At 42.2% G+C, this 72089-nt stretch overlaps 1 protein-coding gene across 1 annotated transcript; it reads right to left on the bottom strand.

Moving 5' to 3' along the window:
* Positions 1-29693: 29693 nt before the first annotated feature.
* LOC108712276 (RAS protein activator like-3-like) lies at positions 29694-63871 on the bottom strand. The gene is given in 8 exon segments (XM_018254524.2): positions 29694-29790; positions 32614-32922; positions 38429-38532; positions 46436-46637; positions 46784-47020; positions 47082-47226; positions 59161-59305; positions 62866-63871. Coding segments are annotated over 8 exon segments (1353 nt in total). The 5' UTR covers positions 62980-63871.
* Positions 63872-72089: the final 8218 nt, after the last annotated feature.

Here is a 72089-nt window from a genome sequence, read left to right as displayed (position 1 = left end):
ATCTGACATGGGGCTAGACATTTTGTCAATTTCCCAGCTGCCCCATGTCATGTGACTTGTGCCTGCACTTCAGGAGAGAAATGCTTTTTTGGCAGGCTGCTGTTTTTCCTTTTCAATGTAACTGAATGTGTCTCAGTGAGACATGGGTTTTTACTATTGAGTGTTGTTCTTAGATCTACCAGGCAGCTGTTATCTTGTGTTAGGGAGCTGCTATCTGGTTACCTTCCCATTGTTCTTTTATTTGGCTGCTGGGGGGAAAAAGGGAGGGGGTGATAATCACTCCAACTTGCAGTACAGCAGTAAAGAGTGATTGAAGTTTATCAGAGCACAAGTCACATGACATGGGGCAGCTGGGAAATTGACAAAATGTCTAGCCCATTGTCAGATTTCAAAATAGAATATAAAAAAATCTGTTTGCTCTTTTGAGAGATGGATTTCAGTGCAGAATTCTGCTAGAGCAGCACTATTAACTGATTCATTTTGAAATTTTTTTTTTCCCATGACACTATCCATTTAAGGAAAAGTACAACCACTCTGCAGTGTGTGGTGATGTCACGGAAGTGTTGCCTTGCCTATTCCAGGGCTTCCAGGGTTCCTTATGACGTGGAAATTTCTCATATTTCGCCATATGGCCGCCACCGATGCAGGATAAGCGTCTTTAGGACTGACCTTTGCACAGTCGCCCGATCTTTCCGATTCCCATCGGATTTGTGTTCATCAGGCATGACTGCAGCATGCCGGGTGTGGCGCCGGTTGGGATTAAGGAATACGGACCACTGAACAAAGGTGTACTTTTACAAGATCAGTACAAGCCATGCTAAGATCACTGTGTCTGTGTATATATATATATTACCGGGGGAAGTGCCTTTTGTCCTGTTGTCTTTTGTTTGCCTAGGGAAGTCTACCTTTCCCCCCACTCTTCTATGGACATGTGTCTGTGTGCTGGTTCCACCAATTGATTCATAGCATAACATGCTCATTGATTGGATATATTGTAAGACCACCTTTTGTCTTAGTGTATAATAAACCACTGGCCATTGTAGAAGGAAGCAGAATACTGGACCCCAGCTAAGAACGACTGCTGTGACGTTATTTCCGGGGGATAGCGCAACATCACCACACGATACATCAAGGTTTCCGGATCGATTGTCCATTAAGGCAAAAGATCATTTAATTCTACTATAACAGATGGCGAGTCTATGGCACGAGGTTCAATTTTTCCCTTAATTTCAGCAGAATTAAAAGGGGCCATATCTTATTTCGGGCAGCAAAAAAAGGCCAGCATACCAAACCTACCAAAAGAACCGTTTGGGTGTATGTGTGTTTTTTCAGTATTAACTGCCCAGGTACTGGTTGGGGCATATCTGCATAACTGCTGTGGGGTTTTATTCATTTATTTAATTTTTAACCATAAGGGACTGTTATTGCCCCCTGCTGGAGGATCTGTGAGTGATTCAGACCAGTGGAGGGAGTTTCTGTGTATGCCAGGTGGTTGTAGGATAATCTTGTAGCAGGCAGATATGGCCAACAGTATCTAGAGGGGATTTAGAATCATTGTTTTTTTCATTTGTGTTTGTTTTCTGTCTGTCTACTAAGTGGTGTTTGTTTTAAAATTGCGACTCCATAGGTTTCATCCTTGAGAAAATCGTTTGTTTGGGAGGATTGTATTGCTTTTATTATTACAAGTTTCAATATTGGAGGTTGGGTAACAATCCGACCAATCTGAATTACAAACCAAGTTTCTAGCCCTTGCTGAGCGCTGAACAGGGGGAGCCTACGCCATTTTGAAATAGCACATGTGCCAGTGCCCATTTTGTCTTTGTCTTTAAGCACATGTGCCAGCAGGGCTGATCCTATCAAATGTGGGGCCCAATTGGGACCATGTTGGCGGGGCCCCTAGACAAAGTGTTGCTGGCTACTGACACACCAAGTATAAGAGAGTGAGAGGGATGAAATAGGGGCACATAATAGGGGCACACAGGGTAAGAGAGAGAGGGAGGAAATAGGAGAGTGAACTGGGCCAATTAGTTTGGGGCAGGCTGGGCCGATTCAGCTTGGGAGCAGGCTTGGTTGGATTGGGGGCAGGCAGGGCCTATCAAGGTTGGAGGAAAGCTGGACCTATGAGAGTTGGGGGCAGGCTAGACCTATGGAGTTGGGGGATAGGCTGGCTTATCAGAGTTTGGGGTGGGCTGGACCTATTGATTTGGGGATGGACTGGACTCTTAAAGTTGGGGGCAGGCCAGGCAGCATCATGTGCTGAGGTTAATATTATCTGTGCTGCCCTGTGGTGCGGGGCCCCCAGAGGTGCGGGGCCCTATTGGGCCTAATTGGTCCAATAGGCCTAAGGCCGGCCCTGTGTGCCAGCGGCCATGTTGTCTTAGTTTTTTGAAAAGGTATATTGGGCTATTGGTGGGAGGCACATCCCCTGCATATAACCCTAACAGTTGTTCTATTGTATATAATAGATTTTCATCTTTACATTTCATAACAGCAAAGTTCTCTTTGAACTTTTTGGAACATTTTTTACATTTTTGTTACACCTCTCTGCTGTTCCCTGCAGTCTATTGACTCCTACCTCCTCCAGGATAGGGGGTTTTCATAAGAAAGAGACCATCACATGGTGTTGTAATTGTCCTTTTGTGTGAGTGAAGGAAGAGTGTTGCATGATTTACAACATAAGGCTATTTGTTAACTTGCTATTTCTCTTTTTATACTCCTTGTTTTCCTGCTCTTTCTCTCTTTCTTTTTCCTCTCTTTATCCTTCCTTCCGTCCTTTATTCTCCCCATCTCTCTCACTTTTCTCCTTTTCTCTCTTTTAAAACACTTTTGCTTACCCACTCTCTCTCTCTGTCTATAACTACCGTACTAACTCCTTACCTTGCTCTTGGCTAGCCCTCTTTTCTGTTTTAATCTATTCTCAAACCAACACATTCTCTGTAGGTTTGGTTGGAAGACATCTTTTCCGTCATTGGAAGTCTGGTAGTTTATGATAGCTGCTGTCTTCTTATGAAAGTTGCTGTTAGGAAGGAAATTCCTGTTAATTACGACCATAAGGACTGTGCTGCGAAGTCGGGCTGTATAGGGCGAAAAAACAGTGAACTGGTTAGCTTTTTGTGAGGAGAAGTGGGCCAAGCCTACTCCGGTTCATCAGTTGTCGCGTGAGCTTTGTTCTCTTTTCTCTTCCCCTCGAGGTCCATCTTAAGGGTGAAAGGTGTCTGTGGTTCGTACCAAAGCCCGGGGGTGGAGTTTGTGGGGAAATTATTGAGGACTGTTTCTTGTTCGCTTTCTTGACTTTTCGTCACTGAGTGACCAGGTGTCCGCGGTTCGTACCGGAAGCTTGGGGGACGGAACTTGGGGAGGTGAACTGGGGAGGGGTTTCTCTGTTTCTATCTGTTTTTCTAGCCACTTTCTCTCAAAACCTATTGGCCTGACTGGGGTGACCAGGTGTCCGTGGTTCGTACCGGAATCCCTAGGAAGGTTCAACTATATCTCCCTTGTTCTCACTTCCTGTCGCTCCCTCTCACTTGCTGTCAACACTCCAGGCATTGGGGACTCTTATCCTGCAGTCAGGGCGCTGTTTTGAGCCAACCTGTCCGGATCCCTCGGCCGCTGATCCTTCTCTCTGAGTGGGCTACGGTGGATAATGTCCGTGGTTCGTATTTGAAGCCCTAGAGCTACTCAGAGGACAAACAGGTAAGGATCGACGGCGGTCTGCGCGGTGGACGTAGACAGTGTTGGACTGGGACACCAGGGGCCCACCCAAAAACCTTGGCCAGGGGCCCACCAATTAATCTTAGACCAGGGGCCTACTCTTAGAAATACATTTCCTTCTCTCCTCACTTAACCTAAATAGGCCAAATATTTAGCAGCATGAGGGCCCACTGACATCTGGGCCCACCGGGACTTTTCCTGGTATCCCGGTGGGTCAGTCCAACACTGGACGTAGACACTGTAGGTGGACGCATCTACTTGGAAAAAGCTTGAGACTCGAGTATTGGTGTAGGGAAATCTAGGGAATAGAAGGGTACCACTTCTGAGTTCAGGACGGCTCAGCAGCACATGAAATCCACATATGGAGGAGGGACTGTTAAGCCCCTCAAAGATTGGCACAAATGGTCTTCAGGTTTAGAATGGTCCATCCCTAAGGAGGGGACGTTTGAGGTCTGGATCTGGGAAAAGTTCGTTCGTGAGTTCCACTCCAGACTCCAAACACATGGGTCTTTAGAGAAGGCCAATTTGTGGTTACAGGAATCTACCAAGCCTTAGCAGCAGGGCATTCAAAAGTCTCAGACAGTAAGGTCAAACATAATCATGTACTTCCGTCCAGCCAGAACTGCAGAAAGCAATAATGATAAGGACGAGACAGAGCTGCAAACCGGTTTAAATTTGCTAGCAACACAGGTCATCTCAACAGCCTCAGCTCATCTGTCTCCATCACCATCCCCACATCTGGAATCCGCAAAAGATGCCTCTGACAAAACGGATTACTGCCGCCTTGGAAAATCCGATTTGGTCACCTTATGTGAAGCCAGAGGTATCTCTATAATAGACAAATCCAAATTAGAATGCATAGAGGCCTTGGAAAGGGATGACTTCCAATAGGGCCCTGAGGGGGATTACAGGCGCTACGGGGGGGCAAGGAATTCTGTAAGCAACTGACAGACAAAATGCCCACTATGTATTGTGTTGTGTCCCCATTCCAGTTTATGACAGCGATCCAGGGCCCAGATGAGGACGCCTCGGTCTATTTGCGGAGGTTAAAACAAGGGGTAACAGATGCAGGGTTTGAGCCAGGTCCAGATGCCCCAGAGAACACCCAGCCAATATCGCCCATCCATCTAATGTTAAAGGCTAAATTTCTGGCTGGATTGGTGCCTAAGCTAAGAGATAGGCTAATGGTTGCACGACCAGAGGCCCATTCTATGAGTTTCCACTCCCTTATGGCAACAATCCAGGCCATAGAACTGGACCTGCATGCCAGGAAAGAGGCCAAGTCGGCCAAAATCATGGCAGCTCTTGAGCTAATAGCCCAGGACCACCATCCCTATACTAGGAAAAAGAAACTCACCAAACATACTAATATAACTTGTTTTAATTGCGATCAAAAAGGACATTTAGCGCGCCACTGTCCAGAAAATGAGGACAAGAAAGAACAAAATTCTCCTAGTCCTTATAAAGTTGTTCCTTACCGGCCTCACGCACATAACCCAAACCCGGGGAAATCTTACCGTAGTACAGAGGGTGCCCCGGGAACCTACCATTTCATACCAGACCCTGAAACAGTTAAAACCATTGGAGCTGCTACACAGTCCCATAGCTTTGCCCACTAGGGGAAAGGCAAACCGGTGTCGGCCCATGTCAATCTATTTCTTGAGGAATTGCCATATCCTCTGTCCTGCCTCATCGACACCGGCGCTGCCAGGACTGTTCTAAAAACACAAGATCTAAAAGGCAGGATTCCACTCTCTGGCAACACAACCCCCACCATTGGGCTTACAGGTCATCCAGTGACTCTTAGGGAGACGAAATCATTGTACTGCAGGTTAGGTCAACACAGAGGGTGTTGTGGTAACTAGTGCACTCACAGACGAGTTGCTGTGTGCAGTGGTGGCAGTCCCGTATACTGGAGAACCTGGTACACATTTGTCCCTGGATGTACTAGCTGAGATAGACCCTAAGGTTTGGGCGGTTGACAAATATGATGTTGGCTTGCTGCCAGTACCTCCAGCCACTATACGGATTGCCCCCGGTTGCGTGCTACCAAAATTGCCACAGTATCCTCTGAGTATAGCGCAGATGGACAGTCTCAACATCCAGATTGATAGATATCTCCAAATCGGGGTCTTAACCCCAACACAATCACCCTGTAATACACCTTTATTTCCAGTGGCAAAAAAATCAGCCAAGGGTCAGGAAGTCACTTACCGACTGGTCCATGATCTCAGAGCCATTAACAAAATCATAGTCAGTGATGCCCCGTTAGTGCCTAATCCTCACACATTACTTGCGTCCATTCCTCCTAAAGCTTCGTACTTTAGTGTTATCGACTTGTCTAATGCCTTCTTTTCTGTTCCACTAGATCCACAGTGTTAATACATCTTTGCTTTTTCGTTCCAGGGTAGACAGCTGACATGGACCCGGTTACCACAGGGGTCCATGACTAGCCCATCGGAATATAGTTGCAAGCTAAAGGTTGTATTAGACCAGTGGGTGCCAGAGGATCCGAAGGTCGCACTGTTACAATATGTGGACGATCTGTTAGTTTGTTGCCCGGACAAGGATTCATGCTATAGACACACTATATCGCTACTGAACCATCTGGCATCCACTGGGAATAAGGCTAGCAAGGAAAAATTGCAGTTTTGTAAGGAGAAGGTTATTTTTCTAGGCCACTGTATCTCAAAAGGGACCCAACACCTGACAATACAACGGATACAGACTCTCAAAGACTTCACCCGACCTCGTAATGCCCGACAGTTGAGAGCCCTTCTAGGTCTGATCAATTACAGCAGAGATTGGATCCCTAATATTTCATTCAGAATGGGTCCTCTCTATACTTTCTGTGTTATTACAGAAAGTTGGTGACATAGTTTTAGATTCCCCTCTAACCTTTCTCATCCCACACTCTGTCCAAGAGATTCTCAACCAGGTCCAGACCAAACATCTTTCAGCAGCACGTCTGACCAAATCTGAAGTGACTCTCCTTACCCCATCTAACCTCACACTGAGACAATGTACAATCCTCAATCCCGCATCTCTTCTCCCGACCCATTCTGAATCGGAAGAAGAGGGGGGGGGACGAAGGGATTGTGACTGACTCTAACCCAACCATGACAGAACCAACAGACAATCACAACTGTCTTGAACTCATGGAACCCGAGACAGAAGCAGTACAACATCCACCTCCCTTAAGGTCGAGGAACGTGACGGGTAGATCCACGCCAGCCACTGCAAGAAGCTGCTGGACTATCAAGTGCAATGATCAGGTGCATTGTTTCTATATACACTTGTTGTTTAATGTATTTTGGAAACTGTTATGAGGAGTCACATCCGATTTCACTGTTCAAGATGCATTTACAATTAGCAAAGACAGCAAATAGGTCCAACTGCTGGGTGTGCTCCAAACCCCTTCCGAGCCAGAGCATCCCGGCGATGGCGGCAGTACATGCCCTTTATGACATCAGGGTGGGCATGAGAAAATTTAGTCCTTCAGGTAGATCAGCGGAACGCCATCTGTCCATAGAATTTAATCAGACATTCTTAGATGGTAATGTCACCTATGGTCTTGATGTCAGCCCCGAGGCTTGTACTAGACTTAGCAGACCCGTGTGGGTATCCGGTCAATTAGGCCAGTCCGGGATTTGTTTTAATATCAGCTCTGGTTTTGGAGCCAAGTCCCTGGGGAGGACCGAATGCCCATCTGGGATAACCATCCAGATCGACCATAGAATCCCTGACAGTAACAACCTAACCACCAGACATGATTATGTCTGCTGGGGGGGAGGGTGTGACATTCAGGAGGGTGCAGCAATCCCATTATCCATCCAGTTGTTGTGCAATGCCCGTAACCCCAATGACCTTTGTGTCTCATTAACTGGGCCCTATTACTTTTTGTGCGGCCAGGCTGCCTATAGAGTCGTTCCCCCGAATACTAGAGGGTCATGCTCTTTAGTCAGGTTAAACCCTGCCTCCTACATTGCCGACGGTCACAAGGACCTGATGGTGCAGAGGAGGGTAAGTGTGGGAAGAAGGACCAGGAGAGAGCTATTCTCCGCAGGGGACCGTGCATGGGCATGGTTTCCGGCATGGACCGGATGGGGTATAGAACTTATGAAGCGGCTAAATAATTTTTCCATCACAATGGACAAGATGTTTAATGAGACAGTCGAAGCCATGAGAGAAATTTCTTCTGAACAACGACAGCTGAAGACCCTTATGCTTCAGGAGAAAATGGCTCTCGACTATCTTTTAGCATCAAAGGGGGGTTTCTGTGAGTTCATCGGGGAGGATTGCTGTACCTGGGTGGAAGATACTGGGGACAAGGTTCAGGCCCATCTTGACAAGGTGAAAGCATTACAGGGACAAGCACGCGCTATTGCAGAGGAGGGTTGGAACCCCTTTAAAGGTTTAGGGGGCTTTGGTGATATGTTGTTTTCTATTGGATCATGGCTTAAAGAAGTTGGAGTGTATGTCCTGATGCTGCTCTGCTTTCTTTTCCTCCTCTATGTGACGGCGAGAATGACCTGTTGTTTGGTGAACCAAGTTGCAAAGAGCCGTGCAGAGGACCATGTGATGATTCCATAAAGAGTCATCGCCTGAAGCATCCGGAACCCTTTACCTCAGGAAGATCAGCACAGGAAGAACCACCACCTTTTTTAACATAAACTATGGACTGTCCCTAAAAGAACCGACTTCTTCCCTTCTTGGAGACTTTTTTTGGGCTGTTCTTCTCAAAGAAGACATAACCAGAAACCTTGTATAATGACATCACCTGGCCAGTCTGGACCTCATGATCAAGATATAAAGAAGATCAAGAATATTAGGCCGGTTCTTCTTGTTAGTGCATTTGTAGTGTAGCATGTTCCCTTTTCTTTCTGTACCCTTTAGAAGCTTTGGTTGGAGTGATTGTAGCGTTAGGAAGCCTTTGCTGTGACGACATATGGTGAAAAAGGAGGGACTGACGTGGAAATTTCTCATATTTCGCCATATGGCCGCTACCGATGCAGGATAAGCGTCTTTACGACCGACCTTTGCACAGTCGCCCGATCTTTCCGATTCCCATCCGTTTTTTGTTCATCAGGCATGACTGCAGCATGCCGGGTGTGGCACCAGTTGGGATTAAGGAATACGGACCACTGAACAAAGGTGTACTTTTACAAGATCAGTACAAGCCATGCTAAGATCACTGTGTCTGTGTATATGTATATTACCGGGGGAAGTGCCTTTTGTCCTGGTGTCTTTTGTTTGCCTAGGGAAGTCTACCTTCCCCCCCCTCTTCTATGGACATGTGTCTGTGTGCTGGTTTCACCAATTGATTCATAGCATAACATGCTCATTGATTGGATATATTGTAAGACCACCTTTTGTCTTAGTGTATAATAAACCACTGGCCATTGTAGAAGGAGGCAGAATACTGGACCCCAGCTAAGAACGACTGCTGTGACGTTATTTCCGGGGGATTGCGCAACATCACCACACGATACATCAAGGTTTCCGGATCGATTGTCCATTAAGGCAAAAGATCATTTAATTCTACTATAACACTTACACTCTGCCCTAATAGCTTGTATATGGGTGGAGGCTGAGGCAGGCTGAATCCAGCAAGAGGCGTTTGTGTGTTAAGGATTACTCACTGACAAGTGTATGCAGTTTCTAAATAGGATTACCGATCAGGAAAAGCCCTCTCAAACAAAATATAGAGCGGACCCTCTGGCATTTGCCTGAACCGACAGATTGTCAGTCCGGTCCTGGCTATAAGAGTCATTCACTGAGCACCAGCAGGCACAGAGCCCTGTACGTCGCCTAGGCATGGGGGTATGTGCTTTTTATTGTCCTAAAGAGGTGTGCTTTTGAACCCCTTAGTGTCCTTCACTATACATAGGAACTAGGAGTCAGAGCTGACTGATGAGTCTTCCTAGCTTTGAAACCATTCAGGTGACTCCAGGTACTTGGGTAATATGCATTCTAGGGCAGTAGCATTCCTTTCATGGAGACATATAGAAAGTTTGATCGCGATACACAAGATTATCTTTTAAATCGCGTATACACATGGAGAGAAGAGCGCTACTTACAACAGTGGGAACGCACAGAGCAGAGTACCGGATGGCGCGCCCCACGGAATTACAGACGGAGGAACGGCGATCAATCTACAACTCCTCCTGTGTACGGTATGCACAGCCAAAGAAGGAATTATCAAAGACCGGTGGAGCAGACATACCAGTACACCGGCTCCCAGAGTGATCGTGCGGCAAATGAAGCCAGAGTATATCCCGCGGATCCAAGAAGAGATTCTGTTTCTTCCTCTTCTTTTTTAGATTCCAGCCAGGAGAGCGTGACTATAGGTCGCGACAGAAATCCACCTGTGGACAGCAATCGAGGCCGGAAAACACACGGAGTCCCTCCACTACGGGGGAATTACATGCCCCGCACAAGGCAGCAGAGGAGGTAAACCTTCTTATTAATATTTCTACATATAGACTTTCTCAAGATGAACTTTCCGTGTTGAATAAAGGATTAGGCTTCGTGCCAACATATAAAGGTGACTTTATTGAATGGGAAATTGACTTCCAAAATTTTTTACGAACGCTTAAACTAAAAATGTATTTTGCTGACACTAAGTTATAGAAAGATCTGCTGACATAAAGAATAATTCTTCTCATACAAGTAGTTTTGTCCCCCAGATTGAAAATAGTGCACTTAGTACTTTTGAGAAGGTTGTGCATATGGAAAAAAAGAAAATATGGGATAAACGAATGCATTCTAAATATAAATACAATTTGTCATTGAAGGAAAAGAAAGCTTTAGACTCTTTAAAAAACAATGAGTCAATAATAATAAAAAAAGCCGATAAAGGGGGGGCAATTATAGTAATGGATAATACAATGTACATTAATGAAGCTTATAAACAATTGGAAACTCCAGGCCATTATGAGTTAATTGGGAGTGACCCCACCACTAAGGTTAAAGAAATAGTGGATGGTATGGTAACAGAAGCATATAATAATAATATTATTCCCAAGAATGTATTTGAATTTCTCATTACAGATTATCCAAGGATACCTGTCCTAAATCTATTGCCAAAAATTCATAAAAGTATTGAAAATCCCCCAGGACGCCCAATTGTCTCGGGAATCGGGTCTGTTTTAGAACCGTTAGCCCAATTTGTTGACACCTTTTTGCAACCTATAGTTACAAATATCCCCACCTGTTTAAAGGATACAAAAGACTTATTGAATAAACAAGCAGTTTTACCTATTCTCCCAAATAACACTATGCTGGCTAGTATAGATATACAAAGTTTATATACCTCTATACCTCAGGAGGAGGGGATTAAGTATGTTGAAGAAGCACTTTTGGATACAAATATAGAACATCAATTGATTTATTTTCTACTTGACAGGAAGCTAATTTGAGCCATAAAACTGTTACATTTACAGTAGAAATGTCAGAAAATAAATTAAACTTTTTGGATGTGAATTTGAGGATTAATAATGGGAGAATTATTACAAACTTATATAGGAAAGAAACAGAGAAAAATAGTTTACTGCATGCAGGTAGTTTTCATAACCCAAGCACAATTAGAGCTATTTCAAAAGGACAATTTTTACGTGCCAAACGCATAACCTCTTTGGACACGGACTATGAAAATTCGAGTCAAATTTTATATAACCGGTTTTTAGAACGAGGTTATTCGCCAGTAGAACTGTCTAAAGCGATGAAGGAAGTGGCTACGGTTAAAAGGGAGAATTTGTTAGACCAAAGGTCATTTGTTAAGAATAGAAATAATCGGTATTGGTAAAGTATTAGAGATCAACTAGATGGTGTCGTTTCTGAAGAAACCACAAGATGTTGGCTTTGAAACGCAAGAGGTGTTGAGGCCAGTCGCCCCTGGTGCATAGAGAGTACACAAAGTTGGTAGAATCTGGTTTAAAACTGTGAAAATCGAAGCAGATCAAATTGTACCATTAAAATCAATCCAAAAAACCTGATTGGCTGTTTTTGGCTCCACCCACTTTTAAAATTTGAACCCCAGTCCCCCTGTGACCGACTGTGCCAAGTTTGATGTCCCTGCCATTAACTGTGAAAGAATGGCAGCAACTTATATATTGACATTGATTAGCAATAGGTAACATTTGATTGGCTGTTTTAAGCTCCACCCAGTTTTCCAAATTTTAACCCCAGTCATGGTCTGTACCAAGTTTGGGGCCTCTGGCTTTAAAACTGTGAGAATGACAGTATTTGAAACTTTTACATTGAAGTCAATAGGTAAAATCTGATTGGCTGTTATTGGCTCCGCCCACTTTCCCTAAATTTTGACCACAGTCACCCAGTGAGTAATTGTGCTGAGTTTGGGACACTTGGCATGGACGCCATAATAATAGCAGCAATTTGGCGTTTTTTTATTAAGGTCAATGGCTGAAGTCCGATTGGCTGTTGTTGCCCCGCCCCCTTTTTTTCCTAATTCTGAACCAGAGTCACCAAGTGACTAACACTTTAAGGTTTCGGAATCATGACATTTAACCTGTAAAAATGGCAGCAGTTTTATGTTTTTCTCTTGAAAATCAATGAATGACATTTGATTGGTTGTTGGTGGCTCCACCCACTTTTCCTAACTTTGAAGTGCAAACACCCAGTGAGCACATTTGTGATATTCGAGGTCCATGACATCAATAATGTGCAAATGGCAGCAATTTTAATTTTTCCCATTGAAATCATCAAAGAAATCTGATTGGTTGTTTTTGGCTCCACCCACTTTTCCAGATTTTGATCCCAGTCCTCCAGTGACCAACTGTGCCAAGTTTGAGGACCCTCCCATGAACAATCTAAGAGCGGCGACAGTTTTAACTTTTCCCATTGAAACAACTGGCTAATATTTGATTGGCTGTGGTAGACTCCGCCCACTTTTCCAAATTCTAACCCCAGTGACCCATGGTGCCAAGTTTGGGGTCTCTGGCTTTAACACTGTGGGAATGACAGTGTTTGACATTTTCTCATTGAAGTCAATAGGGAAAATCTGATTGGCTGTTTGTTGCTCCGCCCACTTTTTGGAGTCCCCAAAATGTGACAGAACTTTTCAGGTTGACCCCATGACTAAGTGACCCAAGTTTGGTGAGTGTAACTTTAATGATGTACGAGTGGCAAAAGTTTCAAATTTGCCAATGAAAGTCTATGGGAAAAAATGGGGTCTTTGGGGGGCCGCCACAGGGCCACGGAGGGTGGGATTGCTTAACAGAGCACAAGCAACCTATTCGGGTATGAGCCCAACAAGTGTGCAAAGTTTCATAATTGTACTCCTAAAACTCTGGGAGGAGTAGCGTTTAGAAAATTGCTAAAATTTCATTGGCTGTTGGTAGCTCCGCCCCACTTTGGGGTGCCCCCCAAAAATACATATTTTTATTCGGGGTGGCACCAACAATATGCGGTCCGAGTTTGGGGAGTGTAGCTTCAAAACTGTACGAGCGGCAGCGATTTGAAAATTTTCCCTGTCAAAGTCAATACGAAAAAAGGCGTCTTCGGTGGTCCGCCGCACGGGCGCAGTGGGTGGGATCGCTTACTAAAGCACAAGCAACGTACTTTGCTATAAGGCGAATAGGTGTGGAAAGTTTGGCGCTTGTACCCCTAAAACTGTAGGAGGAATAGCGTTTAGAAAACCGGGGGGCGCTAATAATAACTAGAGGGTGTCGTTTCTGAAGAAACCACGGGATGTTGGCTATGAAACGCTATAGGTGTCTTGCCCAGTCGCCCCCGGTGCCTAGAGAGTACACAAAGTCGGTAGAATCCGGATTAAAACGGTGAAATTTAAAGCCAATCCAATTTTACCATTGAAATCCATTCAAACAAACTGGCTATTTTTGGCTCCGCCCACTTTTAAAAATTTGCATCCCAGTCACCCCTTCACCAAATGGACCAAGTTTGAGCACTCTTACATTAACAGTGTAAGATTGACAGGAATTTAAATATTCCCATTGAATAGCGTTTGGTAAAATGTGATTGGCTGTCTTAAGCTCCGCCCAGTTTTCTGAATTTTAACCCCAGTTACCTAGTCATGGTCAGTGCCAAGTTTGGGGCCTCCGGTTTTAAAACTGTGAGAACGGCGGTAATACAAAATTTTACATTAAAGTCAAGAGGTGAAAACTGATTGGCTGTTTTTGGCTCCACCCACTTTTCCTAAATTTTGACCGCAGTCACCCAGTGAGTAATTGAGTCAAGTTTGGTACACCTAGCATTTAAACTGTGATAATAGCAGCAGTTTATCATTTTTCTTTAAGGTCAATGGCTGAAATCTGATTGGTTGTTGTTGCCCCGCCCCTTTTTTTCCTAATTATGAACCACAGTCACTCAGTGACTAACATTTCAAAGTTTGTGAATGCTGTGATTTAATGTGTAAAAATGGCAGCATTTTTATTTTTTTCTAGTGAAAATCAATGAATGAAATTCGATTGGTTGTTGGTGGCTCCGCCCACTTTTTCTAAACTTGAAGTGGAAACCCCCAGCGGCCACATTTGTGATATTCAAGGTCCCTGACATCAATACTGTGAGAATGGCAGCCTTCTTAATTGTTCCCATTAAAATCAATCAAAGAAATCTGATTGGCTGTCTTAAGCTCCGCCCAGTTTTCTGAATTTTAACCCCAGTTACCTAGTCATGGTCAGTGCTAAGTTTGGGACCTCTGGTTTTAAAACTGTGAGAACGGCAGTAATCAAAAATTTTACATTGAAGTCAATAGGTGAAAACTGATTGGCCGTTTTTGGCTCCACCCACTTTTCCTAAATTTTGACCGCAGTCACCCAGTGAGTAATTGAGCCAAGTTTGGTACACCTAGCATTTAAACCGTGATAATAGCAGCAGTTTATCATTTTTAATTAAGGTCAATGGCTGAAATCTGATTGGCTGTTGTTGCCCCGCCCCTTTTTTTTCCTAATTGTGAACCACAGTCACTCAGTGACTAACATTCCAAAGTTTGGGAATGCTGTCATTTATTGTGTAAAAATGGCAGCATTTTTATTTTTTTCTATTGAAAATCAATGAATGAAATTCGATTGGTTGTTGGTGGCTCCGCCCACTTTTTCTAAACTTGAAGTGGAAACCACCAGCGACCACATTTGTGATATTCAAGGTCCCTGACATCAATACTGAGAGAATGGCAGCCTTCTTAATTGTTCTCATTAAAATCAATCAAAGAAATCTGATTGGTTGGTTTTGGCTCCACCCACTTTTCTTAATTTTAATCCCAGTCCCCCAGTGACCAACTGTGCCAAGTTTGAGGACCCTGCCATTAACCGTCTAAGAGCGGCAGCAGTTTAACATTTTCCTATTTATTTGAATGGCTGAAATTTGATTGGCTGTTGTAGACTCCGCCCACTTTAGGTAAATTTTAGCCGAGTCACCCAGTGACCCACGGTGCCAAGTTTGGGAGAGCTCTAGCTTTAATACTGTGAGAATTACAGCTGTTTACATTTTCTCATTGAAGTCAATAGGGAAAATCTGATTGGTTGTTTGCGGCTCCGCCCACTTTTTTGGGTCCCCATAATAGGACAGAATTTTTCAGTTTCACCCCATGACTAAATGAGCCAAGTTTGGTGAGTGTAACTTCAAAGCTGTACAAGTGGCAAAAGTTTCAAGTTTTCCAATGAAAGTCTATGGGGAAAAAAGGGGTCGTCGGGGGGTCGCCACAGGGGCACGGAGGTTGGGATCGCTTAACAAAGCACAAGCAACCTATTCGAGTATGAGTCGAACAAGTGTGCAAAGTTTCATAATTGTACTCCTAAAACTCTGGGAGGAGTAGCGTTTAGAAAATTGCTCAATTTTCATTGGGCGTTGGTAGCTCCGCCCACTTTGGGGTGCCCCCCCAAAATACTTATTTTTATTCGGGGTGACATCAACTATATGTGGTCTGAGTTTGGGGACTGTATCTTCAAAACTGTACAAGTACAAGCGATTTGAAATTTTTCCCTGTCAATCTCAATGGGAAAAAAGGGGTCGTCGGGGGGTCGCCACAGGGGCGGGGTGGGTCCCCAAAATAAGACAGAATTTTTCAGCTTCACCTCATGACTAAATGACCCAAGTTTGGTGAGTGTAACTTCAAAGCTGTACAAGTGGCAAAAGTTTCAAGTTTTCCAATGAAAGTCTATGGGGAAAAATGGGGTCGTCAGGGGGTCGCCACAGGGGCACGGAGGGTGGGATCGCTTAACAAAGCACAAGCAACCTATTCGGGTATGAGCCGAACAAGTGTGCAAAGTATCATAATTGTACTCCTAAACCTCTGGGAGGAGTAGCGTATAGAAAATTGCTAAATTTTCATTGGGCGTTGGTAGCTCCGCCCACTTTGGGGTGCCCCCCCAAAATACTTATTTTTATTCGGGGTGACATCAACAATATGTGGTCCGAGTTTGGGGACTGTATCTTCAAAACTGTACGAGTGGCGGCGATTTGAAATTTTTCCCTGTCAAAGTCAATGGGAAAAAAGGGGTCGTCGGGGGGTCGCCACAGGGGCGGGGTGGGTGGGATCGCTTATTAAAGCACAAGCAACGTACTTTGCTATAAGAGGAATAAGTGTGGAAAGTTTGGCGCTTGCACCCCTAAAACTGTAGGAGGAGTAGCGTTTAGAAAATGGGGTTCGCCAATAATAATAATAACTAGAGGGTGTCGTTTCTGAAGAAACCACGGGATGTTGGCTATGAAACGCTATAGGTGTCTTGCCCAGTCGCCCCCGGTGCCTAGAGAGTACACAAAGTCGGTAGAATCCGGATTAAAACGGTGAAATTTAAAGCCAATCCAATTTTACCATTGAAATCCATTCAAACAAACTGGCTATTTTTGGCTCCGCCCACTTTTAAAAATTTGCATCCCAGTCACCCCTTCACCAAATGGACCAAGTTTGAGCACTCTTACATTAACAGTGTAAGATTGAAAGGAATTTAAATATTCCCATTGAATAGCGTTTGGTAAAATGTGATTGGCTGTCTTAAGCTCCGCCCAGTTTTCTGAATTTTAACCCCAGTTACCTAGTCATGGTCAGTGCCAAGTTTGGGGCCTCCGGTTTTAAAACTGTGAGAACGGCGGTAATACAAAATTTTACATTAAAGTCAAGAGGTGAAAACTGATTGGCTGTTTTTGGCTCCACCCACTTTTCCTAAATTTTGACCGCAGTCACCCAGTGAGTAATTGAGTCAAGTTTGGTACACCTAGCATTTAAACTGTGATAATAGCAGCAGTTTATCATTTTTCTTTAAGGTCAATGGCTGAAATCTGATTGGTTGTTGTTGCCCCGCCCCTTTTTTTCCTAATTATGAACCACAGTCACTCAGTGACTAACATTTCAAAGTTTGTGAATGCTGTGATTTAATGTGTAAAAATGGCAGCATTTTTATTTTTTCTAGTGAAAATCAATGAATGAAATTCGATTGGTTGTTGGTGGCTCCGCCCACTTTTTCTAAACTTGAAGTGGAAACCCCCAGCGGCCACATTTGTGATATTCAAGGTCCCTGACATCAATACTGTGAGAATGGCAGCCTTCTTAATTGTTCCCATTAAAATCAATCAAAGAAATCTGATTGGCTGTCTTAAGCTCCGCCCAGTTTTCTGAATTTTAACCCCAGTTACCTAGTCATGGTCAGTGCTAAGTTTGGGACCTCTGGTTTTAAAACTGTGAGAACGGCAGTAATCAAAAATTTTACATTGAAGTCAATAGGCGAAAACTGATTGGCCGTTTTTGGCTCCACCCACTTTTCCTAAATTTTGACCGCAGTCACCCAGTGAGTAATTGAGCCAAGTTTGGTACACCTAGCATTTAAACCGTGATAATAGCAGCAGTTTATCATTTTTAATTAAGGTCAATGGCTGAAATCTGATTGGCTGTTGTTGCCCCGCCCCTTTTTTTTCCTAATTGTGAACCACAGTCACTCAGTGACTAACATTCCAAAGTTTGGGAATGCTGTCATTTATTGTGTAAAAATGGCAGCATTTTTATTTTTTTCTATTGAAAATCAATGAATGAAATTCGATTGGTTGTTGGTGGCTCCGCCCACTTTTTCTAAACTTGAAGTGGAAACCCCCAGCGACCACATTTGTGATATTCAAGGTCCCTGACATCAATACTGAGAGAATGGCAGCCTTCTTAATTGTTCTCATTAAAATCAATCAAAGAAATCTGATTGGTTGGTTTTGGCTCCACCAACTTTTCTTAATTTTAATCCCAGTCCCCCAGTGACCAACTGTGCCAAGTTTGAGGACCCTGCCATTAACCGTCTAAGAGCGGCAGCAGTTTAACATTTTCCTATTTATTTGAATGGCTGAAATTTGATTGGCTGTTGTAGACTCCGCCCACTTTAGGTAAATTTTAGCCGAGTCACCCAGTGACCCACGGTGCCAAGTTTGGGAGAGCTCTAGCTTTAATACTGTGAGAATTACAGCTGTTTACATTTTCTCATTGAAGTCAATAGGGAAAATCTGATTGGTTGTTTGCGGCTCCGCCCACTTTTTTGGGTCCCCAAAATAGGACAGAATTTTCAGTTTCACCCCATGACTAAATGAGCCAAGTTTGGTGAGTGTAACTTCAAAACTGTACAAGTGGCAGCGATTTGAAATTTTTCCCTGTCAATCTCAATGGGAAAAAAGGGGTCGTCGGGGGGGTCGCCACAGGGGCACGGAGGGTGGGATCGCTTAACAAAGCACAAGCAACCTATTCGGGTATGAGCCGAACAAGTGTGCAAAGTATCATAATTGTACTCCTAAACCTCTGGGAGGAGTAGCGTATAGAAAATTGCTAAATTTTCATTGGGCGTTGGTAGCTCCGCCCACTTTGGGGTGCCCCCCCAAAATACTTATTTTTATTCGGGGTGACATCAACAATATGTGGTCCGAGTTTGGGGACTGTATCTTCAAAACTGTACGAGTGGCGGCGATTTGAAATTTTTCCCTGTCAAAGTCAATGGGAAAAAAGGGGTCGTCGGGGGGTCGCCACAGGGGCGGGGTGGGTGGGATCGCTTATTAAAGCACAAGCAACGTACTTTGCTATAAGAGGAATAAGTGTGGAAAGTTTGGCGCTTGCACCCCTAAAACTGTAGGAGGAGTAGCGTTTAGAAAATGGGGTTCGCCAATAATAATAATAAGAAGAAGAAGAAGAAGAACGAGCTGAACTCGAAGAACAGTATGTTGGCTATTTCATAGCCAACATAACTAGAGGGTGTCGTTTCTGAAGAAACCACGGGATGTTGGCTATGAAACGCTATAGGTGTCTTGCCCAGTCGCCCCCGGTGCCTAGAGAGTACACAAAGTCGGTAGAATCCGGATTAAAACGGTGAAATTTAAAGCCAATCCAATTTTACCATTGAAATCCATTCAAACAAACTGGCTATTTTTGGCTCCGCCCACTTTTAAAAATTTGCATCCCAGTAACCCCTTCACCAAATGGACCAAGTTTGAGCACTCTTACATTAACAGTGTAAGATTGACAGGAATTTAAATATTCCCATTGAATAGCGTTTGGTAAAATGTGATTGGCTGTCTTAAGCTCCGCCCAGTTTTCTGAATTTTAACCCCAGTTACCTAGTCATGGTCAGTGCCAAGTTTGGGGCCTCCGGTTTTAAAACTGTGAGAACGGCGGTAATACAAAATTTTACATTAAAGTCAAGAGGTGAAAACTGATTGGCTGTTTTTGGCTCCACCCACTTTTCCTAAATTTTGACCGCAGTCACCCAGTGAGTAATTGAGTCAAGTTTGGTACACCTAGCATTTAAACTATGATAATAGCAGCAGTTTATCATTTTTCTTTAAGGTCAATGGCTGAAATCTGATTGGTTGTTGTTGCCCCGCCCCTTTTTTTCCTAATTATGAACCCCAGTCACTCAGTGACTAACATTTCAAAGTTTGTGAATGCTGTCATTTAATGTGTAAAAATGGCAGCATTTTTATTTTTTTCTAGTGAAAATCAATGAATGAAATTCGATTGGTTGTTGGTGGCTCCGCCCACTTTTTCTAAACTTGAAGTGGAAACCCCCAGCGACCACATTTGTGATATTCAAGGTCCCTGACATCAATACTGAGAGAATGGCAGCCTTCTTAATTGTTCTCATTAAAATCAATCAAAGAAATCTGATTGGTTGGTTTTGGCTCCACCCACTTTTCTTAATTTTAATCCCAGTCCCCCAGTGACCAACTGTGCCAAGTTTGAGGACCCTGCCATTAACCGTCTAAGAGCGGCAGCAGTTTAACATTTTCCTATTTATTTGAATGGCTGAAATTTGATTGGCTGTTGTAGACTCCGCCCACTTTAGGTAAATTTTAGCCGAGTCACCCAGTGACCCACGGTGCCAAGTTTGGGAGAGCTCTAGCTTTAATACTGTGAGAATTACAGCTGTTTACATTTTCTCATTGAAGTCAATAGGGAAAATCTGATTGGTTGTTTGCGGCTCCGCCCACTTTTTTGGGTCCCCAAAATAGGACAGAATTTTTCAGTTTCACCCCATGACTAAATGAGCCAAGTTTGGTGAGTGTAACTTCAAAACTGTACAAGTGGCAGCGATTTGAAATTTTTCCCTGTCAATCTCAATGGGAAAAAAGGGGTCGTCGGGGGGGTCGCCACAGGGGCACGGAGGGTGGGATCGCTTAACAAAGCACAAGCAACCTATTCGGGTATGAGCCGAACAAGTGTGCAAAGTATCATAATTGTACTCCTAAACCTCTGGGAGGAGTAGCGTATAGAAAATTGCTAAATTTTCATTGGGCGTTGGTAGCTCCGCCCACTTTGGGGTGCCCCCCCAAAATACTTATTTTTATTCGGGGTGACATCAACAATATGTGGTCCGAGTTTGGGGACTGTATCTTCAAAACTGTACGAGTGGCGGCGATTTGAAATTTTTCCCTGTCAAAGTCAATGGGAAAAAAGGGGTCGTCGGGGGGTCGCCACAGGGGCGGGGTGGGTGGGATCGCTTATTAAAGCACAAGCAACGTACTTTGCTATAAGAGGAATAAGTGTGGAAAGTTTGGCGCTTGCACCCCTAAAACTGTAGGAGGAGTAGCGTTTAGAAAATGGGGTTCGCCAATAATAATAATAACTAGAGGGTGTCGTTTCTGAAGAAACCACGGGATGTTGGCTATGAAACGCTATAGGTGTCTTGCCCAGTCGCCCCCGGTGCCTAGAGAGTACACAAAGTCGGTAGAATCCGGATTAAAACGGTGAAATTTAAAGCCAATCCAATTTTACCATTGAAATCCATTCAAACAAACTGGCTATTTTTGGCTCCGCCCACTTTTAAAAATTTGCATCCCAGTCACCCCTTCACCAAATGGACCAAGTTTGAGCACTCTTACATTAACAGTGTAAGATTGACAGGAATTTAAATATTCCCATTGAATAGCGTTTGGTAAAATGTGATTGGCTGTCTTAAGCTCCGCCCAGTTTTCTGAATTTTAACCCCAGTTACCTAGTCATGGTCAGTGCCAAGTTTGGGGCCTCCGGTTTTAAAACTGTGAGAACGGCGGTAATACAAAATTTTACATTAAAGTCAAGAGGTGAAAACTGATTGGCTGTTTTTGGCTCCACCCACTTTTCCTAAATTTTGACCGCAGTCACCCAGTGAGTAATTGAGTCAAGTTTGGTACACCTAGCATTTAAACTATGATAATAGCAGCAGTTTATCATTTTTCTTTAAGGTCAATGGCTGAAATCTGATTGGTTGTTGTTGCCCCGCCCCTTTTTTTCCTAATTATGAACCCCAGTCACTCAGTGACTAACATTTCAAAGTTTGTGAATGCTGTCATTTAATGTGTAAAAATGGCAGCATTTTTATTTTTTTCTAGTGAAAATCAATGAATGAAATTCGATTGGTTGTTGGTGGCTCCGCCCACTTTTTCTAAACTTGAAGTGGAAACCCCCAGCGACCACATTTGTGATATTCAAGGTCCCTGACATCAATACTGAGAGAATGGCAGCCTTCTTAATTGTTCTCATTAAAATCAATCAAAGAAATCTGATTGGTTGGTTTTGGCTCCACCCACTTTTCTTAATTTTAATCCCAGTCCCCCAGTGACCAACTGTGCCAAGTTTGAGGACCCTGCCATTAACCGTCTAAGAGCGGCAGCAGTTTAACATTTTCCTATTTATTTGAATGGCTGAAATTTGATTGGCTGTTGTAGACTCCGCCCACTTTAGGTAAATTTTAGCCGAGTCACCCAGTGACCCACGGTGCCAAGTTTGGGAGAGCTCTAGCTTTAATACTGTGAGAATTACAGCTGTTTACATTTTCTCATTGAAGTCAATAGGGAAAATCTGATTGGTTGTTTGCGGCTCCGCCCACTTTTTTGGGTCCCCAAAATAGGACAGAATTTTTCAGTTTCACCCCATGACTAAATGAGCCAAGTTTGGTGAGTGTAACTTCAAAGCTGTACAAGTGGCAAAAGTTTCAAGTTTTCCAATGAAAGTCTATGGGGAAAAAAGGGGTCGTCGGGGGTCGCCACAGGGGCACGGAGGTTGGGATCGCTTAACAAAGCACAAGCAACCTATTCGAGTATGAGTCGAACAAGTGTGCAAAGTTTCATAATTGTACTCCTAAAACTCTGGGAGGAGTAGCGTTTAGAAAATTGCTCAATTTTCATTGGGCGTTGGTAGCTCCGCCCACTTTGGGGTGCCCCCCCAAAATACTTATTTTTATTCGGGGTGACATCAACTATATGTGGTCCGAGTTTGGGGACTGTATCTTCAAAACTGTACAAGTGGCAGCGATTTGAAATTTTTCCCTGTCAATCTCAATGGGAAAAAAGGGGTCGTCGGGGGGTCGCCACAGGGGCGGGGTGGGTCCCCAAAATAGGACAGAATTTTTCAGCTTCACCCCATGACTAAATGACCCAAGTTTGGTGAGTGTAACTTCAAAGCTGTACAAGTGGCAAAAGTTTCAAGTTTTCCAATGAAAGTCTATGGGGAAAAATGGGGTCGTCGGGGGTCGCCACAGGGGCACGGAGGGTGGGATCGCTTAACAAAGCACAAGCAACCTATTCGGGTATGAGCCGAACAAGTGTGCAAAGTATCATAATTGTACTCCTAAACCTCTGGGAGGAGTAGCGTATAGAAAATTGCTAAATTTTCATTGGGCGTTGGTAGCTCCGCCCACTTTGGGGTGCCCCCCCAAAATACTTATTTTTATTCGGGGTGACATCAACAATATGTGGTCCGAGTTTGGGGACTGTATCTTCAAAACTGTACGAGTGGCGGCGATTTGAAATTTTTCCCTGTCAAAGTCAATGGGAAAAAAGGGGTCGTCGGGGGGTCGCCACAGGGGCGGGGTGGGTGGGATCGCTTATTAAAGCACAAGCAACGTACTTTGCTATAAGAGGAATAAGTGTGGAAAGTTTGGCGCTTGCACCCCTAAAACTGTAGGAGGAGTAGCGTTTAGAAAATGGGGTTCGCCAATAATAATAAGAAGAACGAGCTGAACTCGAAGAACAGTATGTTGGCTATTTCATAGCCAACATAATAATAATAAGAAGAAGAACGAGCTGAACTCGAAGAACAGTATGTTGGCTATTTCATAGCCAACATAACGAGCTGAACTCGAAGAACAGTATGTTGGCTATTTCATAGCCAACATAATAATAAGAATAAGAACGAACTGAACTAGTAGATCAAGATGTTGGCTTTTTCAAAGCCAACATAATAATAAGAAGAATAAGAACGAGCTGAACTAGTAGAACAGTATGTTGGCTTCTTCAAAGCCAACATAATAAGAAGAAGAAGAATAAGAACGAGCTGAACTAGTAGATCAAGATGTTGGCTTTTTCAAAGCCAACATAATTATGTCCAGCAGTCAAAATGAAAAGAAATCCACAAAGATTTTTAGGGGTTCCAAAAAAAAGGGACTTTCCCTTGCTTAAATTGTGTGTGTTGTGCTTCAATTATTAAGGGAGACCATATTGACCATCCGACCCAAGGAACTAAAGTTAAACTTAATGATTATGCTACCTGTGATTGAAAAGGAGTTATCTACGTAATTTTAAACCAGGTGCATATACAGATACAGCTGTGGCCCGCCATTTCAATACTGCTAAACATACACATGGCCAGCTAAGGTTGGTGGTTTTGGAAATAGTACAACCATTCAATAGAGGGGGTAATTTTAAACAAAAAATGCTCCAGAGAGAGGCTAATTGGATTTTGAAATTAAATGCTTTAGCCCCTAAAGGTTTAAATGAAGCTTGGAGTGTTAAGTGTTTTTTATGACCTTCATTAATATATACTATTTTCCTCCCTTCAGACTCCTTTGATTTCGACTCCCTTTACTAGAAAATACTGATAGAAAATACTGATCTAATTTTTAGGTACGGTAAGAAATCTATATATTGATCTTATTATACTTGCCTAGCCCTTATGTGAATAAAGAATAATGCTAATATTAAAATTGACCGTAAATGGTCTTGTAAGATATGCAGTTTTGGATTGAATGGCAGGTAGACTCCTGAGAGAGTAGTACCTAATTTTCAAGTATTTAGTATTTTGCTACAGTTTTTAAATTTTGCAACATCTTTTAAATTGTAAAGTTTGCAACATTTGTCACAATTAGAATATATATATATATATATATATATATATATATATATATATATATATATATATGTAACTGTTGCAATACTTTTAATGTTACAGTATTTAATGATGGGGACTTTGCTACTAAGAAGATTAATATTTTGTGAATAGATATCTATGGAATTTGTGATTCACTGCACGTTTGCACCTGGATTAAAGAAAGTTTTCCCTAGTTTTGGGACCAATCGCAGTGGATGTGATGTCACTAAAGGAGGAGTGTTTTGGGTGTGCTTGGGGTTAAAAAGGTTTCTGTGCTTATTTGTATTTTACACTTGAAAAAGGAGATGAAGATCTGAAACATGTTGTGCTAATAAATATTTTGCAGTAAAAGCTGCTGAATTTGTGTACTCCATCCTATTCCTTTTTGCATATAGAAATGTGTAAATGCATAAAAAATATAATCAATTAAATCACAATTTAATTGACTTGGTAAAAATCAGTCCCTTTAAAGTAGGGTTGCCACCTTTTGTAAAAAATGAACAAAAGGGGGCGGTCTGTGATGCAAAAGGAGGCGGTCCATGATGCAAAAGGGGCAGAGTCACGCATTGTGCCACAAAAGGGGTGGAGCAACAGGTGCGATGACCAGAAGGCTGAAAAAAAAAGGTAAGTCTGAGAGAATTGGGGGCGGGCCAAGGGCTTTTTTTCAAGGGTATAACAAATTACTGGCAACTACATTGCCGGTAAATTTGTAATACCGGCCCGGCCTTGGCAGTTGTTTTGCCCCCTAGGCAGGAAATACTTTGTAGGGGTGGTTCACCTTCATGTTAACTTTTAGGGGGTTATTTATTAAAGTCTGAATGCCAAAAACTCAAACATTTTTAGTTTTTTTACTATGAAATCCGAATTTTTAGTGAGAAAAAACTAGAATTTTTCATGATTTATTATAATTATATAATTTAATTTATTATAATAATTTGTTATAATCCGGCAACTCAGACCTGCTGAGGTTGTATATAAATTGATGGGAGAAATCCGGAAGATATCCTGATCTGCACTGGGTTTTGTGCAAAAATCTGAAGATTTCGTGGTTTTCTGGCATAAATCCAAAAAATTTGTACTAAAATATTTTTTGCGCACTGGAATTTTTCAGGAAAATGTATTGATAAGGGGAAATAACTTGTACGGATTTGGTCTAAGTATATCTCAGAAAATAATGAGATAAATTCGTATTTTGATAAATAACCCCCTTAGTATGGCTAATTCTAAGCAACTTTTCAAATGGTCATTATTTATTTTTTATAATGTTTGAATTATTTGCCTTCTTCTTCTGACTCTTTGCAGCTTTCACTGACCCCATCTGAATAACAAATGCTTTGCAAGGCTACACATTTATCGTTATTGCTACATTTTATTACTCATCTTTCTATTCAGTCCCTCTCCTATTCATACTCCAGTCTCTTGTTCAAATCAATGCATGGTTGCTATGGTAATTTGGACCCTAGCAACCAGAATGCTGAAATTGCAAACTGGACAGCTGCTGAATAAAAAGTCAAACAACTCAAAAACCACAACTAATAAAAAATAAAAAACCATTTGGAAATTATCTCAGAACTTCACTCTCTACATCATACTAGGGGGCCCATTTACTTAGCTCGAGTGAGGGAATAGAAGAAAAAATACTTTGAATTTCAAATGATCGAATATAGATACTTCGACCATCGAATAGGCTACTTCGACCTTCGACTACGACTTAGAATCAAACGATATTCGAAGTTGAAGGGGCAGATTTACATAGGGTTGAATATCGAGGGTTAATTAACCCTCGATATTCGACTGCCGAATGTAAATCCTTCGAATATCGAAGTCGAAGCATTTAGCGCTATTCCTACGATGGAACGATCGAAGGAATAATCGTTCGATCAAACGATTAAATCCTTCTTATCGAATGATTCGAAGGATTTTAATCCATCGATCGAAGGATTTTCCTTCGATCAGAAAATTGTTAGGAAGCCTATGGGGACCTTCCCCATAGGCTAACATTGGCCTCGGTAGGTTTTAGGTGGCGAACTAGGGGGTCGAAGTATTTTTTAAAGAGACAGTACTTCGACTATCGAATGGTCGAATAGTCGAACCATTTTTAGTTCGAATCGTTCGAGTCGTAGTCAAAGGTCGAAGTGGCCTATTCGATGGTCGAAGTAGCCATATTCGACCATTCGAAATTCGAAGTATTTTTTCTTCTATTCCTTCACTCGAGCTAAGTAAATGGGCCCCGAAGGATTTACATTCGGCAGTCGAATATCGAGGGTTAATTAACTCTCGATATTCCACCCTATGTAAATCTGCCCCTTAAAGTTAATTTAAAAATTTCTGCCATCCCGAAACCTAATACTGACTTATCTGAATGTAAGAATTATCTACCTATTTCAGTATTGAATACATATGTTAAATTATTAGGGAAAATATTGGCACATAGGATTAATTCCTTTTTCCCACAAATAATTCATAGGGATCAGGTGGGGTTCGTCCCTGGACGCCAAGCATCAGATGCAATTAGAAGACTTATCCTCCTAATGCAACTCGCTAAAACTAAGCAACTAAAATCCATGCTTCTCATATTAGACATTTGCAAATCGTTCGACTCCCTTCATTGGGATTATTTGTATTTCACTTTAGAGAAATGGGGATCTGGAACAGGATTTTTGAGATGAATTCGTTCACTGTATCTCAATCCGATGGCCTCAGTATATGATGGGATTTTCTTCCTCTGTTTTCCCTATACATAGGAGTACCAGGCAGGGGTGCCCGTGTTTAATTTAGCGATCAAACCCCTAGCACTGGCAATAAGATCCAACTCGGATATATCAGGGATGGGGGATCCATCATAAGATTAGTTTATTTGCGGACGATTTAACACTAATCCTTTCTAAACCTCTAATATCCCTTCCGAATCTATATATCTTATTGGACATATTTGGTACCTTGTCAGGTCTTAAAATCAATCATGGTAAAACAGAAGCCATTAATCTTTCCCTTTTACATCAGGAGGTCAAATTGTTTACCAACTACATTTTGAATTTGGGTGGCAGCCACATTTTATATCTATATTAGGGCGTAAACTTACAAGCTCCTATGAGACCCTTTATAAGTATAATTATCCCCCAATGTATAAAACCTTGTGCTCCACACTAGAAGCTTGGAAACACCATCATATATCTTGGATCAGGCTTATTAATACCATTAAAATCTGTTTCGGACCTTCCGATTCCCATTCTTATGATGGATCTTGATAAGTTCGATTCTCAGCTAGTCAGTTTTGTTTGGGCTGGGAAACATTCCCGTGTTAATAAAGTAACTTTGGATTTGCCTAAGGACAAAGGTGGCTTTGGATTTCCTAATCTACTATTTTATTATATAGCAGCCCAGCTCTCCCAGATCTTAACGCTTCATACAACAGTAGATTGTCCTCATTGGGTACAATTAGAAGCTTTATTTTCATTACCATACCATCCGGCAACTTTAATCTGGTCTCCCTTTAGATCTAGACCTAAAATAGGTAGCGTCTGTTTACAACATACTTACAACTGAAAATATGAGATGGTGTGTGTGACCGATTTAGCCTCAAATCGCCAATGTTACCGGCTGCCCCATTATTGGGTAATCCCATGTTTCCTCCAGGCCAACTCCGTTTACCTTTTCAATCGTGGATTGATCAGAACATCCTGACAACTGGACAATTGCTTTCATTATCTGGTCCGTATACTCCCCAGGAATTGATACATAAATATCCAATAATAATATACAATAAAGATCCCACAAAGCGAAAGGTTTAGAACATGCCAAATACTACTCTACGTCCAGGCATTATGGGATTCCTCTAAAGCAGGGGTCCCCAACCTTTTTTTACCCGTGAGCCACATTCAAAATGTAAAAAGAGATGGAGAGCAACACAAGCATAAAATAGTCCCATGGGGTGCCAAATAAGGGCTGTGATTGGCCATTTGGTTGCCCCTATGTGGACTGGAAGCCTACAAGAGGCTCTACCTGGTACTATACTTAGTTTTTATGCAATTAAAACTTGCTTCCAAGCCTGGAATTCAAAAATAAGCATCTGCTCTGAGGACACAGAGAGCAACATTCAAGGGGTTGGAGAGCAACATGTTGCTCGCGAGCTACTGGTTGGGGATCACTGCTCTAAAGGAACAAATTGTACCCAATCTTTTTTTGAATTTTGGTGCTGTAAAGCTCCTAAAGCACGTAAAGTTATTTCAATCCTGTACAGTAACTTTTTTAAAATAGCTAACAGCCAACACATTTCTTAGATGCAAGCATGGCAAAAGGATATTGATTACCAAATGAGTCTTGAAGACTGGAAAATTATATGTATATGGAATAACATGAGAAGATCTTCTAGGAACGTGTCTTTATTAGAAGCCAGTTATAAGGTCTTATTTAGGTGGTATCTGGTCCCAGCCCGTATATCTGAATTTATACCTACAGCAAATGATATATGCTTTAGAGACTGTGGTCACAGAGGGACCATGTATCATGTTTGGTGGCAATGTCCAATAGTCCAAATATATTGGACCAGGATATATAATATGATTTTTTCAATCTTTAATGTTTCGATCCCTAAACACCCTAGTACTGCTCTCCTATGTAGAAAACCAAACTCATTAACTTTTAGCCAATTTCAACTATTTCTCTCTATAATGACTGCTGTGAAGATAGATTGAATTAGATTGAATTATGGTCCAGGAGAAAATGTCCAGTATTCTAATGGATTCCCACCAAATTTTTACAGGTTTGGACCCCCTGGTTGGAATATAGGTATGGGACTGACAGCCCAGCAGCGCTTTTAAGTATTTAGGTAATTACCCTTTAAATTACCCTCTAGTGTAAGGAATTGTTACAGTACTAAATATTAGGTTCTGTCGAACCAGTTATGTTAGAATTGTTACATAGACATAATGGTAAATGATTGTTTAGATTAGGATTACTGATTGTAATGTCATGTTATAATTGAATATTAAGCAAAGTATGTAATGGAAACTATAAAACTTTATTGTAAGGTCAATGTATCAGACAATACAATGTTGTTTTGATTGTTTCTTACAATTATTATGAACAATAAAAAAATATTGGAATATAAAGTTAACAACCCCTTTAAGGTGAACATCTCTTTAAATGTGGTGCAAGGCTTTAATACTGCTAATTGGTTGCTAGGTTCTCTTGCTCTAGCAGCTAGGCATTTGTCTAAGTGACAGCATAAACAATGAAGAGCAATGGCTGAATAAGCAATAAAAATATTTTTAAAAATATATTTAAATATTTTTAAATTCAAAAATTCAAAGCTATCCCCTCAGTCTGTTTGTGTTATTGATATTGTTTTATAAATGGGGTTCCATTGTCCACTTTTGATTTTGGATTTATGAGACTTATTAATGTCAGTGCCCACCAGTCATGCTACATACACAGAGCTTTGACTGCATAAGCCCTGCCTCTTGTTTCTGCACAATGGCATGGTCGACTTTCGCCGTGGAAGTGTGGATGGTGGTCTCATCCAGGATGGCCAGTCAGATAGTTTCAGTTAGAAACCTTGCCCTATTTAGAGCAACGAATAACAAATCCATAGACATTTGCTATTTAAAAGAATAGGCAAAATTATTGCCCCATTTAAATCTAAATTAAAATGATTAAATTTAGTTTAGAAAAATAATAAAGTTTAACCCCATAGATTGGAATTTGTTCTGCATTATTATTGTTATTTCTATTATTATCGCTACTATTAATATTATTATAACAGGTATTGGATCTGTTATCCGGAAACCCGTTATTCAGAAAGCTCCAAATTATGGAAAGGCAGTCTCCCATAGACTCCATTTTATCCAAATAATCCGAATTTTTAAAATTGATTTCCTTTTTCTCTGTAATAATAAAACAGTACCTTGTGCATGATCCAATCTAAGATGAAAATCAAGGGTCGAAATGAAAATTCGAATTCAAATTTTTTTTATGGCCAAAAGTGTCAAATTCTCAAATCAAAGACTCGAATCAAATTTGATTCGAGATTGCGGGTCGATCCCATTCACCCAAAAATTCTAATTTTTTAAAAAAAATTGCAATTGGTAGAATTTTAGGAGTTTTAAATAACTCCCATGAACTTGAAATTCGACCCTTGATAAATCTGTTTATATGATTTTCTAGTCGACTTAAGGTATGAAGATCCAAATTATGGAAAGTTCCGTTATCCGGAAAACCCCAGGTCCTGAGCATTTTTGTATAACAGGTCCCATACCTGTATTTTAAATTCGCTACAGGGGTATTTAACTGTCAAAAACATAGTTAGAGATGTCAGCATTGCTTTAAATGTTAAAAATGCAGCCACATTTTTTTCTCTAATATTTTGTAGCTTCATGGGTGGAGAACAAAATGGTTCACTTCACCCCTTCATTAACTTTGAATTGACAGGACCCGTGCAATTTAATGTGGGTGCCTAAAAGTCAGTTGGCACTCTAACACATGAGTGTTCACTCATGCGTTCCCCTGAGCCAGTGCCGGGAAAGGCCAGCCAGGCACCCTAGGCAACCTGGCTGGTCCAAAAAAAAATCCCTTACATTTTGCCTAGGACAATTCCCATTGACTTCTGCATGAACTCACAAGCTTTTAGATGCTGACTTTTTACATTCAAGGCTTTGATTTTCTGGAAACATTCAAGTTTTAGAAACCCTAATTAAAATGAATGAGTTTTAGTGCAATTTTTGTGGTAAAAATGTGAACATCCCAATAGTTTCTTCACTTACTGCAAAATATTGAACGGCCAAAACATTGATGGAATGCATGAAAGAGCCACCGCCAGGGAATGTATCATGTGGAAAAGCCATTAGTAGAGGGGTGATTTGAAGCATTTTGTTGAATCTTTATATTTTCAAAGCTCTATGTAAGTAAAGCAGAAGAATGCAAAGATATAGTTATGTGAGGCTTCTGATTTTCTGTTAGTGGGGAGGAGGTGAATCCCAGTCTCATATGAATGGAAAACAGGCAGCTTGTGCAAGGGGAACAGAAACCTTGAGACATTTTTACAAAATAAAACCTGATGATAACTAAATAAATCGCCTCAAAACCTAATCTGAAATATTAATATTAATAATAATAATAATAACATCAAAACAGTGAAAAATATTACTGACACTGAAAGGAACTTTTGATGTTTTCACTGTGAAACTTTCCCTCTTAGTCAGAGCTGTTGACTACCATGGTGCTCTGAGAGTCATATTGCTCTATTCATTCAAGCTCAGTGATGTCCTCTCAAATATCTTCACAAAAATGACAACATTGTTGGGTTGAATAAGCAGCAGAGAAGTCATCCTACTCTATTATCCCTACTTCTCTTTGTAACTAAGTTTGTCTTTAGTTTAACCTCTACTGCCTATCACTTCCCGAAGGATTTCATTCCAATCAGTACAGCAAGCTGCTCTTTTAGATTTTGTTTAAATCTAAGGTAGCCAAAGACGTAACAATTACGATCTTTCTTGGAAAAGATCTTTCCAAGAAAGATCATTCGTTTCAATACACACATGTAGAGCTGAATCGTCAGTTATACAATAGAAACAATACCTGTATCTGACAATTCAGCACTAACAGTGGGCGATGATGGATGCCTTCAAAGGCACCTAATCAAAATTTTCCGCCTGGGCCGATCGAGGAGCTGATCGATATCCAAGTCTTCTGCCAATATTGGTTGGCTCGTCTCCCGCCATACATGCAACAAATATCATACGAAAATTATTTTCGTACAATAATATCTGTGCGCAGAGCCAGGCCAAGCCGGCCAGGCACCCTAGGTGCACGCATGAGCGCGAGCTAGATGCTCGCATGTGTGTGAATAGGCGATTGTGCGCATGCGCGAAAAGACACGTTATCGCGAATAGATGAGAACAAGTGGGCGGTCGGCAAGGAAGGGACCGGACTAGGGGTAGGAGTAAGTACTTCACCATTGCGCCCTAGGCACGTGCCTACTCTGCCTACCCTAGTTCTGGCCCTGTCTGTGCGTCTATGGCCACCTTTAGATTCCATCCCCCCCCCACACCCACATCTTACACAAAAGAATACTCCCTGGAATGACTGTTCCAAGATCTATTCCTCATCACCTCACTCATATACACGTTCAAGACTTTGCTGGGGTTGCACCCCTTCTTTTGAATTCCCTCTCTGTCTTCCATCAGAATTTCTCCCAATCGCTCAGAATATGTTTGTACTTTATAAATACATATAAATAATTATCACATATCACAGTATATGTTACAAGATATTAATTCCGAAGCACCGACAAGCAATTTTCACACCTGCAAACTCCTGTCTCACAAATTTTAATTTCCTACCTGGTATAATTGGATTTCCTTCTGATTCTTCTCACCTTTAAAGAGTTTGTATTATCTCCTGTCTCCATGTCTTTCCCAATGGTGGACTCCTCTGCTCCTCTGCGCTCTCGACCAGGTCTACCCTGAGCTGGGATACTTTGTGTGTGGGTCACATGACGCCTGCTCTTCTTCTCTAGTACTTTGCTCCTCGTGGCTGGAGGCAGGTGCTCTCGCAGAAGGCTGATCATTGACTGGCTTCTATTTACCAATGGAGGTAGCTTAGATAGTTCTCTTGGGGTCATAAACACGAGATCATCATTTTCATCCAGCCTGTTAAATAAACAGAGTGCACTTCTAATAATGAAAAATCAACTTCATGCAATTTCTCAACAGTGTCAAAAATATATGATAATTTCCTGGGTAAGCAATCTTCCCAGCTTGTCTGCTTACATAAATAGTAACACGTCAATACATTTGCAAGCAGCGGTTTCTAAGCTTTACCTGCCAGGCCAATGTAAGCAGCAGACATTAATTAAACTGTTAAAATATCTATTGATACCCGTTCTTTGGTATATTCACATCTGTCATGCCGGGCAGTATTGCTCTGGCATCATAAGAGTTAACACAGGAAATATTTGGTCTCAGGCTCGCAAAGAGACCATTGTTTGGGTATCCCACCAGGGGGCTGTGGAAAGGTGATATCCATATCTGCCTTCTGAGACAATTTGGAGTCACACCATTTGGGCAAGGAAGCTGGGCCAGTCAGTTCTTTGATCAGTTGATCAAAGAACAGAGCTGTGGACCTAAAGCAGCAGGGGGGGGATAATTAGTAAAAAAATATGAATTATAAGAAAGGATCCATATCTCCTGTGTCATAGTATTCACATCCTCATAACTTACATATTGGTTATGAGGAGGTCACATGCTTCCTAATAATACCAAACAGGGCCAGCCTATACCCACCAGTTAGGAGGGATGGTTCCTGGGGGACTGAAACATGCAACCCCCTTAGTGTTTGGTATCAATTGGATCGCCCATATATGGATCACAGCCTGCCCATGTTTTTTTTTTGTTACTTAAATTTTTTTATTATTTTTCACACAAGGAACAAAGCATGACGTATTCAAGAATTGTTCATTTACATCAATCTTAACATTGCTCTATGCAGAATCCAGATACGTAAATGAAGAAACATATTAAATGAATCATACAATAAAATTAAAATAAAATAAAATAAGACTGTGACATTCAAGTAATTATCATCTCAGGACCCCAAAGTCGTGAGGTTTTGTAGAAAAGCAAAAGCCTGTTATATGTGTTGAGAGAGAGAGAGATCCAACCATACTGCAAAATAGTGGGTTCTCTCTATGACAAGTATAGGAGCCAGTTGATTATCTAAGCCTGTGATAGCAGTTCCCAAGCCACCCAAGTTTCAGTAAAGTGAGTCATTTGGTTATTTAATGTCGCTATGCCCGCCTCAAAAGCTTTATTGCTATTTACTCTATTTTTTATTTCCTCCAGTGAAGGTATAATCTGTGGCTTCCATTTAGCTGCTATGCTCATGCGGGTAGCCGTAAAAATTTGGTTGAGAAGAGACTGAGTCTGTTTATGAGTATCTGAGAGAGGCTTGCCCATCAGGAAGGTTTGAATATCCGCTGTTACTTGTTTGCGAAGTAGCCTACTTATGAGTTCTGTTATCTTGTTCCATAGTGGTTGGATCATAGGACAACTCCAAAAAATATGAGGTACATTGCCGATTTCTCCACAACCTCTCCAACAAAGTGGCGAATGATCTGGAAAGAAAGAATCCAACTTGGCTGGCATATGGTACCAATGTAGGAGGATTTTGTAAATGTGTTCTTTTTGTCTAGAGCAAAGCACCATTTTCTTTACGTTGGACCAAATACCCAACCAGTCCTCATCTGAAATTGGTTGAGGTAAAATAGCGTCCCATCTCTCCATATATGAGTGTCTTGGGAGAGTGTCCGACTGAGGGTCGTTGAGGATTTTATAAATCCTTGATACATGACCCTTTTGTGGGAGCCCTGATTGAGCTAAGCGTTCAAAAGAGCTAGGTGGCACATTCTTAATTAAAGAACAGTATGGTGTAAGGAAATGCCTAAGTTGCAAGTATTCAAAGAATCGGCATGTCCCTTGTGGTACCTTCGCTGAGAGGTCATTGAAAGGCATCATATCTTTAGTGAGTGGGTCGATCAGATCGTTTATCGTCTGGAACTGAGTGCAACCCCATCTGTTGGTAAAATGTTGACAGGTTCCAGGTGGAAAGCTTGGGTTATTCAGGAACGTCAAGTTTACAGACTTCATGGAGGATAGTCTGTCTCTATGCCTTTTCCAGAGAGATAACGTGCTCCGCGTAGATAACAACAGCATAGAGAGATCTGCTGTGCGTGTTGGTTGAGACCATATGAGATGGTTTACATGGCCCTCTGGCGAGAAAGCATTTTCTATAGAACTCCAATTATTGCATGAGGTCCATCTGGACCATGCCAAAATGTGTTTGAGTTGAGCAGCTTCATAGTATTTCTGAAAGGCCCGTGTTTTTATTATAATATTGGGTAATGGCAAGTACCGATATTATATTGGGGAATCTTGCCTGAAAATAGCAACCCCCCTGCAGGGGGTTGTAAATGACACTTTCCTAGACACTCCTACCTCATGCATAAGGTAATGATGGGAATGTCCCAGCAGGCAATAATAAGGTGATAGACCCAGTACCCAATGTCATGCAAAAGAGGCTCCATATCTGTGGATTGTATTTTATTTTATTTACTGTTTTTGCAATTCTTTTTTTAATGTATGTCTTCTTTGTAATATACTTTTTATATATATGCACTGTTACTGCGGTAATCTTAAAAATATAATTTTAATAACTTTTGTCCTTGTGCTCTAACAAACTCATAGCCCATATGAATGCTTGTGCCTAAGTGTATTAACTCTTTGTATGTGTGGAAAGGGAAAGTTGCCTATTTATATGTTAATAACTAGTATGGCTAGCAGAAAAGTGTATTTGAATGAAAATTGACCCTTTGGCTGCTGGAGTGCTTGTTGAACTAGTAGGATCTTACCCTGATTTACTACTATAGGAGAGAGTGGTTGATGCATTTCTGTAGTGTGAGTTATTACCTGTTATAGAGGGCAGGGGAATAGTCACATTAGGTTTCTATTGCCAGTTAATGATAGATTGTGGCAGCAAATTCATTTTGTGGGTGTTGGTGTGTTTTGGGGTGTCTGATGTTAGTCTAACCTGTGTGTAAGGTGATTGAGAGACTGAGTGTAACCCCTTATAGTCAAACCCAAGAGTTATGTGTGGTTGAGAGTCCCGTTTTCGTGACAACATCTTATTCTTAAACCCAAGTATTATAGTGGCACAAAGTATAAATTCAAAGTGCGATTAGAGGCAGCAGGGTAGCAACATACCTCCCAACATTTGAAAAATGTAAAGAGGGACAAAAATATCAGCCACATGCAGCGTAACATTTTTTTTGACCACACCCATTTTATGGTCACACGCCTAATAACTATGTCCATTTTACAAAATTTTGCAGGTTATGAAAGTTTGAACACATTTCTGGGAGTTTTCGGGCAACGTTTTATGTGTTATAATGAAGCTGAAAGTGCCCTTTAGCGTTAAGGGCACACGGGCAGATTCTGGGAGATTAGTCGCCTCGTTACATAGTTACATAGTTACATATTTAAATTGGGTTGAAAAAAGACAAAGTCCATCAAGTTCAACCCCTCCAAATGAAAACCCAGCATCCATACACACACCCCTCCATACTTTCACATAAATTCTATATACCCATACCTATACTAACTATAGAGATTAGTATCACAATAGCCTTTGATATTATGTCTGTCCAAAAAATCATCCAAGCCATTCTTAAAGGCATTAATCAGCCATCACAACATCACCCGGCAGTGCATTCCACAACCTCACTGTCCTGACTGTGAAGAACCCCCTACGTTGCTTCAAATGAAAGTTCTTTTCTTCTAGTCTAAAGGGGTGGCCTCTGGTACGGTGATCCTCTTTATGGGTAAAAAGATCCCCTGACATTTGTCTATAATGTCCTCTAATGTATTTGTAAAGTGTAATCATGTCCCCTCGCAAGCGCCTTTTTTCCAGAGAAAACAACCCCAACCTTGACAGTCTACCCTCATAATTTAAGTCTTCTGTCCCTCTAACCAATTTCGTTGCATGTCTCTGCACTCTCTCCAGCTCATTTATATCCCTCTTAAGGACTGGAGTCCAAAACTGAACTGCATACTCCAGATGAGGCCTTACCAGGCACCTATAAAGAGGCATAATTATGTTTTCATCCCTTGAGTTAATGCCCTTTTTTATGCAAGACAGAACTTTATTTGCTTTAGTAGCCACAGAATGACACTGCCCAGACTTAGGCAACTTGTTATCTACAAAGACCCCTAGATCCTTCTCATTTAAGGAAACTCCCAACACACTGCCATTTAGTGTATAACTTGCATTTATATTATTTTTTCCAAAGTGCATAACCTTGCATTTATCAACATTGAACCTCATTTTCCAGTTTGCTGCCCAGTTTTCCAGTTTAGACAAATCACTCTGCAAAATGGCAGCATCCTGCATGGAACCTATAGTTCTGCACAATTTAGTATCATCTGCAAAAATAGAAACAGTACTTTCAATGCCCACCTCCAGGTCATTAATAAACAAGTTGAAAAGCAAGGGACCTAGTACAGAGCCCTGCGGTACGCCACTAACAACACTGGTCCAATTAGAAAATGTTCCATTTACCACCACTCTTTGTAGTCTATCTTTTAGCCAGTTCTCTATCCAGGTACAAATACTATGTTCAAGGCCAACATTCCTTAATTTAACCAGTCACCCTTAAGCTGTGAGTCTCAGTTCTCCCAATAGACCTGCTTATCATAATTACAATTGTATCTTTGCTTATCTTAAATTGTTACAAATATATCAATGTGCAGTGAGTTGGTGTTCTGGCCTCTTATTTTAATTACATTTCAGAAACTTTGTATCATTTTCTGGCATAAATCCAGGATATTTAAGAGAAACTTGGGACATTTCAGTAAGAAACACGGGACTGCGGACTGAGCTGTTATAATCTTGAATATCCCAAGAAAATGGGACAGTTGGGAGGTATGTAGCAGTAGGTATGTGGAAGATAAGTAGGAAATGGCCTGTGTATAAGGATAAACAATGCAATAATATCAATAAAGCTAAAAAGCCTTACAGTAAGGGCTATGGCACAGGTGTTATGTGACACAGGGGGCTAAAAATAACCAGAAAACACATCTTGGCAAAAAAGAGCATACCTTGATTCCACACAGAAATCAGCTCTGTGGCCAGGGGTGTAGCGGCAATGAGACAAGTCAAGAAACCACTGCAGCGCCCCACTGGTTACCAGGGGTGGCAAAAATGCGTCTCCTGGTAACTTTAAGAGCCAAGTTTCTGGTTTTAGAGGAGCAAGAGACAAATTTAGAGCACAATGGACCTCCCTGGAACCCCTCCGGTGCCAAAAAAGGTGAGGGGGGTTGACAGCAGCAAGCCCCCTCAGTTGGCAAAGGGGCTATAAAAAAAACTATTGAATCATAAAGGCAAATATCAGAGTTGTTAGGAGTAGGACATTCTAGAACATATTGAAAGTCTACTTAAAGGTGAACCACCTCTTTAAAATAGGTATATCTAAAACATAATGATAGCTAATGTAGATGTTCCTATATCAAGCATATATTATATATGTCCAGTATATGTTCGTTCCATTAAATTGTGGGCATTCCAAATAACATTCATGCCAAAGCAGTGCAATAATGCTGCTACATGTTATCATAATCAGAATGCCCAGTGATGTTTGCTGGAACAGGCTGGCCTTCAGTGAGGGCCGTGAGGATTGTGGGTAGTGGTTCCAGTTGGTCTTTGGTTTGCTGGGATCGAGATAAAAGAGTGCAGAGGATTTATTTACACAAGATTCCCACTCAAACAATAATTTTTAAATTTCAGATTTGGGTTTAATGGCAGAACAGCAGGTTAAAATATATGGGCAAACTGTCAGTGCAAATTGGGAATGTAATCATTATCTAGTAAAATTAAGTCAAAGGCAACAGGACATTTAGAGGGTTATTTATTAGTCCAAAATGCCAAAAACTCAAACATAGTAACATAATAAGTTAGGTTGAAAAATGACACATCCATCAAGTTCAACCTTTTAACTTTTTTTAACCTGCCTAACTGTCAGTTGATCCAGAGGAAGGTAAAAAAAGGCCCCATCTGAAGCCTCTCCAATTTGCCTCAGAGGGGGAAAAATTTCCTTCCAGACTCCAAAATGGCTAGTCTCGGACTAGTCTCTGGATCAACTTGTACTATGAGCTATCTTCCATAACCTGTATTCCCTCACTTGCTAAAAAGCCATCCAACCCCTTCTTAAAGCTATCTAAAGTATCAGCCAGTACAACTGATTCAGGGAGAGAATTGCACATCTTCACAGCTATCACTGTAAAAAACCCCTTCTGAATATATATGCGGAACGTCTTTTCTTCTAAACGGAATGGGTGACCTTGTGTCAGCTGGAAAGACCTACTGGTAAATAAAGCATTAGAGAGATTTTTATATGATCCCCTAATATATTTATACATAGTTATCTTATCACCCCTTAAACACCTCTTCTCCAGAGTTAACATCCCCAATTTGGTCAGTCTATCTTCATAGCTAAGATTTTCCACACTTTTTACCAGCGTAGTTGCCCTTCTCTGTACCCTCTCTAATACAATAATGTCCTGTTTGAGTGATGGAGACCAAAACGGTACGGCATATTCTAGATGGGGCCTTACCAGTGCTCTATAAAGTGGAAGAATGACCACTTCCTGCCATGAATCAATGCCCCTCTGAGAGTTTTTTTTTTTTTTACTATAAAATCAAATTTTTATTGAAAATCCACAATCTCATACCTGCTAATTCATTGGGAGAGGTCCCTATCCTATTTGGAAGTTTCTGTAATCTGTGCTGGAAAAAGCCTGAAAAATTTAGCAATTTGGAGGAAAAAAAATCGTACGAATTGATTTTTGCTCAATTTTCTTGACTTTTTCCCTGATCCAATTAAATTGTGCTTTTTTAATAATAAATAAGGTCAAATTAGTTTGGTCTGAATTTTTTTAATTAAAGAATCAGAAAAATTAGTATTTTGATAAATAACCCACTCATCCAATTTTCTTCTTCAGTTCAACCTCCTGATTGAAAAGAAGCCACTCAATTGAGTGGGGAAATGTTTTCAAGGAAAACTCTAACCCCCATATGTAATAAAAGGCACTAAGATTGCCCAGGAGCAGTAGCTCATAACAACCAATAAGTTGTTTGCTTTTAAACAGGTAACCAGTAAATGCTACCTGCTGATTGGTTGCTATTAGTTACTGCTCCTTGGCAAACTTAGTGCAATTTATTACATAAACCCATATATGTCCAGTTGCCTTTAACTTAATTCTACAAGATAGAATCTTCAAAGACATTGCAAGGCAGTGTCATTCCAGGAGCCCACTAAATTGTGTCCACTGCAACTTGCTTGTGGTTTGTGTTGGAATGGTGCTTAAAATGGCATAAGGGGGGGGCGCATGCGCGGCGCAGAGTGAGTAAGACGCGACTTCGCTGAGCTCCGTGAACGGGCTTAGAGAAAGCCGGTAAATTAGCGTTTCATTAGCGTATTTTAGCACCGGACCAGGCACAGCGGATCCAGATCACAATGGGGAAGAAAAAACCCAAGGATACTGCAGGTATGATGTCTCCTTACCTCAGTAAATATCCAGGCCAATCTCACAAGCGTGCAGCCCAAGATGGCGCCGAACATGGAGACTCGAGTCAACAAGTCTCGGCTCCTGCTTCCCCAGCTATGTCTGCATTAACAGGCTCCCAGAGCCCTAGCCCACAACGTGATGGGACACAAGATATGCAATGCACCCAGTCTGAATTTACTCCGGTAACGGAGAATATCTTGCTGCAGCATTTGAACAGTCTTAAAGATTCCCTAACTGATACCATTGCTGAAACAGTGGCTCAGGCTCTCTCCACTATCAAAGCTGATGTGGCTGAATTAGGGGACAGGACAAACAAAGTGGAAAACACCATGGATGAAATAATATCCTCCTATAATTCTTTGGCGGAAGAACATAATGCCTTACAAGCTGATCACCAACAATTGAAATTGCTTTGTGAAGATCTGGAGAACCGTAATCGCAGATGCAACCTGCGTATCAGGGGTATACCAGAGACAGTTAAACAAGCAGATCTCAAGGACTATTTACATAATTTGTTTGTGCACCTGGCCCCAGACCACCCAGCTGAACTGTGGCGCATGGATAGAGCACACAGAGCTCTGGGGGCCAGACCACCAGACGCAAAACTCCCAAAAGATGTGATCCTATGTATGCATTACTATGAGAGCAAGGACAGGGTCATCATGGCTACCAGAAACCGCCAGTCTATTGCATATTTGGGAGCAACTCTGCAAATCTTTAATGATATCTCAGCTATTACTTTAGCTAAACGGAGAGCTTTGAAGCCTCTTACTCAACAGCTCCGAGAAAATAACATCCCATACCGGTGGGGATATCCGTTTAAATTAATTGCCACCAAAAATGGCAGGCAATTTACTCTACAGGAAGTCAGCCAGACTAAGCAGTTCCTACACGCTTTGGAATTATCGGACAAAGCCACGCAGAATCGTCCAGCGGAACGTCTTCCACCTGGCAGAATCCAGCCGCTTTGGGATAAAGTTCCTGCGTCACGCCAACAAAATGATTGATGATATTGGAGCAGCATAGCTTTTCTTGCCCAAGTGACAAAGAAGACCTGCTTTACCTTGGGATGACCTCATTGTCGTTCGGACTTGGACGGATCCACTGTTTTGTTATCTTCGGCCCGGATCGAGCCGGAGTACTTTTTCTATCTACTACATTCTTTTTTTTCTGGCGTCTTGCGACGTCTGAACCCGTACCATACCCCGAGGACGGAGATTGGGGACTACCAGCTGCATATCCCAGTGAATACTCCAACCTTGTAGTTTTACTACTAACGCTGATAGAAGGATAATAGTTGAGTGGATTGTGTCTCGTTGTAATACCTGTAATACCTGCCTGCCTTCCTGATCTGCGAGCAGGCCCTACATCATTCTTAGCCATTTTTTAGGCTTTTCACTGCTCCAGGAGGACAGATGAGTACACTATATATCCACGCTTCCTTCACATTTCATTTTTGTTTCCTAAATGATACTGTTTGCTTTGTTATGTTTTTATTTACGGTTGATTTTTTTATGTTTTGGTTATCTGTACGTTTTCGGTTTTGTGAGTGGTACCTAGTCAACAACAGCTATGGGAATAGTTGGTTGGGGGGGATTCTGTTGGTCAAATGGTTCCATCCGCGCCCACTTCCACAGAGATTTAGGAGAGCTGAGTATTATCATATAAATGGTTAATTTTGTCTCGTTTAACCTCAAGGGGACTAATTCTCCTCTAAAGAGAAAATTGGTTTTTAAGGAACTTCAAGCTTTGACGGCAGATGTAGCTTTTCTTCAGGAAACGCATCATAAAAAACGAGAGCTTTGGAGACTGACTAACCCTGTGTTTCCGAAATACTACTCTGCCTCAAACCCCAATAAAAAAGCAGGAGTTGCTATTTTAATGCGTAACACTATCAACTTCTCCCTCACTCATAAAGAAGTGGACGCGGAGGGACATTATATATTGCTTAATGGAACTTTGGAAGGGGTTAAGGTGACTCTGTTAAATGTGTATGTACCCAATAGAGGGCAGGTCCGCTTTCTGCACAGGCTCCACGCTAAACTTAGAAAATACCTCAATGACCCTATAATTTTAGGAGGGGATTTTAATTTGGCAATATCGCAGTTGAAGGATGTCCTTCGGACTACTGATGCTCCCCCACCAAGAAATTCAGATTTTCATTCACAAAAATTTAGGCAACTTATTCGACAGATACCGGTGGTGGATATCTGGAAGGTGAAATATCCTACACGGAAACAGTATACTTTTTATTCCCATCCGCATAACACCCATAGTAGGATTGATTATTTCTTTATCTCCCCCCAGTTAAGTCATCCTGACCTTACGGCTGACATAGGACTAATTACGTGGTCAGACCATGCCCCCATCTCAGTAAGCATACCATTTCGGGATATTAAACCTAAGAAAACATGTCGATGGAGGCTTAATGAGACTCTCTTGACTTCTCCAGCTAACTTAAAACTCATAGGGGACAAATTAGAAGAATTTTTTAGGATAAATAAGGGGACAGTGGACGACATGTCGGTACTCTGGGAGGCGCATAAGGCCACTATTCGGGGTGAATTGATATCCTTAGCAAGTCAGTTAAAGCGTGATAAATTGACTGTTCTAAAAACTTTACGTGATTTACTAAACACATTGGAGCGTCGATTTGCGCAATGGCCTACTGTCCACCAGCTAGCAAGAATTACCCAAATCAGGAATGATATCAAAAAGATCCAAGTCCAAGATGTGGAAAAGTCCTTACAATGGACTAAACAAAAATTTTATGAATATGGCAATAAGGCCCATACTATGTTGGCGAATAGATTAAAAGATCGCAGGGCGCTCAATAGACCTCTCATAATTCAGTGTAAGGGTAGGCGGGAGATGCAGCCGGATAAGATCTTAGAGTGTTTCAGGAGTTATTATGAGAAGTTATACAATTTGCCACACCACCTGAACAATCAGCTGCAACATCAACAGGCACTTAAAGAATTCCTTAGACAGAGTAGGTTGCCCACCCTTACTAGGGAGGAACTATCTAGATTGAATGCCTTGGTTACGGTAGAGGAATTAACTCAGATCCTCAAGGATCTTCCTTCCAAAAAGGCACCTGGCCCTGATGGCCTGACTTATAAATACTATAAATGTTTCCCTACCCAACTGCATGCTACTATGTGTGATCTTTACAACGGTTATTTACACGGCAACCCCATTCACAGGGACACATTTCGGTCCTTCATTACGATTATACCTAAGGAAGGACGTGACCACACTAAATGCGCTAACTATCGGCCGATCTCTTTGCTCAACTCTGACCTGAAGATTTTCACTAAATTACTAGCAAATAGATTAAATGAGATTCTTCCCAGGTTGATCCACAAAGACCAGGTGGGTTTTGTCAAATTCAGACAAGCAGGGGATAATACCCGTAGAGCCATAGATTTGATAGATATTTTGAACAGAGAATCGACCTGCGCCTTAGTTCTAAGTGTGGACGCAGAAAAGGCGTTTGATCGCCTAAATTGGGGATTTATGTTTTCTACCTTAGAGGAGATGGGTTTTCAGGGGCCTTTTGTAGAGGCTATACGGGGATTGTATTCTCAACCCTTAGCACAGGTTAAGTCTGCAGGGCTACTCTCCAACGCCTTCTCAATTCATAACGGAACCAGTCAGGGGTGCCCCCTGTCACCACTGCTATTTGTACTTAGCATAGAACCACTGGCAAGTAGAATACGAAATAATCCGGATATTCATGGGATTTCCCTACATGGCAGATCGTTTAAAATTTGTTTATATGCGGATGATGTTTTGTTCACGTTGACACGCCCTCTCACCTCTCTACCCAATCTACATCGGGAAATTGATATTTATGGCCAATCCTCGGGATATAAGATTAATAATGACAAGACTGAAGTGTTACCATTGAATGTGCCCTCGGCCACTTTAAAGCTATTAAAGCTCAATTTTAATTATCGTTGGCAGACTGACAGTCTTAAGTATTTGGGTATACGTCTCACTACAAGTTACGACACTTTATATAGAGCAAACTATGCGGCACTCTGGAGTGCTTTGTCAAAAGATATTGATCGATGGGGAAAGCTCAATTTGTCTTGGTTCGGTAAAATAGCCACACTGAAAATGACTGCCCTTCCCTGCCTGCTTTACTATTTTGAGACCCTCCCAGTGGCAGTCCCACGGCCAGCGTTTCAAAGTTTCCAAAATCACTGCTACAGATATGTATGGGGGGGGGAAGAGACAGCGAATAAGTAGGCAAGTCCTGCAGCGGCAACGTTCACAAGGAGGGCTAGACATCCCTGATTTTTATACGTACTATCTAGCTACTCAGGTGCGGCAGACTATACAGTGGTCCTCTAAATTGGCTTACACCAAATGTATGGAAATAGAAAAATTGTCTTTAGCTCCTATACACCCTAGTACACTCTTATGGACCAAGGGCTATGGGCCACTGAGACACGTGGCCCCTCGTACGATTCATTTTACTCTGAATATATGGTCCAGATGTAAGGACCGACTGTGCAAGATAGGCTTGCCCCCCTTACACCTTTCCTTTATAATGCAGCATTTCCTTTAGGCCAAGAGGCGCACTTTATCAGTTTGTGGAAGGACACATTAGCCTTTCAGATTGTGCATTTATTCGATCAGCGAACTAAAACTTTTCTGGACAAACAACAATTGATTGAAGGCTATAATTTAAGTGGTTTTAAAGACTACATGTATTTTCAGTTAAGGCATTATGTTAAGTCATTGTGTTCTAGTATGAAAATGCCAGCATTGACTATATTTGAAACCTTGGGGGTTAAAATTGGGGAAAGAGTGGGTCATATATCCCAATTATATCGGACCCTAAACTCTTATCCCGTAGAAGTAAAGCCTCACTCCTACATGTTGAAATGGGACAGGGATTTGAATATGAGCATTTCGATAGAACAATGGAACCGTATATGGATAAATGCCGCAAAGTCCTCTATGTGTGTTTCCATTAAGGAGAATATTTATAAAGTGCTGTTTGGTTGGTATCATATCCCAGCTCTCCTAAAGAGGCTCTTTCCAGAAACGTCGCCAGATTGCTGGAGATGTGGGGGGACTCCAGCTGATCTTGTCCATATATTCTGGTCCTGTCCCCCGATTTCTCCGTTATGGTCTATAGTTAGGACAATTGTAAAGAAGGCTACTTGCCTGGACCTTCCATCTGATCCCTTAACTCATCTATTAGGACATCCAGTTTGCGGGGTGGGGAAAAGGGTTCAGAAAATTCTGAACTGCATACTGTCGGCAACTCGTTGTTTGATTGCTGCAAAATGGAAAGATCCATCCCCCCCATCCCTGTGGGAGTTAGTTAATAGGATAGAACATGTTAGGAGAATGGAATATTTAACGGCCTTGGCTCATGATAAGGTGCTGGAGTCTGAAGAAGACTGGTTCATGTGGAACGGTTATTACCGAGAACTACTAGAATCTCAAGGTTAACATGGATAAGTTACGGAGGTGGGGGGGTGAGAATTGTTCCTCACCTATGTGTGAAAAGCGGGTTTCCATTTAGCCCCCTCCCCCCCGCAGAATGTCTTGGACCCTCTAGGTTGTCAGTCGTTGGGGTTCTAATATGGAGAATTACGGATGATGTATATCTTGACCAATGATGTTATATGGCTTGCTTTTATCTTGTACACCTCAAAACCTGTGTCATGTCTTTGATATTGTATTGATTTGTAAATGTACCACTTACTTTTTCATGTAATTTTAAATAAAAAATACAGTTGAAAAAAAAAAAAAATGGCATAAGGGTCTCATTCAGTTGATGCAAATATTGACTCAACCAAGCAAGGGAACCCTGGGATTACTGCTATGCTCAGGCTAATGGTAATTCCAATTGTGCTTGTACCTTTTTGAATAGCGTCCATTTTGCACTCTTTTTAGAGGTTTGCACATACATTCATAAATGAGCCCTTTGGTCTCATTTTAATGGCATTGAGCCTGCATCCCAGGAGAATATTTACTTTAGCTGAAGGTTACATTAGAAACAATGAAGCTTCTCAACCACCTGCTGGACATCAGTGAAGATCCCACTCAGCATGGAGTGAAGCACAGCAAGTTCGTAAGCCAAGTCAGTGCTGCTCTCGTACCGTGTTGGGGAAACCTCAATTTCTGGATCAGCCAGAGCTTTAAGGAACTCTGCCGTGCCATCCCCGTACTGTTCTAGGAATCCGTTCATAAATCCCATGTATTCTTCCTTTTCTTCAAACCTGCATGTTTCATAAAAGGAATTATAACTGTATTTTAAGAAGCAAGTAAACACATACTCATAACAAAAAGCATCTATCAATGAGAAAATTACATGTATAAGATTTCCTGTACAAGGTTAACATACGTCAATTGTAAGGGGTATCACCTGGTAAAGTTGGCAAGGTTCTGTAAAACCTTGGCAACCATAGTCAAGGCACTGGCTGCAAATGGATGTGGGTGATCGTCTGAAAGATTAAATAATCCCGGAGAGAGAATGGCTAGGCATAGAAAGCGCAGGAATAAGGAGGCACTGAGGAGCCAGGAACCTAGAGCTGGTCTACCCCCCAGGGCCACTTCCACCTACCAGCTTGAGAAGGTTTCTAAGAGCTCAGGAGGGAGGGATCTGGAAGGAGAGAAATAACAATGGTTGAAATGTACAACAGCATTAGAATGTGATGGCTCACTCTAGTGACTGCAGTATACTCTATACAGCCTCTTCGCAGTTTCTCCACAACTGCCCTCTGTTCTCACTGAGGTCTTCTATGGAGCAACGCAAGTGGTCAACTTCATGACTATCCTCGGAGGCATAGATACGAGTGACAAAGGGGCCTGAGGAAACAGATATTTGGTCATTTTAAATTTATGCTTGCTAAGATTGATTAACTGATGACTGTCGCATTCTGAGTTTGCTTTTAAAACAGACCAGTATGACAACCATGAATACCTTAACAGTGATATCAAGAAGTAGAAACTGGTTATTGGGAAACTAGGATGTTTTTAGCTTATTTATGTTTTTCAAATTGTGGACAGCAGTATTGTAAAACAAGGAACCCATGAAGACCGCCAGGAAGCACTCTACAGTGAACAAGGTCACCCCTGTTGACCCTGGTCTTCACCGACGCCCTTTTGTGGCCCCAGACTTTCTGCTGCAGAATCAACAGGTAACCTGAACATGTCTAGGGTACTCACAGTACAGACAAGGAGATGGCGGAATTAAGGTCAAAGGCCAGGCAGGGTTCAGGTAGGGTTGCCACCTGGCTGGTATTTTACCGGCCTAGCCGGTAAAACACCTGCCAAGACCGGGGCCGGTATTACAAATTTACCGGCAATGTACCTGCCAGTAAATTTGTAATACCCTTAAAAAGACCCCTCGGCCCCGGCCTTTGCAGGTGTTTTACTGGCTAGGTGGCAACCTAAAACCAGAGTATCAATTATAAACAACGCTTTAGCAGAAAGTGAACAAACAAAAGCCAGCTTGGGAAAGGGAAGCCACCATTTAAAGCAAGGGAGAATCAGTGATGGACAATGCAGGGGACAAATAGCAACCAATGAGAACACTCAGCATACAAAAGGACGCAGGCGCTAGATTCAATTGAGAGGAAGCATGCGCCGAAACTGGGTGCACATGCGCAGAAGCCAGGCACCCCGAGTGCGTCACTGCTGGGTGTCTAGGCGCCGGACGAAAAATGTGCCGTGGGTAGGGATGTAGCGAACGTCGGAAAAAAAGTTTGCGAACATATTCGCGAACTTGCGTCAAAAATGCGAACGGTTCGCGAACGTCGCGAACCCCATAGACTTCAATGGGAAGGCGAATTTTAAAAGCTAGAAAAGACATTTCTGGCCAGAAAAATGATTTTAAAGTTGTTTAAAGGGTGCAACGACCTGGACAGTGCCATGCCAGAGGGGGATCAAGGGCAAAAATGTTTCTAAAAAATCCATTGTTGACACAGCGCTGCGTTTTGTGCTGTAAAGGGCAGAAATCACACTACATTTCTAAACCTGTGTAATAAAATGCTTTAAAACGTCCGGCGTCTACATGCCAATCAAGTCGTGTAAAAGTTACAGCCTGTTCACACGCAAAGACGAAACGCGGTGCTTACTGCAACGCAAAAAGACGCAAATAGCTTTAATGAATGATACCGTCAAGTGAGCAAATAATAGTTTTTAATTACTAGTTGCTTGTCACCTCCAGGATGTTCGTCCTGTTGGTGGCAATATTTCTGTAGTGGTGTGTTTAGCAGTCACCATGCTTGTGCGCACGTGCACGGTCAGGCAGAGGTAATTCAATGTACAGTGAAGCGAACCAAAAAACACTGATTCTGCAGTGTGGGCCCAGTTTTGGTCTACTTTATTGATCACCTGCGGTGACCATAAAAGATGCGATTTTGCCACTGTTGCAGAACCCTGAAAAATTAGGCATGTGTACTTTCCTGAAAAATTATGTTTTTTTTGTCGCAGCCACTGAACCAGAAGTCCAGAAACAATATGCCATATAAATGCTGAAAATATTAATTTTTTTTTGTGGCAGCCACTGCAGCACAGAGGCCAGAAAAAATATGCCATATAAATGCAAACAATATTAATTTTTTTTTTGTCGCAGCCACTGCAGCACAGAGGCCAGGAAAAATATGCCATATAAATGCTAACAATATAAATTTTTTTGGTCGCAGCCACTGAAGCACAGAGGCCAGGAAAAATATGCCATATAAATGCTGAAAATATTCTGTTTTTTTGGTCGCAGCCACTGAAGCACAGAGGCCAGGAAAAATATGCCATATAAATGCTGAAAATATTCTGTTTTTTTTAGTCGCAGCCACTGAAGCACAGAGGCCAGAAAAAATATGCCATATAAATGCTGAAAATATTCATTTTTTTGTCACAGCCACTGAAGCACAGAGGCCAGAAAAAATATGCCATATAAATGCTGAAAATATTCATTTATTTTTGTCGCAGCCACTGAAGCACAGAGGCCAGAAAAAATATGCCATATAAATGCTGAAAATATTCAATTTTTTTGGTCGCAGCCACTGAAGCACAGAGGCCAGGAAAAATATGCCATATAAATGCTGAAAATATTCTGTTTTTTTTAGTCGCAGCCACTGAAGCACAGAGGCCAGAAAAAATATGCCATATAAATGCTGAAAATATTCCATTTTTTTGGTCGCAGCCACTGAAGCACAGAGGCCAGGAAAAATATGCCATATAAATGCTGAAAATATTCTGTTTTTTTTGGTCGCAGCCACTGAAGCACAGAGGCCAGAAAAAATATGCCATATAAATGCTGAAAATATTCTGTTTTTTTTGGTCGCAGCCACTGAAGCACAGAGGCCAGAAAAAATATGCCATATAAATGCTGAAAATATTCTGTTTTTTTTGGTCGCAGCCACTGAAGCACAGAGGCCAGAAAAACTCAGGATTTACCTGGATTCAAATTAAACCAGTAGGGTTTGCACCCTAGTTTGTAACGGTGGTGGAGGGAGGAGGACGCTAAAGGACAGCTGTATGTGGAGTCATGAGGCGTGCAGAGAAGGACAGCTGCATGGGGAGTCAGAATCAGAAACTCAGAACAAGTCTTCCGGCGTGCAGTAACCCTCCGAGATCCACCCCTCATTCATTTTAATAAAGGTCAGGTAATCCACACTTTTGTGACCTAGGCGAGTTCTCTTCTCAGTTACAATCCCTCCTGCTGCACTGAAGGTCCTTTCTGAGAGGACACTTGAGGCGGGGCAAGACAAGAGGTTCATGGCAAATTGTGACAGCTCTGGCCACAGATCAAGCCTGCGCACCCAGTAGTCCAGGGGTTCATCGCTCCTCAGAGTGTCGATATCTGCAGTTAATGCCAGGTAGTCCGCTACCTGCCGGTCGAGGCGTTCTTTGAGGGTGGATCCCGAAGGGTTCTGCCGCTGCCTTGGGCTGAAAAACATTTGCATGTCTGACGTTACAGAGTGGCCAAAGTGCTTTGTCCTTGCAGGTGCGCTCGTGGCAGGATTACTGGCACCTCTGCCCCTGGAATGTTGATGAGTTCCTGAAGTGACATCACCCTTAAAAGCATTGTACAACATGTTTTGCAGGCTGGTTTGTAAATGCAGCATCCTTTCAGACTTGTGGTATGTTGGTAACATTTCTGCCACTTTATGCTTGTACCGAGGGTCTAGTAGAGTCGCGACCCAGTACAGGTCCTTCTCCTTAAGCCTCTTGATACGGGGGTCCTTCAACAGGCATGACAGCATGAAAGACCCCATTCTCACAAGGTTGGATGCAGAGGTATCCATCTCCGCTTCCTCGTTATCAAGGACTGCATCATCCACGGTCTCCTCCCCCCAGCCACGTACAAGACCAGGGGTCCCCAAAAGGTCACCACCAGCCCCCTGGGAAGCCTGCTCCTGTTGGTCCTCCTCCTCCACAAAGCCACCTTCCTCCTCTGACTCCACTTCTGACACCTCTCCCTGCGTTGCAGCAGGTGCCTGGGTTCGTTCTGGTGATTCCGACCAGAAATCGTGCGCTTCCTGCTCCTCGTCACGCTGGTCTACAGCCTCATCTGTCACTCGTCGCACGGCACGCTCCAGGAAGAAAGCAAAGGGTATTAGGTCGCTGATGGTGCCTTCGGTGCGACTGACCATATTTGTAACCTCTTCAAAAGGGCGCATGAGCCTGCAGGCATCGCGCATAAGCACCCAGTAACGGGGGAAAAAAATCCCCAGCTCTGCAGATCCAGTCCTACCACCCAGTTCAAACAGGTATTCGTTGACGGCTCTTTGTTGTTGCAGCAGACGTTCCAACATGAGGAGCGTTGAATTCCAGCGAGTCTGGCTGTCGCAAATCAAACGCCTGACTGGCATGTTGTACCGCTGCTGAATGTCAGCAAGGCGTGCCATGGCTGTATAGGAACGTCTGAAATGGGCCGACACCTTCCTGGACTGCCTGAGAACGTCCTGGAATCCTGGGTACTTTGAGACAAAACGTTGTACTATTAAATTCAGAACATGTGCCATGCAGGGCACATGTGTTAAATTGCCCAGTCTCAGTGCTGCCAACAGATTGCTTCCATTGTCACACACCACTTTTCCGATCTTCAGTTGGTGTGGGGTCAGCCACCGATCGGCCTGTGACTGCAGAGATGACAGGAGTACAGATCCGGTATGGTTTTTGCTTTCCAGGCACGTCATCCCCAAGACAGCATGACAACGGCGTACCTGGCACGTCGAATAGCCTAGGGGGAGCTGGGGGTGCACAGGTGTGGAGGAGGAGGAGGACCCAGCAGCAGAGGACGAAGAAGAGGAAGAAGACGAGGTAGAGAGCGAAGGAGGAGTAGAGGTGGTGGCAGAACCGCGTGCAATCTGTGGCGGTGACACCAACTCCACTGTCGTTGTTGAGCCACACATTTCCTGCTTCCCAGCCATGACCAAGTTCACCCAGTGGGCAGTGTAGGTGACATACCTGCCCTGACCATGCTTGGAGGACCATGCGTCAGTAGTCATATGGACCTTTGGCCCAACACTAAGTGACAGAGATGCGGTGACTTGGCTCTGCACATGGTGGTACAGGTGTGGTATTCCCTTTTTTGAAAAAAAATTGCGGCTGGGTACCTTCCACTGCGGTGTCCCAATTGCTACAAATTTGCGGAAGGCCTCAGAGTCCACCAGCTGGTATGGTAAAAGCTGGCGGGCTAAGAGTGCAGACAAGCCAGCTGTCAGACGCCGGGCAAGGGGGTGACTCGCAGACATTGGCTTCTTACGCTCAAACATGGCCCTCACAGAAACTTGGCTGGGGGCAGATGACTGGGAATGGGAACTGGTGGTCAAGGTGGAAGGCGGAGTGGAGGGTGGTTCAGACGGGTCAAGGACAGCAGAGGTAGAGCAGTAAGATGCTGGACCAGAAGGAGGGTGGCTTTTAGTTTGCCTGTTGCCTTTGAGGTGTTGCTCCCAAAGTGCTTTGTGCTTGCCGTTCATGTGCCTTCGCATAGAAGTTGTACCTATGTGGCTGTTGGGCTTCCCAAGACTCAGTTTCTGACTGCACTCATTGCAAATTACAACGCTTTTGTCAGAGGCACACACATTAAAAAAATCCCACACTGCTGACCTTTTTGAGGCTGGCAATCTGGGGGTAAAAGTAGAAGTCGGCGGCGTTGGCGGCAATGGCGGGTGCGTTGGCCGGCTGACCACAGGTGCCGATACATGTTGTTGCCCTACTGTTCCCTGCGAGCTGTCCTCCCTGCTTCTTCTAAGTCTTATTCTCCTCCTGCCTCTCTGACTCTCCGTCTCTCCATCTGAACTATCCTCCTCTTGCTCTCTTCTACTGGGCACCCACAAAACATCAATCTCCTCATCATCATTCTCCTCAGATGCATCAATTTCTTCTAACAGCTCACAGAAGGAAGCAGCAGCGGGGACCTCCTCGTCATCACTCATTATGTCCATCTCTGTTGTGTTCTCTGCCAGAATTAAATCTGGTGTAACGTCCTCATCTCCTTCATCTTCTTCTGCCAATAATGGTTGCGCATCACTCAGTTCAAGAAACTCATGTGAAAATAACTCCTCTGACTCCAGTGAAGAAGGGGCGCCGGTGGTGGAGGAAGTGTTACGTGGGGTGCCCATAGCAGTGGAGGATGAGGATGTTGTGGTAAAGTTAGAAACGGTAGAGGATGGGATGTGCTGTGTAAGCCAGTCAACTACCTCTTCAGCATTTTGGGAGTTCAGGGTCATTGCCTAGGGCCACAGGATAGCATAGCAGCACGGCCCCTAGTGCCTCTGCGTGGCGGCCTGCCTTTGCCTGGCATTATTTTTAAAACAAAAACAACTATACAGCAGTGGTGGATACGGAATATATTATTGCTGCTTGAAAAACGTCACTCAGGTGGTGTTTCTGGAGACGGTATTATTATTGATATTTAGACAGAATGTGAACAAGCTCACACAGCTAAGTGGCAGTGGTTTGAAAATGAAGAACACACTGGGCAAATAATGCCTACAAGGTCAACGTATACACTACAGCAGTGGTGGATACGGAATATATTATTGCTGCCTGAAAAACGTCACTCGGGTGGTGTTTCTGGAGACGGTATTATTATTGATATTTAGACAGAATGTGAACAAGCTCACACAGCTAAGTGGCAGTGGTTTGAAAATGAAGAACACACTGGGCAAATAATGCCTACAAGGTCAACGTATACACTACAGCAGTGGTGGATACGGAATATATTATTGCTGCTTGAAAAACGTCACTCAGGTGGTGTTTCTGGAGACGGTATTATTATTGATATTTAGACAGAATGTGAACAAGCTCACAGAGCTAGATGGCAGTGGTTTGAAAATGAAGAACACACTGGGCAAATAATGCCTACAAGGTCAACGTATACACTACAGCAGTGGTGGATACGGAATATATTATTGCTGCTTGAAAAACGTCACTCAGGTGGTGTTTCTGGAGACGGTATTATTATTGATATTTAGACAGAATGTGAACAAGCTCACACAGCTAAGTGGCAGTGGTTTGAAAATGAAGAACACACTGGGCAAATAATGCCTACAAGGTCAACGTATACACTACAGCAGTGGTGGATACGGAATATATTATTGCTGCTTGAAAAACGTCACTCGGGTGGTGTTTCTAGAGACGGTATTATTATTGATATTTAGACAGAATGTGAACAAGCTCACAGAGCTAGATGGCAGTGGTTTGAAAATGAAGAACACACTGGGCAAATAATGCCTACAAGGTCAACGTATACACTACAGCAGTGGTGGATACGGAATATATTATTGCTGCTTGAAAAACGTCACTCAGGTGGTGTTTCTGGAGACGGTATTATTATTGATATTTAGACAGAATGTGAACAAGCTCACACAGCTAAGTGGCAGTGGTTTGAAAATGAAGAACACACTGGGCAAATAATGCCTACAAGGTCAACGTATACACTACAGCAGTGGTGGATACGGAATATATTATTGCTGCTTGAAAAACGTCACTCGGGTGGTGTTTCTAGAGATGGTATTATTATTGATATTTAGACAGAATGTGAACAAGCTCACAGAGCTAGATGGCAGTGGTTTGAAAATGAAGAACACACTGGGCAAATAATGCCTACAAGGTCAACGTATACAATACAGCAGTGGTGGATACGGAATATATTATTGCTGCTTGAAAAACGTCACTCAGGTGGTGTTTCTGGAGACGGTATTATTATTGATATTTAGACAGAATGTGAACAAGCTCACACAGCTAAGTGGCAGTGGTTTGAAAATGAAGAACACACTGGGCAAATAATGCCTACAAGGTCAACGTATACACTACAGCAGTGGTGGATACGGAATATATTATTGCTGCCTGAAAAACGTCACTCGGGTGGTGTTTCTGGAGACGGTATTATTATTGATATTTAGACAGAATGTGAACAAGCTCACAGAGCTAGATGGCAGTGGTTTGAAAATGAAGAACACACTGGGCAAATAATGCCTACAAGGTCAACGTATACACTACAGCAGTGGTGGATACGGAATATATTATTGCTGCTTGAAAAACGTCACTCGGGTGGTGTTTCTAGAGACGGTATTATTATTGATATTTAGACAGAATGTGAACAAGCTCACAGAGCTAGATGGCAGTGGTTTGAAAATGAAGAACACACTGGGCAAATAATGCCTACAAGGTCAACGTATACACTACAGCAGTGGTGGATACGGAATATATTATTGCTGCTTGAAAAACGTCACTCAGGTGGTGTTTCTGGAGACGGTATTATTATTGATATTTAGACAGAATGTGAACAAGCTCACACAGCTAAGTGGCAGTGGTTTGAAAATGAAGAACACACTGGGCAAATAATGCCTACAAGGTCAACGTATACACTACAGCAGTGGTGGATACGGAATATATTATTGCTGCCTGAAAAACGTCACTCGGGTGGTGTTTCTGGAGACGGTATTATTATTGATATTTAGACAGAATGTGAACAAGCTCACACAGCTAAGTGGCAGTGGTTTGAAAATGAAGAACACACTGGGCAAATAATGCCTACAAGGTCAACGTATACACTACAGCAGTGGTGGATACGGAATATATTATTGCTGCTTGAAAAACGTCACTCGGGTGGTGTTTCTAGAGACGGTATTATTATTGATATTTAGACAGAATGTGAACAAGCTCACAGAGCTAGATGGCAGTGGTTTGAAAATGAAGAACACACTGGGCAAATAATGCCTACAAGGTCAACATATACACTACAGCAGTGGTGGATACGGAATATATTATTGCTGCTTGAAAAACGTCACTCAGGTGGTGTTTCTGGAGACGGTATTATTATTGATATTTAGACAGAATGTGAACAAGCTCACACAGCTAAGTGGCAGTGGTTTGAAAATGAAGAACACACTGGGCAAATAATGCCTACAAGGTCAACGTATACACTACAGCAGTGGTGGATACGGAATATATTATTGCTGCTTGAAAAACGTCACTCGGGTGGTGTTTCTAGAGACGGTATTATTATTGATATTTAGACAGAATGTGAACAAGCTCACAGAGCTAGATGGCAGTGGTTTGAAAATGAAGAACACACTGGGCAAATAATGCCTACAAGGTCAACGTATACAATACAGCAGTGGTGGATACGGAATATATTATTGCTGCTTGAAAAACGTCACTCAGGTGGTGTTTCTGGAGACGGTATTATTATTGATATTTAGACAGAATGTGAACAAGCTCACACAGCTAAGTGGCAGTGGTTTGAAAATGAAGAACACACTGGGCAAATAATGCCTACAAGGTCAACGTATACACTACAGCAGTGGTGGATACGGAATATATTATTGCTGCCTGAAAAACGTCACTCGGGTGGTGTTTCTAGAGACGGTATTATTATTGATATTTAGACAGAATGTGAACAAGCTCACAGAGCTAGATGGCAGTGGTTTGAAAATGAAGAACACACTGGGCAAATAATGCCTACAAGGTCAACGTATACACTACAGCAGTGGTGGATACGGAATATATTATTGCTGCTTGAAAAACGTCACTCAGGTGGTGTTTCTGGAGACGGTATTATTATTGATATTTAGACAGAATGTGAACAAGCTCACACAGCTAAGTGGCAGTGGTTTGAAAATGAAGAACACACTGGGCAAATAATGCCTACAAGGTCAACGTATACACTACAGCAGTGGTGGATACGGAATATATTATTGCTGCCTGAAAAACGTCACTCGGGTGGTGTTTCTGGAGACGGTATTATTATTGATATTTAGACAGAATGTGAACAAGCTCACACAGCTAAGTGGCAGTGGTTTGAAAATGAAGAACACACTGGGCAAATAATGCCTACAAGGTCAACATATACACTACAGCAGTGGTGGATACGGAATATATTATTGCTGCTTGAAAAACGTCACTCAGGTGGTGTTTCTGGAGACGGTATTATTATTGATATTTAGACAGAATGTGAACAAGCTCACACAGCTAAGTGGCAGTGGTTTGAAAATGAAGAACACACTGGGCAAATAATGCCTACAAGGTCAACGTATACACTACAGCAGTGGTGGATACGGAATATATTATTGCTGCTTGAAAAACGTCACTCGGGTGGTGTTTCTAGAGACGGTATTATTATTGATATTTAGACAGAATGTGAACAAGCTCACAGAGCTAGATGGCAGTGGTTTGAAAATGAAGAACACACTGGGCAAATAATGCCTACAAGGTCAACGTATACAATACAGCAGTGGTGGATACGGAATATATTATTGCTGCTTGAAAAACGTCACTCAGGTGGTGTTTCTGGAGACGGTATTATTATTGATATTTAGACAGAATGTGAACAAGCTCACACAGCTAAGTGGCAGTGGTTTGAAAATGAAGAACACACTGGGCAAATAATGCCTACAAGGTCAACGTATACACTACAGCAGTGGTGGATACGGAATATATTATTGCTGCTTGAAAAACGTCACTCAGGTGGTGTTTCTGGAGACGGTATTATTATTGATATTTAGACAGAATGTGAACAAGCTCACACAGCTAAGTGGCAGTGGTTTGAAAATGAAGAACACACTGGGCAAATAATGCCTACAAGGTCAACGTATACACTACAGCAGTGGTGGATACGGAATATATTATTGCTGCCTGAAAAACGTCACTCGGGTGGTGTTTCTGGAGACGGTATTATTATTGATATTTAGACAGAATGTGAACAAGCTCACACAGCTAAGTGGCAGTGGTTTGAAAATGAAGAACACACTGGGCAAATAATGCCTACAAGGTCAACGTATACACTACAGCAGTGGTGGATACGGAATATATTATTGCTGCTTGAAAAACGTCACTCAGGTGGTGTTTCTGGAGACGGTATTATTATTGATATTTAGACAGAATGTGAACAAGCTCACACAGCTAAGTGGCAGTGGTTTGAAAATGAAGAACACACTGGGCAAATAATGCCTACAAGGTCAACGTATACACTACAGCAGTGGTGGATACGGAATATATTATTGCTGCTTGAAAAACGTCACTCAGGTGGTGTTTCTGGAGACGGTATTATTATTGATATTTAGACAGAATGTGAACAAGCTCACACAGCTAGATGGCCACTGGGCAAATAATGCCTGCAAGTGCACTACTATTGGTGCACTACTATGAAGAACAGCAAACAGCACTGGACACCTTAAAGAACAGTAAGATAAGTAAAATAAAAAAAAAATTATATGTATATTAAAAAAAAAAATATTCTCGGGTTGGTGCTGCTGAACTACTAGGAGCAGCACAGTAGCACACCAGTCCCACTCCCCAACACTGCTAGACTAATAGCACTTGGCTGTTAAAGTAGCAAAGTAAAACAACAAAAAAGAAAATAAAAGCAGTCCTTACAAGGACTATTGGGTTATTACAGCAGTCAGCAGATGAGATCAGAAGAGATCAGTGCCCACAGCAGGCAGCTACATACAGAGCACTGCAGTAGAAGGTAGATTACTAGCCAGCAAAGCTACCCTAAAATGTCCCTCAAATCCCTGCAGACTTCTGTCCCTTCAATACAGAGCAGTATCAAGTAGATTACTAGCCAGCAAACTTACTATCAACTGTCCCTCAAATCAGTGAAATCACTAGCAGCTCTCTCCCTACACTAGCTCTTCCAAGCACACACAGGCAGAATGAAAAAACGCTGCAGGGCTTCAGTTTATATATGGAAGGGGAGTGGTCCAGGAGGTGTGGGGGTGGTCCAGGAGGGAGAGCTTCCTGATTGGCTGCCATGTATCTGCTGGTCTGGGGTGAGAGGTCAAAAAAAAGCGCCAGGTAAGGCGAACCCAAAATGGCGAACGTCGCGCGACGTTCGCGAACTTGCGGCGGACGCGAACAGCCGATGTTCGCGCGAACAAGTTCGCCGGCGAACAGTCCGCGACATCCCTAGCCGTGGGCGCTTCCACCCGACCACCGCAAATTAGCGCTTCTTGAGGTAAGCCGGCGAGGCGGCTACAATTTTAAACTTTTTTTGAGTGTATACTTGAGTGTATACTTGTATACTTTGTGTATACACTCAAAAAAAGTTTAAAATTGTAGCCTTTATTGACTTCTTTTTAAAAAGAGGACAGAGAATGGGTTTAAGCCCTGAATGCTTTTAAGCCCTGAATGATGTTTTGGCTTATTTATACATGGAGGGAAATATAGTAAGTACGAGTAGAACTTGTTCTTGCATACTCTCCTTGAGTTAAAGGCTATCGCTACCTTGAGCATACGTAAGCCTCAGTTAGAATAAATTTAGGGTTTTCTCTCACTCCTCACCAAGTGTTTCCTGTAGATATGTCTGCCCCACCATCTTCATATACTCCTCACTGGCCTTAGTGACAATAATGTTCTCTCGAAATAGTAATGAATCATGTCCATCATGTTGAGTTATCTCTGCTACTCCGAGGTCGACCAGGAACTCCTACAGGTGGAATGGTAAAATTGCACAAAAATTAATAAATGCAAGATTGTAGCAGATCATTGTACTCTATTTCTAGGACCATAAACTCTGGAAGGCTCTCTCTGTAGGCATGGCAGTAATAATGTAGTCCACTTCCCAGCCTTTGAAATAAGCTGGTCTAACAACACACAGGGAGTTATTTATTAAAGTCCGAATTCCAAAAACTCAGGAAAAAAAAAAAACTATTTTTTTTTTACTATAAAATCCGAATTTTTAATGGGAAAAAAACCCACAAAAAAACTGAATTTATTAAGTTCAAATAAAAAAGTACTCCAACTCAGACCTGCCGAGTTCATGTAGAAGTCAATGGGAGAAGTCCCAAAGATATCCTGATCTGTGATGGGTTTAGTGCAATAATCTGAAGATTTCAAAATACCTGCTAAAGGACCTGGCAGCTAACTTGTCAGGGCAGTCTAGTCCCAATGTCGCCAATATGTTCTGACATAGGGGCCAATTTATCAAAGGTTGAATTTTAGTGCTTTTAGAGGCTTTTGAAACCACGACTAAACTCACAAACTTGAAAAATACGAATGTCATGAGATTTAAATTTGTGGTTTTTACAGTTATTACACCTAATAAATGTACATTTTTTTAGTTTTTATTTAAAAATTTAAAAAAACACACATTTTTATAGATTTGTGGAAGAAATAGAAATTAAGTTGTAAGAAAATGGGCCCCATAGCGTCTTTCAGTTTACTCTGATTTTCCTCATCAGAGCAGTCAATAAGGTAGCGTTCCAAAATATAAACACAAATACTCAAGAGACAATGTGTCCTGTGTAGAGGAAACTATGTCAGTGTATTTAAATGATGGGGATCTAATAATGCTCCCAGTGGCCTCAAAGAAGGTGCTTATTATTGAATTCCAGGCTTGGAAACACGTTTTTCAAGTACAAAACAGGTGTACTGCAAAACATATCTTTTAGGCTGTCAATCCACATAGAGGCTACCAATTGGCCAATCGCAGCACTTTTTTTGCACCAGCAAGAACATTTAGCATGCTCGTGTTGCTCCCGAGAGCTTTTTTTTATGTGAATGTTGCTCACGGTTAGGGCATGCGGATCTTAGCTGCGTTTTTGGCACGGATGACAAACAACTGATAGCATTCGTAAATTGCTTAATGTAATTTCCGCCACAAATAATTCAAAAACACAATTATTAGTATTAATGCTAGATATACATAAAGCCTTTGACAGTGTTACTTGGCCTTATTTATTTCACATTCTCCCTCGGTATAACATTTCTGGAGCCTTTTTGGATGCTTTAAGAGTTCTATACCAAGAACCTTTGGCATATATAAAATTCTTTGGGCACCAAACCTTGCAGGTTCCGATTCATAGGGGGACTTGTCAGGGGTGCCCCTTATCTCCCCTATTGTTTTCTTTAGCCATTGAACCATTAGCTCACCTAATACGGAACAACATTGACATATCAGGATATACTCAACATAATCAGACTCATAAACTTAATCTTTATGCCGACGATATTTGTCTTACACTCACTAAACCCCTGACGAGCCTCCCTAATCTTTTCTCCCTTCTTGATAAATTTGCTAAAATTTCAGGTCTAAAGGTAAATATTTCTAAAACTTAGGCTTTACCGATTAACATTTCTAAATCCCAATTAAAACTCTTAGAGCTGAATTTCCCATTTGGTGCACTACTACAGTTGATTACTTAGGAATTAAAGTTACAAAGACTTATCAGACTCTTTATAAATTAAATTTCCCTACAATGTATAATAAATTGCAACGTTTTTTGGTAGACTGGTACACCTTACACATGGACGCATCACTGCTATACGAATGATAGTTCTCCCCAAAATATTGTACTTATTTAGAGCTTTACCGATTGCAGTGAAAACTCGAGATCTGATTAAATTACAGAGACATATTTGGCGTTTTATATGGAAACATAAATATCATAGACTCAATAAAAATATATTATATCGGTCACAGTCACAAGGCGGTCTAAAAGTCCCAAATTTGAAACACTATTACTGGTCGGCCAGAATCACACAGATAATTCAATGGCACAATGCACCAGGTATACTTCGATGGGTAGACTTTGAGAACACCTCTATATACCCTTTACAAGTTTCTGCTCTATTGTGGTTAACCATAAATAATGTTCGGAAATACACATATTACAAACCCTATCGTTAAATTTCATATACGACTTTGTATGTTAATAAAAAATAATTTAATTCCAAAGATGTAAACAGTTATATGCAAGCACTGGTAGGAAATCCTGATTTTCCTCCAGGATTAAATCATAAGGATTTTCAATGGTGGACTTCTCATAATTTTACTAAATTATATGATTTGTTATCAATTACGGGTTTCAAATCTTGGATAACTCTGCAAGAAACATTAGCAATCCATTCCAGAGAATGTTTGAGGTACTCCCAATTGTCTCATTTCTACTTTTCCCAATTGCAGCGAAAACCCTCTCTTACAGGCTCACTGTTTGAGCACCTTTGTAAAAATGCAATAGTCACTAAAGGAAATATTTCTACAATCTATTCGATGTTAATTGAGGTTACATCAATCTCTTACACTACCTTTATGGAAGCATGGGAAAAAGATTTAACCTTAACATGAACTCCAGAACACTGGTCTAAAGCATTGCACTCAACACATAAAATATCTCCTAATATTGCAATACGTGAAATGGCATATAAAGTACTTTCACAATGGTATTTTACACCGAAACGTAAACATGCCATTTGTCCTACCTCAACCCCACAATGCTTTAGAGGATGTGGAGGATGTTTGGCGATTATAAACACTCTTGGTGGTCCGATTGTAGAAAATTATTGGAATGCCATAGTACAAATAGCGTCAGAGGTATTTAACAGCTGAATATTACGAGCTCCAGAACATAGTTTATTGAACTATCCATTCTCTGGTTTTGACAAATCAGCTAATTATTTATTGCTGCAAATATGGTCAGCAGCACGGTGCGTTTTAGCACTTAATTGGATTTCTCAGAGCTCTCTCTGTGCCTCAGTTCATATTTAGACTCAACTATATTCAAGAAATCTAACAGCGATAGTTGAGAACAAAAGAGAAAACCACAACATTATATGGCAACCTTGGAAGATTATATGGAAGATTTTAAAAAGTCCCCTTCTTTCCCACTACAACTTAGATAACATCACCTCCTAGCCATAACATAATTGTGGTCAAAATGACGTAGTTAGGAAAACAGGTACCTTACTACCAGGATATAATAGCAAGACTATTTGAGATTACGGTTCGACAAAAGTTATGAAGCTTTACTTGTATGATTTATTTTTAATTTTTTTTTTTTTTTAGGTTAAAGGTTAAATACAACATTTTATTATCAACATTGTCTCAAATGATCAGATGTGTAAACTGACAAAACGTATTGTTTGTAATACAATTATGATATTTTGCTTACTTTATTCAATGTTGAAACATGTATATTTTAATATGAAAACTAATAAACAGAGATATGTTAAAAAAATATATTTATTTTACCTGTTGTCGACACTCACCTTGGCCTTTCCAGTGCTCTGTAGGACATAAACCAGTGACCTTCCCAGTTCCTCTTTCTCCTTTTGACAAACTAAGATGTCCATTTGAAACCCACACTGCTGGAAACACTCCATTTATCTATTCTGCCCGGTAAATAAGACCAATCCTTTAACTACATGTAGCCCACCCTTGAGTGTGCTTTTGGCTGTGTAGTATTGCTGTGTGTGACCAGGCTAACTGCTTGACTTGTGCCCAGGACCCTTGACTTGTGCTTTGCAACTCCCGGTACCTGGTGTAGTTCAGTGCCACAAAGGATCCAATCACAGAGATGATTCTTGCAGCAAAATAACTTGTTTATTCACAGTGAACAGTTGCAATGAAGGCATTCACAGGCACTTTGATTCCAATGGTAATGGTAATAGTATCCCTTTTTTAGCAGGTGAAATAGCACAGTTAGGATAAACACCTCCTGGGGCAAAATCCTCCCAGAGAGTATAGCTTCCTGCCCAGGAATAGTCAGTTTGGGGTCTTGGGTCTTGGCACCCTCACTGGTCCTCACCCACTGAATCCCTGAGCTAATGGTGTACTCACCACGGGGACCTAACCCCACTACTTCTCCTCGTTGGAGTGGAAACTGCTCACTATATACCCTGAGCCTTTCTATTGCTCCTAGAGCAACTATAACCAGAGCTTACTGTCACTAACTAACACTATCTCACTTTAGCACTGGTAAACCTGGACCTGTAGTACCGCACAGTGAGGTAAGGTCACAAGAAAGACCTTGAACACATGAGGCTAAGCCCCTTTATACTGTAAACAGTGCCACCTAGTGGACAAACCCTGCCTAGAGTAACCCCAGTGGACCCAGGAAGGGAAACATAGCTGCCTGTGTATACTAAAGGACCCCACCTAGGTGTTCAAATACTAAGGGGAAACTGCTTGAGTAAAATACACCCAAATCTCAGGGTCCCTACAAACAGGTATGGGATCTATTATACAGAAATCAGTTATCCAGAAAGCTCTGAAATACAGCAATGCTCAATTAGAAAAACTATTTCTTATTTTTGATTTATTTGCTTATTTCTGTTTCTGTAATAAGAAATTAACTGCACCTGATAATAACTAAGCCATGTCAAGATGAGTATTTTTGTATTTAATTGGTTTTCATATATTGGCCAGATTATTGTTCGGGTTTCACACGACTGAACGCAGAACAGTTGAGACCCGAACAGGCCTAAAGTTGGCCATAGACGCAAAGATTTGATCCTACGAATCTCTGTTTCGTAAGATTTTTGGCCTTGTGTGGAGTGTCCCAACATTTTTTGTGAGATGGTTTTCGGTCGTTCAGTTTATCGGACAGGTTAGAACATTTCTGTCGGCTGCCAATAATATCTCTGCATGTATTGCCGATCTGCCAATGATATCAGTGGGAGACTGTCACCAGTTTTTGTCGGACATAACTTTCGTTCGATTGCTGTCAGGGTCATCGGAATGGTTAGTGGCAGGTTGGGAGATGGCACCGAGCAATCGTTCGTCCGACATGAAGGTAAATCTGCACATCTATGGCCAGCTTTAAAAAAAAAAACAAATGCGGGGAAGGGACGGGGGAGTGGAGGTGAGGTAAACCCTCTATCCTGCTTGCATCATGATGGTCTATCACTGACCTCCCTCGTTCGTCTTCACTGGAAAGACCCTCTGCTCCCAGTGGGGTGCAGGCCTGTCTGAGGGGTCCAATTTTGCCTTTTTCAGGCTATGTGGGTGCCCCCGGTGAAGTCCTGTGTAGGGAGCTGTCTCTCTGGCTCTCTAGGAGCTGCCCCTGCTGTCTGATGACTAGTTGCTGGGAGCAGGACACTTGAAAAACTGACTGAGAACAGTATGTGGGGTTACGCTGGACCTCCAGACACGCCCCCTGAATTAATTACAAGTGTCCTGCCTCCTGGAGCTTAACCCCCACGGTTCCCAGTGTCCTCCTGAGACGACAGAGAAATGACTGAAATTGTAATAAGAATGACTTGGCCAATCAATTTACATCTTGGAGAACCCTACACATTGTCATTTATTGAAAGAGGAACTATTGGTTTTGTTTTCGTTGCTTAGTATTTCTCTTTAGACTGTTTAGACATTCTTTTCAAACATTTTTAAACCCAAGCAACAATTTAAATATGTTAATATTTTACAAAAATGATATTATTTATCAGATTTTATTGGTGATTTACTTTGAATCTAGGCAGAAGTGCAAGAAGAATAAGGGGTGCAAGTGGGTGCATCTTAGTGCTCATGCAAATAGCAATCCTGCCTGGGGTCTGGCTGTGCTGGTGTGCACTAACATTGTTTGTGGGTGCACAACAGCCTTGTCCTTACTGCATGTCATACAGGGCTGGAACTAGGGGTAGGCAGAAGAGGCACATGCCTAAGGCACAATGCTGGGTGGGCAAGCCAGGCATGTACCTCTTCTGTCGCCTACCCCAATTCTGGGGCCCATGCCCCCAATGAAAGCATGCATTGCAGCCTCAGGTCTCTATCCTTAGAATTGGAGTGCAGAGAACAGCAGCAATTTATTTAAACTTGAACGTAGGGCACCCTTCCTTTGAGTTTGTAAATTAATGGTGAAAAATACAGGGGATCAGTAATAAAAGCAAGGAGCAGATACCCTCCATAAGCTTATAAAGTCAGAATCTGAACCTATCTTTGAGAAGGGAATGCATCTTAGAAAGACCTGCTTGCTGAGCTTACAGGCAGCCCAGATACAGGCCTGTCTGTCAGGGGCCTTGCATCTCCAGTATCGGACAAGTCCGGACCAAGGAGGAAGCACTAGGGCAATGTCCAAGTTTACGGTAACCAAGAGGGATCAGGAATAATCGTAGTCAGAATCCAGGCGGTAGTGCAATAGGCAGGCAGAATAGGAGCAATAACCAAGGTTCAGGCAAGGTCAAAGTCCAGGAATCAAGTTAGCAAGAATTTAGGAACACCCAGGAATGCAAAAAACAAATCTTATTATGGGGCATTGAACCAGAGTCTTTGGCGTCCTATTATTTCAAATTTGGCGCCAAAACGTGGTGTCATGACATCACACGTTTGTCTGCTTGACGTCGGTGAGCCGGCATCAGAATCTTTGTGGCGACCATGGACACCACCATCTTGGAAGAGCAGTCGCAGCAGACTGGAGCGCCGCATCACGCTCCTGACAGTACCCCCGGGGGGGGGAGTACCAGACCACTATGTCCTGGTTTCTGGGGAAATTGTTTATAGAACTCTCGCACCAACCGAGGGGCATACATCTGTATGTTTCTCCCAGGAGAAAGACCCCCTGTTGATCATACACGGTGATGGAATGAGGGGGAGACTGATCCAAAGAGAGATGATTGGAGATTGCTGGCTTCATCAGGGAAACATGGAACACATTGGGGATTTGCATCTCAGGGGAAGTTGAAGTCAGACAGCCACAGGATTAATGATATAGAAAAAGGACCGACAAATCGTAGACCCAACTTGGGAGAAGGAACCCTGAGATGAATGTTCCTCATAGATAGCCACATTTTGCCCTCCACCTTATATTAGGGAGAAGATTTACGTCTATGGTCAGCATAATTCTTATGGATCAAAGAACTCTTTACCAAGATGGTCTTGGTGGCAGATCAAATAGCGTACATAAGAAATTGTTAAATAAAGAAAAGAAACAAGATAAACCAAAATTAACTAAAATTCCTTTTGTATCAACTTTTGGCTGGTTTTACCTTTTGTAAAACGAATAATTTGAAAAAATTGGAAAATATTGCAAACGGATAGAGAAATTGGTAAACTATTTAAAAATCCTCCTTTATTTTCATATAGAACAGGGAGAACAATAGGAGAAACGGTATCCAAAAAAGTCGTAAAAAAATATAGGAATATGGGATTATTGGCACCCCAAAAAAATGACACATTTGGATGTGGAGATTGTGCACACTGTAATGGAATCATAAGCGGGGAGACAATAGCGCACCCAACAAAAGGTTTTCCCATTAGGATTAATGGGCACTTTACATGTAATAGTAAGGAAGTAATCTATATGTTAAAATGCCCATGTGGATTAACATATATAGGGCAGACAAGTACATCCATTAAGGTTAAATGAACACAAAAGCAAAATAAGAAATTATACAGCAGAGCTGGAAGAAAGAAATAAACAGGAAGAAAAGAAAGACAGAATCTCTGAATTATCAGTAGCCAAACATTTTTTTCACGGTAAACACACAGTGTCGCAGTTAAGATGGACAAGTAAGTTCTGTCAGAGGATGTAACATACGGAAACAGTTACTAAGAAAAGAGGCAGTGTGGATAAAACGACTATATTCTCTTATACCGATGGGATTAAATGAAAATTTTGTTTGCAATGTTTTTTATAACTGAATAATGTAAGACTCTGATATTGGATTAATTTGTATGATGTACTAACTGTATTAACTGGTTTTTAAATTAAGATTATTTATTTATGTTTTACAGGTATTGAATTATGCACCTAAAATGAACTAAGACTGTATGGCTATGGAATAAGGACTTTTTAATGAAATTGGTGAATGGCACATGATGTAAGGGGCACTTAAAGCATGAGGCTCACTTTGTGTGTAATGCACCTGAGGAAGGGGTTTTCCCCTGAAAGCTTGTGTGTGAATTTCCGCTGAAATAAAATGTTTTAAAGGCAAAGCCTGAGGATGGTGTGTGTCGTATCCTGTTATTCAAGACCAAATAGCAGACATATGGGCCACTTGATCGTTAGCAGCATGAACTTCCGCTAAGAGGAAATCTTGAGGAAAGACTTGAGGATGTTTTCCATACACAGTCAGGAAGGGTGACCTCCCAGTGGATGTGTGACACACATTGTTACAGTATGTGCAAATTCTGCCCAAGGGAGGAGATCAGACCAATCATCTTGGTACAGGGAAACATGATTTCTCAGGAACTGTTCCAGGGCTTGATTTACTTGCTCTGCTGCTCCATTGGATTGAGGATGGTATGCTGAGGAGAACTGAAGAGCAATACCTATAGCTTTACACAATGATTGCCAACATCTGGATACAAATTGGGAACCCTGGTCTGAAACAATCTCTGCAGGAAAACCATGTAGCCAAAAAATAAATTGAATAAATAGCTGGGAGAGCTCCACCGCAGAGGTAAGTTTCCAAAGAGGAATAAAGTGTTACTGAAGTAGTCAATAACTAACCAAATTTCCTTTAGAGGGTGGTAACTCCAAGATAAAGTCCATCACTAAGTGGGTCCATGGACGAGAGGGAATGGGTAAAGGTTGTAACAGATGACTGGGATGGGAATGGCTTGGCTTGGAGGTGGCACAAATAGTACAGGCAACAACTAAGTCTTTGACATCCTTCCATATGGTCGGCCACCAGACGAGTTGATTTAATAGCTCTAAAGTCTTTTCAGTGCCAGGATGTCCAGCCTGCTTGGAACAATGAGTCTGTTGCAAAATGGGGAGGTGGAGTTCAGGTGGCACAAAAGCCATTCCAATGGGTGTATCTGGAGGAGCAGAGGACTGACCGGATAATATTTGACTGGAGAAGTGAGGGAACAAGGAGGCAATGACTTTGGCGTGAGGAATAACAGGATCCAAAACCTCGATATGGCGATCTTCAGGGGCAAAACTTCTGGAAAGTGCGTCCTTTTTCCCATTCTTGGAGCCAGGGCAATAGGTCAGAAAAAAGTTGAAGCGGGACAAGAAAAGAGCCCACCGCAACTGCTGGGGATTCAGTCTTTTAAGAGTCTGTATAAATTCCAAATTCTTATGGTCAGTGTAAATAGTGACTGGATGAGGGGCACCCTCCAAGAGATGATGCCACTCCTCAAGAGCAAGCTTAACTGCCAAGAGTTCACGATTCCCAATATCGTAGGTCTGCTCGTAGGTAGGGCAAGGGGTACCGGTTCTTAATCATAATTTTATTAAGACCCTGGTAGTCTATGCAGGGGCACAACCCTCCAACCTTCTTTTCCACAAAGAAAAAGCCAGCTCCAGCTGGAGAGGTAGATGGATGAATGAATCCCTGCTGAAGATTCTCCTGAATATAGTCTTTCATGGCAGACGTCTCGGCAGGGGATAACGGATAAGTACCACCTCTGTGTGGCATTGTACCGGGAAGAAGATCTATGGGGCAGTCGTAAGGATGAGGAGGGGGTAGGAATTCAGCAGATCTTTTGCAGAAGACTTCAGCAAAATCCCTGTAGACTGCCGGCAAACTTTAAAGATTGGTTAAAGATTGAGCAAACGGATACCCGGTGGATGGGAGAGACAGGCAGGCAATGATTTTGACAGTATGAACTCCAATGGGAGATCTGATTAGAAGACCGGAGAAGGCAGGAGAAATCGGTGAGAATTCCCTTGGGGTACAGGTGCGATGCCCCCCACATGTGACACCCCAGTTTTACCTTGGTGAGAGGAACCTCCCAGCTTCAAGGGGCAAGAATTAGCAAAATGAGCTTGGCCTCCATAGTACAGACACAGGCCAGCCGAGTGTCTCCCCTGCTCTGAGACTTGCCCTTCCGACCTGTATAGGTTCCTCCAGAGGAATGACAGGAGGCTGCTGGGATGGAGTAGGCAATAGGGGTCTTTGGAAGCGTGGCACTAATGTTGGCTGAAATCGCTTGCTGCACTCCTTGTTTGATTGATGTTCCCTGAGCCGTGTATCCAGCTTGCTGATGAGAGCAATCAGAGCTTCTACTTGTTCAGGAAGATCCCTTGAGACCAGATCATGGACTAGACAGCCCTTGGTTGAAGACAGCTCCATAAGCCTCATCGTTCCAGTTAGTTTCTGCTATTAAGGTTCTAAAGTCAATAGCATACTCACTGGCACTGGGATTCCCCTGTCGGATTTGCAGAAGCCGGGAAGAGGCACAAGCCACTCGCCCAGGAGCGTCAAACACAATTTGGAATGACTGGAGGAAAGCCTTGACATCATTGATCACAGGGGAATTCTTTTCCCACAGAGGGGTTGCCCACTCGAGTGGTTTGCCTTACAGCCTGGTCATTACGTACCCCACCTGCACCCGCTCAGAAGTATATTGTCAGGGTTGAAATTCGAACTGTATAAGGCACTGGTTAACAAAATATCTGCAGGCAAGAGGATCCCCACTACAGCGAGGCATTTGAGGAATGCAGGGCTAACCAGCTGGAGAGACCACAGGAGGGAGTAGAGGTGCCGCGGGGGAACTAGGGGGCCCAGAAGGCATCCGAGATAGGGAGTATCAAGTACTTGTCCAATGCGGACCTACTGAGCTTCATAAGTTTCCATGCGGGACACCAAATACCGGAGAGCTCTTCCCACATTAGGCGGAGCTTCTTCAGTGGGGTCCATGGCCGATTATAATGTCAGGGCTCCAGTATTGGAGAAGTCCGGACTAAGGAGGAAGCACTAGGGCAATGTCCAAGTTTGCTGTAACCAATAGTGATCAGGAATAATCGTGGTCATAATCCAGATGGTAGTTCAATTGGCAGGCAGAATAGGAGCAATAATCAAGTTTCAGGCAAGGTCAAAGTCCAGGAATCAAGTTAGCAAGAATTTAGGAACACCCAGGAATGCAGAAAACAAATCCTGTAATCAGGCATTGAACCGGCATCTTTGGCTTCCTTATTTCAAATTTGGTGCCAAAACGTCACACATTTGCTGACAAGACCAGCAAGAGAAAACATATTCAGTTCTATTGCTTAATGTTAGAGGAGCGATAGAACCAATCAGATAGCAAGCCTACTTTTAGTACGCTTTGCTTAGTAAAGTGCAGTAATGATGTTGGTACTGATAAAGCCACATACTGTACCTGCATATTTGGAGTTAAAGGGGTTGTTCACCTTTGAGTTAACTTTTAGTATGATGTAGATCAGTGCTGTCCAATTTATATGGTACAGAGGGCCGGAATTTTTCTAATCTACATGGTGGAGGGCCGATAATGGAAGCCAATGTTAGCCACTCCCTGTTTTAGACCACACCCACTTTAAACCACACCCATGTTACCGCAAGACCATGTCCACATTAATAGCACACCAAAAAAACAGATGGTTGGTGCTCACTGCAGGGATCAGGGCCGGAACTAGGGGTAGGCAGAGTAGGTGACTGTCTAGGACACCATCATTGAGGGGCGCACTTTTAATGGGGTTTTTTTTTTCATTTTTTCAAGCGTTTATTTAATAATTTGTTTCAGTTATCATGGTCACTCAGTCTGGTGGAATCCCCATCCTTCACCTTCTCCTCTTGACAACAAGTAATAGCTCCTTCTGTGCGGTGCGGCAGTGCAGCGTGACATGCGAATATGCGTCAATGACGTTACTGATGCGGTTGGGTGGCAGAGAGAGGCAGAGAGCTGGTGACCTGCTTGGTGTGGCTCACGCTTGCTGCTCTCAGCCTTGCACAGTTTCACAGTAATAGAAAGAATGTCTTCAGTTCAGTGTAAGTGTGAAGCTTCCTACTGGCACAGCCAGGTACAGATTTGGGCCAGGGGCCATATGTTTGCTGTTGCTGCTGGGCTGGGCCCTGGCACAGGTACAAATACTTGGGGGAAATATGATGTGATCAGATTTATTTTTGGCTTCTGCTGGCACATGTAAAGATTGGGGGCAATATGATGGCTGCTGGTACAGGTATGGGGGTGGCAGTATGATAGATGGCTGCTGGGCTTGCTGGTACAGGTATGGGGGGCAGTATAATGGATGGCTACTGGTATAGGTATGGGGGGCAGTATTATGGATGGCTGCTGGGCTTGCTGGTACAGGTATGTGGGGGCAGTATGATGGATGGCTACTGGAACAGGTACAGGGGGGGCTGTATTATGGATGGCTGCTGGGCTTGCTGGTACAGGTACAGGGGGCAGTAATATAAATGAAAACTTTTTCTTGCTTTCTTTATTTAAAAACCATCATGGTAAGGAGGTAAATGGTAATTGAGGACAGGGGGCGATGATTGAAGCTCTTGCCTAGGGTGCCACACATATGTGGAAAAAGTTAAGTCATATTAAGACATACCCTTAAATCCAAATGCCTCATCCTCCCTTGTGTATAATACAGTACCCCAGCATATGATTAAACACCTTAGGGGCCCCTAATAATAATTTTCAAATGCTAACAACCCCCCAGAACAAATACCAGGCTTATGTTCCACCAGGCAGAGTATGGCAAACACAGGGTGCAAAGAGTAGGCAAAGTATGACACACACAGGAATCATAGGGAAAACAGAACAGAGCAAGAGACAGGAAAATCAGGACCACTCT

The sequence above is a fragment of the Xenopus laevis genome, chromosome 3S (assembly GCF_017654675.1).
Source record: "Xenopus laevis strain J_2021 chromosome 3S, Xenopus_laevis_v10.1, whole genome shotgun sequence".
Taxonomy (NCBI): Eukaryota; Metazoa; Chordata; class Amphibia; order Anura; family Pipidae; genus Xenopus; species Xenopus laevis.
Note: the sequence above shows the minus strand (reverse complement) of the source record. Positions and strands in the feature narration are given on the sequence as shown.